The 72,089-nt window shown below is 45.2% G+C and overlaps 3 protein-coding genes across 3 annotated transcripts; all 3 read right to left on the reverse strand.

Annotated features, from left to right (window-relative positions):
* Positions 1–26,694: 26,694 nt before the first annotated feature.
* Positions 26,695–45,856, reverse strand: LOC125543895 (CRS2-associated factor 2, chloroplastic). Its single transcript, XM_048707392.2, has 6 exons — positions 45,005–45,856; positions 42,595–42,722; positions 40,593–40,818; positions 29,567–29,694; positions 29,299–29,452; positions 26,695–27,460 (listed from the first exon to the last, which is right to left on the reverse strand). Exons 1-6 carry the CDS (start codon positions 45,765–45,767, stop codon positions 27,045–27,047), a joined length of 1,815 nt encoding a protein of 604 aa, XP_048563349.2. The 5' UTR covers positions 45,768–45,856; the 3' UTR covers positions 26,695–27,044.
* LOC147979415 (uncharacterized) lies at positions 29,701–40,516 on the reverse strand. The gene has a single exon (XM_087546885.1). The coding sequence runs from the start codon at positions 39,516–39,518 to the stop codon at positions 38,085–38,087; it is 1,434 nt and encodes a 477-aa protein (XP_087403011.1). The 5' UTR covers positions 39,519–40,516; the 3' UTR covers positions 29,701–38,084.
* LOC147979416 (uncharacterized) lies at positions 40,831–42,588 on the reverse strand. The gene has a single exon (XM_087546886.1). The coding sequence runs from the start codon at positions 42,206–42,208 to the stop codon at positions 41,600–41,602; it is 609 nt and encodes a 202-aa protein (XP_087403012.1). The 5' UTR covers positions 42,209–42,588; the 3' UTR covers positions 40,831–41,599.
* Positions 45,857–72,089: the final 26,233 nt, after the last annotated feature.

Consider the following 72,089-nt stretch of genomic DNA (forward strand, 5'->3'; position numbering starts at 1 on the left):
GGGACTTAGCTTAGGTGGTTGTCTTTTATTCGTTTGATTTCGTCCGTACTCGGACTTTGTGTTCTTCTTGAATGATTGTATTACTTGATGTTATTGTGTGACATTGTGGCGATTGTAAGCCAAAGCTCGTATTCTATCTATTCAGTACATGAGATTAGCAAAGATACAACCACTCTTGCGACCATACCAATATGCGCTTATGCCCCAAGTCGTGCCTCGACACGTATGGAGTATAGTCACATATTGGGCGTTACAATCATGTTGGGAATATGTTATGTGATAGCTATATTTTTGAATTTTATTATGAGCCTACATGTAATTTTTATGAGAGAGGGAAATATGGTTGTAGAAATTTTCATGTTATTAAATTACCTCTCGTTATGTTGAGATTGCTATTGTTTCTTTCTTCTTCCATGCATATGCTAGTTTTGGCTTGTCTTGATAATTTGTTTTCTTATAAAATGCATATGCATAGGAAGTATTATAGACTTAAAATTGTTTTTCACATGCTACATGATGCTCTCTTCGTGTTTCAATTGCTATCTTTCATGTGAGCATCAACAAAATCGCAATGCCTAGCTAAAAGGCTTCAAAGAAAAGCGCTTGTTGGGAGACAACCCAATAATCTTATTTTCTGTTTTTGTGAGAATACACAATATTAATTCTGTAATAGTTGTGTTTTTGGTGTTTTTGTTAGTGTTTGAGCCAAGTAAGACCTTTGGTTTACTTTGGCATATCGTTGATTTTGTTTTGCTGAAAAACAGAAACTTTTGCGTCCAGTAACAGAATTGTTTAAATTCACTGGAGCATGGAAAAATTCTGAATTTTTTACACAAGATTGATACATGAATTGCCTTTGTTTTCCTAATTTTCTTAATTGTTGGAGCTACAGAAGTATACGAAGTTTCCAGATTACTATAGACTGTTCTGTTTTTGACAGATTATGTTTCTATGTGCTGTTTCCTTATTTTGATGAATATATGGATAGTATCGGGTAGAGGGGGTATGAACCATGGAGAAGTTGGAATACAGTAGATATAACACCAATATAAATTTAGAATGAGTTCACAATAGTACCTAAAGTGGTGATTTATTTTATTATACTAACGGATCTCACGAGTTTTCTGTTGAGTTTTGTGTTGTGAAGTTTTCCAGTTTTGGGAAAAGATTTGATGGACTATGGAAGAAGGAGTGGCAAGAGCCTAAGTTTGGGGATGCCCAAGGCACCCCAAGGTAATATTCAAGGACAACCAAGCATCTAAGCACGGGGATGCCCCGGAAGGCATCCCCTCTTTCATCTTCAATTCATTGGTAAATTTACTTGAGGCTATATTTTTATTCACCACATGATATGTGTTTTGCTTGGAGCGTCTTGTATGATATGAGCATTTGCTTTTTAGTATGCCACAATCATACTTGATGTACACCCCTTTTGAGAGGGACACGCTTTAATCGTGAATTTATTAGAATACTCTACGTGCTTCACTTATATCTTTTGAGCTAGGCAGTTTGCTCTAGTACTTCACTTATATCTTTTTAGAGTACGGCGGTGGTTTTATTTTGTAGAAATTGTTGAACTCTCATGATTCACTTATATTATTTTGAGAGTCTTTAAACAGCATGGTAATTTTATTAGGTTATGAATTTAGTCCTAGTATGATGGGCATCTAAGAGGGATATAATAAAGGGATATAATAAAAACTTTCATATAAGAGCATTGAATAATATGAAGTTTGATTCCTTGCATATTGTTTTGAGATATAAATATGGTGATATTAGAGTCATGCTAGTGAGTAATTGTGGATTGGTAGAAATACTTGTGTTAAAGTTTGTGATTCCTGTAGCATGCACGTATGTTCAGCCATTATGTGATGAAGTCGGAGCATGCTTTATTCTTTGATAGTCTTCCTTATGAGTGGCGGTCAGGGACGAGCGATGGTCTTTTCCTACCAATCTATCCCCCTAGGAGCATGCGTGTAGTACTTTGTTTCAATGGCTAATAAACTTCTGCAATAAGTATGTGAGTTCTTTATGACAATGTTGAGTCCATGCATTATACGCACTCTTACCCTTCCACCATTGCTAGCCTCTCTAGTACCGCGCAACTTTCGCTGGTGCATTAAACCCATCATATACCTTCCTCAAAACAGCCACCATACCTATCTAATATGGCATTTCCATAGCCATTCTGAGATATATTGCCATGCCACTTCCACTATTCCATTTTATTATGACACATGCCATCATTGTCATATTGTTCTCATATGCATGAGGCATTCATATAGAGTCATATTTTGTTCTAGTATCGAGTTGTAATTTTTGAGTTGTAAGTAAATAGAAGTGTGATGATCATCATTATTAGATCATTGTCCCATGTAAGGAAAGGATGATGGAATCTATGATTTCCTCACAAGTTGGGATGAGTCTCCAAACTTTAATAAAAATAAAAGAGGCCAAAGAAGCCAAATAAAAAAGAGGCCAAAGAATCCCAAACAAAAAAAGAGAGAAAAAGAGAGAAGGGACAATGTTACTATCCTTTTTCCACACTTGTGCTTTGAAATAGCACCATGTTCCTCATGATAGAGAGTCACCTATTTTGTCACTTTCATATACTAGTGGGAATTTTTCATTATAGAACTTGGCTTGTATATTCCAATGATGGGCTTCCTCAAATTGCCCTAGGTATTCATGAGCAAGCAGGTTGGATGCACACCCATTTAGTTTCTTTTTGAGCTTTCATACACTTATAGCTCTAGTGCATCCGTTGCATGGCAATCCCTACTCACTTGCATCGATATAAATTGATGGGCATCTCCATAGCCCATTAATTTTCCTAGTTGATGTGAGACTTTCTCCTTCTTTTTGTCTTCTCCACAACTACCATATTCTATTCGACCTATAGTGTTATATCCATGGCTCACGCTCATGTATTGCGTGAAAGTTGAAAAAGTTTGAGAACATCAAAATTATGAAACAGTTGCTTGGCTTGTCATCTGGGTTGTGCATGATGAAATACTTTGTGTGATGAACATGGAGCATAGCCAGACTATATGATTTTGTAGGGATAACTTTCTTTGGCCATGTTATTTTGAGAAGACACGATTGCTTTATTAGTATGCTTGAAGTATTTGATGTCAATATTAAACTTTTCTTTTGAATCTCATGGATCAAAACATTCATGCCACAATAAAGAAGATTGCATTGATAAATATGTTAGGTAGCATTTCACATCAAAAATTATGTTATTATCATTTACCTACTCGAGGACGAGCAGGAATTAAGCTTGGCGATGCTTGATACGTCTCCAATGTATCTATTATTTTTTAATGTTTCATGCTATTATATTATCTGTTTTGGATGTTTTATATGCATTAATATGCTATTTTATATTATTTTTGGGACTAACCTATTAACCTAGAGCCTAGTGCCAGTTTCTGTTTTTACTTGTTTTCGACTTTTACAGAAAAGGAATATCAAACGGAGTCCAAACGGAATAAAACATTACGATGATTTTTCTTGGACCAAAAGACAGCTACGTGACTTGCAGAGAGGGTCGAAACAGTCCCAGGGAGGCCACAAGCCTCTAGGGTGCGCCTCAGGGGGGCGCGCCCTGAGGGCTTGTGGGCCCCTCGGGAGTCCTCCAACCCTAAAACCACTTCTATATATTCTCAAATATTCCCCAAACATCAGAAGCATCCACCAAAACACTTTTCCGCTGCTGCAAGCCTCTGTTCTCGTGAGATCCCATCTTGGGGCTTTTTCTGGCACTCTGCCGGAGGGGGAGTCGATCACGGAGGGCCTCTACATCAAGCTTGCTGCCCTTCCAATGAAGCGTGAGTAGTTTACCACAGGCCTACGGGTCCATAGCTAGTAGCTAGATGGCTTCTTCTCTCTCTTTGATCTTCAATACAATGTTCTCCTCGATATTCTTGCAGTTATATATGATGTAATATTCTTTTGCGGTGCGTTTGTTGATATCTGATGAATTGTGGATTTATGATCAAATTATCTATGAATATTATTTGAGTCTTCTTTGAACTCTTCTATGCATGATTAAGATATCTTTGTATTTCTCTTCGAACTATCGGTTTGGTTTGGCCAACTAGATTGGTTTTTCTTACAATGGGAAAGGTGCTTAGTTTTGGGTTTAATCTTGTGGTGTCCTCACCCAGTGACATAGTAGGGGTAGCGAGGCATGTATTGTATTGTTTCCATCAAGGACAAAAACATGGGGTTTACATTTGCTTGAGATTATCCCTCTACATCATGTCATCTTACTTAAGGCGTTACTCCGTTCTTATGAACTTAATACTCTAGATGCATGCTGGATAGAGGTCGATGTGTGGAGTAATAGTAATAGATGCAGGCAGGAGTCGGTCTACTTGTCATGGATGTGATGCCTATATTCATGATCATTGCCTTAGATATAGTCATAATTATGCGCTTTTCTATCAATTGCTTAACAGTAATTTGTTTACCCACTGTATGTTTTCTTTCAAGAGAGAAGCCTCTACTGGGCCCCGGGTCTATTTTCCATCATATATTTTCATATCTATAAACCAAAAAAACAAATACCTTGCTGAAATTTATTTATATTTACTTTAGTTTGCTCTTTTATTTATCTTTTATACCTATATCTATTAGATCTCACTCTTGTTCGTGACCGTGAAGGGATTGACAACCCCTTTTTCGCGTTGTGTGCAAGTGTTCGATAGTTTTTGCAGGTGCATAAATTGGAGACTTGTTTGTGCCTCCTACTGGATTGATACCTTGGTTCTTAACTAAGGGAATACTTATCTCTAGTTTGCTGCATCACCCTTTCCTCTTCAAGGGAAAAATCAACGCAAGCTCAAGAAGTAGCAGCGATAATGGCAGCGGAACACCGACAGGGCTTCACCAAGCATTGACGGATCGAGGTGGAGGCTTATCGGGAGGGAGAGAGGAGGCTTGGGTTATGTGTCACTAGCCCTTGCGCCCTCTCCCCACTGTATATAGGGGTGTGGCAGGGCTAGGGGCGCAGCCCTAGCCCCTCCTCCAAGGAGGGGAGGCATCCATGGGAGGAGGAGTACCCTCCAAGCCAAGTGGAGGGCCTCCACCTTAGGGTTTCCCTTCCCCTAGGCGCATGGGCCAAGTAGGGGATGGTGCGCCCGGAACAATAAGGCCAGGGCACCCCCCCCTACAGCCCATGCTACTATATGGGACATGGTGGAACCCTCCGACGACTTCTGGACCCCACCAGAACCTTTTGGAACCTTCTGGTGACTTCCTGGTACCATACCGAAAATATAGACTTTTTCCCGAAACCTTGACAACAAATTTCCATATATAAATCTTTACCTCCGAACCATTTCGGAGCTCCTCGTGATATCCCGGATCCCATCTGGGGCTCCTAACAACCTTTGGACTTCCCTCTATTCGATATCTCAATACTACCCTAGCACTACCGAACGTTAAGCGTGCGGCCCTACAGGTTCAAGAATAATGTAGACATAACCAAGACTCCTCTTCGGTCAATAACCAATAGCGGGACCTAGATGCCCATATTGATTCCCACATATTCAACGAAGATATTTATTGGTTGAACCACGATTTCAAGGATCCAGTCAACCCCGTATGCAATTCCCTTTGTCCGGCGATATGTTACTTGCCCGAGATTCGATCGTCGGAATCTCCATACCTAGTTCAATCTCGTTACTGGTAAATCTCTTTACTCATTCAGTAATACAAAATCCCATGACTAAACTCATTAGTCACATGAAGCTTCTTACGATGTTGTATTACCGAGAGGGCCCAGAGATATCTCTTCATCACACGAACCGACAAATCCCAGTCTCGATCCATGCAACCCAACAGACACCTTCGGAGATACCTATAGAGTACAAGGTTGTCAGAATCGCGATTTTGAATCGGATCGGAACTCTGATGGTAGGATTGGAAATCGTAGAATCTTCACTATCAAGATCATAGAAACTTAGATTCCATGAACTAAAATCATTGAATCGGCGAGGTTAGTTTGGATCATAAAGTCGTAGAATCATATAGCAGAATCGCGATTCTGACAACCTTTGTAGAGTATCTTTATGATCACCCAGTTACAAAGTGACATTTTATAACACACAAAGTATTCCTCCGGTATCCGAGAGTGGCATGATCTCATGGTCTAAGGAACTGATACTTGACATGAAGAAAGCTAACGATCTGATGCTATGCTTATGGTTGGGTCTATCCATCACATCATTCTCCTAATGATGTGATCATGTTATCAAATAGCAACTCGTGTCTATGGTTAGGAAACCTTAACCATATTTGACCAACGAGCTATTCTAGTAGAGGCTTACTAGGGACACGATGTACTTTATGTATTTAAGTTTTCGGTCAATACAATTCTAGCATGAATAATAAACATTTATCATGAATGGGAAAATAATAATAACTAATTTATTATTGACTCTAGGTCATATTTCCAACAATTGGAGAAATCCGAGTGTTACTTCTATGGTAGAGCTGAGGAGGATGGAGCGCACCTATTTATAAAATGTAAGCATGTTAAACAAGACTGGAGAGAGCTTGGCCTAGAAACGGAAAGCAGCAAGCTGGAGGATTTCACAAATGTCCATGCAATGTTGGATTCCTTATGTGGATGTACTGAGAAGAAGCGGGGTGTTGATCGTTACGTTGTGGTGGCAATGGTGGAACAGTAGAAATAAGGTACGGGAGGGAGAGCTGGCACCTGGTATTTCTGAAGTTGTTCATAGAGTGAGATGTAGTGCCTTGGAATATGAGTAGACCTTTGCGCCCAAGCAGGATGTTGTGAAGGCTGGGAAGTGGCATCCGCCCTATGGGAATGAACTCAAGGTAAACTTGGACGGGGTGTTTATACCAGGCAGCAATTTATGTGGCTGGGGTGTTGTGATCCGGGACTCATCGGGACAGATCATCGCCGCCCGAGCAGGCCATCAGGAGCAAGTCCAGGTTGCCTTGGGAGCATAAATACATGCAATGGCAGGGGTTGTAGCTCTCCCAACTGATCTTGGAGCCATCAGGGTGGTTTTCAAAATAGTTTCTCAATTGCTGGCGGAGGCAATGGACATACGTAAGGTTGACTCATTGTCGTATGTGGTCGTCATTGAAGATATCAAGCTCCGGTTGAAGCACTAGTTTGCAAGACAAAAGGTGTGTGCGTGTAGACGTAGTGAGAACTCTATAGCGCATGAATTAGGCCAGATTGGTCGTATGTGTTTGCTACTTGTATGGAGTGGAAAACCAATGTACCGCTCACAGTGGTTGATTGTGCTATGGGTGATATGCCCAAGCACAATTAATTTATAAAGCTTTGCTTTGCCTTAAAAAAAATTATCATCTCACCTCTGATGGAGCCCCTTTTTGAAGGAAGTATGCCCTAGAGGCAATAATAAAGTTGTTATTTTATATTTCCTTATTCATGATAAAGGTTTATTATTCATCCTAGAATTGTATTGATCGGAAACCTAAATACATGTGTGAATACATAAACAAATACTATGTCCCTAGTGAGCCTCTACTAGACTAGCTCGTTGATCAAAGATGGTTAAGGTTTCCTAACCATGGACATGTGTTTTCATTTGATAATGGGATCACCTCATCAGGAGAATAATGCGATGGACAAGACCCATCCGTTAGCTTAGCATAATGATCATTCAATTTTATTGCTATTGCTTTCTTCATGTCAAATACATATTCCTTCGACTGTGAGATTATGCAACTCCTGGATACCGGAGGAATGCCGTGTGTGCTATCAAACATCACAACGTAACTGGGTGATTATAAAGATGCTCTACAGGTATCTCCGAAGATGTTTGTTGAGTTGGCATATATCGAGATTAGGATTTGTCACTCCGAGTATCGGAGAGGTATCTCTGGGCCCTCTCGGTAATACACAGCATAAGCTAGCAAGTAATCGACTAAGGAGTTAGTCACGAGGTGATGTATTATGGAACGAGTAAAGAGACTTGCCGGTAACGAGATTGAACTAGGTATGTAGATACCGACAATCGAATCTCAGGCACGTAACATACCGATGGACAAAGCGAATTACGTATGTTGCCATAACGGTTCGACCGATAAACATCTTCGTAGAATATGTAGGAGCCAAAGCATCCAGGTTCAGCTATTGGTTATTGACCTGAGAGGTGTCTCGGTCATGTCTACATAGTTCTCGAACCAGTAGGGTCCGCACTCTTAACGTTCGTTGACGATACTATATTATATGAGCTATGTGATTTGGTGACCGAATGTTGTTTGGAGTCCCGAATGAGATCACAGACATAACCACGAGTCTCGAAATGGTCGAGAGGTAAAGATTGATATATAGGACGATGGTATTCGGACAATGGAAGCGTTCCGGAAGGTATCGGGTATTTATCAGAGTACCGGAGGGGTTACCGGACACCCCCGGGGAATATATGGGCCATGAGTGGGGAGCACACCAGCCCACGAGGGGTGGCGCACCCCCCCTATGGCAGGAGGCTGATTGGGAGAAGGAAAAGAGCGGGTTTCCCCCCCCCCTTCCTTCTCTCTTCCCCCTTCCCTTTTCTCTCCGGTGTTTTATGGAAGGGGGGCGCCACTTGGGGTGCACCCTGACTGCCTCACCTCTCCCTCCCACATATATATATATATGGGGGCGCCCCTAGCACACCTCGACAATTGCCTAGCCGTGTGCGGCGCCTCCCTCCACCGTTTACACCCTCGGTCATATTTTCGTAGTGCTTAGGCGAAGCCCTGCGAGGATCACTTCACCATCACCGTCACCACGCCTTCGTGCTAACGGAACTCATCCACTAGCTCGACGTCTTGCTGGATCAAGAAGGCGAGGGACGTCATCGAGCTGAACGTGTGCAGAACTCGGAGGTGCAGTACGTTTGGTACTCAATCGGTGGATCGCTAAGAAAGTTCGACTACATCAACCGCGTTGTGAAACGCTTCCGCTTACGGTCTACGAGGGTACGTAGAAACACTCTCCCTCTCGTTGCTATGCATCTCCATGGATAGATCATTGCGTGTGCGTAGAATTTTTTTTTCCATGGAACGTTTCCCAACAGTGGCATCATGAGCCAGGTCTATGCGTAGATGATATGCACAAGTAGAACACAAACAGTTGTGGGCGGTGATAGTCATACTGCTTACCACCAACGTCTTATTTTGATTCAGCGGTATTGTGGGACGAAGTGGCCCGGACCAACCTTACATGTCCACACACATGAGACCGGTTCCACCGACTGACATGCAACTAGTTTTGCATAAAGGTGGCTTGTGGGTGCCTGTTTCTCCTACTTTAGTTGAATCAAATTAGACTGTGGCCGGTCCTTGAAGAAGATTAAAACAGCAAACTTGACAAAACACCATTGTGGTTTTATGCGTAGGTAAGAATGGTTCTTGCTAGAAACCCGTAGCAGCCACGTAAAACTTGCAACAACAAAGTAGAGGATGTCTAACTTGTTTTTGCAGGGTATGTTGTGATGTGATATGATCAAGACATGATGTGATACACGCTATTGTATGAGATGATCATGTTTTGTAAGATATCAGGCAACCGGCAGGAGCCTTATGGTTTTCTCTTTATTGTATGAAATGCAAACGCCATGTAATTGCTTTACTTTATCACTATGCATCAGCGATAGTTGTAGAAGCAATGGTTGGCGAGACGACCACGACGCTACGATGGAGATCAAGGTGTCGAGCCGGTGACGATGGAGATCATGACGATGCTTTGGAGATGGAGATCAAAAGCATAAGATGATGATGGCCATATCATGTCACATATTTTGATTGCATGTGATGTTTATCTTATTTTACATAGAACGACGGTAGCATTATAAGATGATCCCTTCACTAAAATTCAAGGTAAAAGTGCTCTCCTTGAGTATGCACAGTTGCTACAGTTCGTCGTTTCGAGACACCACGTGATGATCGAGTGTGATAGACTCTACGTTCACATACAATGGATGCAAGACAGTTTTGCACATGCGGAATACTTGGGTTAAACTTAACGAGCCTAGCATGTACAAACATGGCCTCGGAACACTAGAGACCGAAAGGTCGAACGTGAATCATATAGTAGATATGATCAACATAGAGATGTTCACCATTGATGACTACCCCATCTCACGTGATGATAGGAAATGGGTTAGTTGACTTGGATCACGTATCACTTAGATGCCTTCAGCGATGTCTATTTAAGTGGGAGTTCTTAAGTAATTTGATTAATTGAACTTAATTTATCATGAACTTAGTCTTAATAGTTTTGCATATCTATGTTGTAGATTAATAGCTCATGACTTAGCTCCCTTATTTTTGATATGCTCCTAGAGAAAACTAAAGTTGAAAGATGATAGTAGCAATGATGTGGACTGGGTCCGTGATCTTAGGATTATCTTCATTGTTGCACAGAAGAATGATGTCCTTAATGCACTGCTAGGTGAAAGACCTATTGCAGGAGCAGATGCAGACATTATGAACGTTTGGGAATCTCGATATGATGACTACTTAATAGTTTAGTGCGCCATGCTTTACAGCTTAGAACCGGGACTTCAAAAACGTTTTGAACTCCACGGAGCATATGAGATGTTCCAAGAGCTGAAATTGGTATTTCAGACTCATGCCCGTGTCGAGAGGTATGAGACCTTTGACAAGTACTTTGCCTACAAGATGGAGGAGAATAGCTCAACCAGTGAGCATGTGCTCAGAATGTCTGGGTACTACAATCACTTGAATCAAGTGGGAGTTAATCTTCCAGATACGAAAGCGATTGACAGAGTTCTCTAGACACTGTCACCAAACTACTGGAACTTCGTGATGAACAATAATATGCAAGGGATGACGAAAATGATTCCTGAGCTCTTCGCGATGCTGAAATCAGCGAAGGTAGAAATCAAGAAAGAGCATCAAGTGTTGATGGTTAAACAAGACCACTAGTTTCAAGAAAAAGGGCAAGGGAAAGAAAGGGAACTTCAAGAAGGATGGCAAGCAAGTTGCCACTCCCAGGAAGAAGCCCAAAGCTGGACCCAAGCCTGAAACTAAGTTGATGAGGACATTAATATCATTGTTACACCCACAGCCCCTGCTGTTATACATACTGGACCAATTACTAGAGCTCGCGCACGCTAATTGAATTACCAGGTACTTTTGTTTCTTGGTAACGATTCTAATGTTCATGAGAATATGATGCTTCCTAAATTGGATGCATTTGTTTTGCTTACAAATGAAGGGCCTAGCTTGGACAAGAAAGATGAACCTTGGAGCAAGTTCAAGCATGGAGATGATGGCATGCGCAAGGGGAATAAGAATGGAGTTACATGTGATGATTCCAGGACTTTGAAGCCAACATAATGAGTGCATGAAGCCTTGGACGAAATATACAAGATGCCAATTCATCAATTTTGTCGAGAGGCTATTCTAGGTGTTGCGTCACCTTATTTTTGGGCCAGGCCCATGTAATTTCGAAATACTTGATTATAGGCTGTTTTTAGAGTCCGTATGTGTGGGGAGAGAAGAGTTAGGGTTGGTTTCGGACCCCTCCTCCAAGGGCCATGAAATTCCCCCTCTCCTCAATATATACAGCCCTTAGGGCATCGTTTAGACTTTGGGGGTTTTGTTTAGATTATAAGTTCGCCATAGCTGCAACTTTGCGTACTCCGTTTGTGTTCAACGACCAGACAAGGCGTCACAGAACCCCACCTTCATTAGTAAAGCTTTCCTCTTATATTCGCAATATCCAGATTGCAATCTCAGTTTCTTGCTTGTTCTTTGTTTGCTCATAGGAAACAGACCCTCGTGGTCAGGTTGATCATGCTCCGGCATGGTCAATAACCCCTCGGAAGTTGGTTTAGCGATTGCTAAGGCGCGACGTCTCGCATGTTCGTAGTCGGATCGTCAAGGTCGACTCCCACAAAAAACGATAGCCACCATCTCATCGAAACATAGGGACACCTTCGCCTCTATCAAGTGGTATCAGATTTCCAGGTTGCTCGATGAGATTTTACAGTTTTTTGTAGTTTAGATCGAGTCTGTTCTTCATACCTATAGTCCACGAAAAAGCCAAAAACAATTAGGGTTAGTTCATCCTATCTGAACCTCTGAGCCTTTGCATAGTCTTTTCACTATATTGCTTTGTCGAATTTGCGGTTGCATCGTCGTGTCAAGGTGCTGGTCTTAGCGTCTAGTCTTTTAGAGTTTAGTTTCTGGTCATAAGTTGTCACGCCGCCACCGCACCATCATCATTGCCCTTTCCATCTACCACCACCGCTTATCCGCCACAGCTCTGAATCCGTATCCATATACCACCACCAATTCGTATCCATATACCACCACCGATCTGTATCCATATACCGCCACCACTACCACCACCGATGCCATATACCACCACCGCTGCCATATCCTACCACCATATATCCACCACCAATCCGAGTTCCTTTCATATTAGGTTTATTTTTGAGATCCATCTAATTTCCGATTCGTGTTTCCTTGCCTGAGTAGGTTTCAAAAAAAAAGTCTTGAGACCCCCGAGCAGTTTTTAGGCCAAAATTTCGGTGACCGAAAATATTTTTTCCCTATCCTATTTTTAGGCTTTTCTGAGTCTTTTGAGACACTCGCCATCATAGTGATTTTTTGTCGCACTTTTTCGTCATCGCTGCCCTGATTTCCGAAAAAAATTGTCAAAAAAAAATTATGTGCCCATCCTGTCATTTTGACCTGGGAAGAGTTTTGAGACACTTGCCATTAAATCTTTCGCAAAAAAAAAAGAGGAGCGCCAAAAAAATAGAGCGAAAAACCCTTGGTAGGCGATACTCTCAGAAGAACCTCATCACCTACTTGAAATACCACTAGCCGTCTTTTGATGGTACGTCGCGTATGTGTGTTCATTGTAGAGGCATTAATAATATTACTATTCGTTATCTTCATCCTATTCCTAGGCTAGATGGTATGCTTGATGAATTGAGTGGCTCTATAATATTCTCCAAAGTTGATTTGCGTAGTGGATACCATCAAATTCATATGAAATTGGGAGATGAATGGAAAACAACATTTAAAACTAAGTTTGGTTTATATGAGTGGTTAGTCATGCCTTTTGGGTTAACTAATGCACCTAGTACTTTCATGAGACTAATGAACGAAGTTTAACGTGCTTTCATTGGACGATTTGTGGTAGTCTATTTTGATGATATATTGATTTATAGCAAATCTTCGGAAGAACATTTGGAACATTTATGTGTTGTTTTTATTGCTCTACGTGATGCACGTTTGTTTGGTAACCTTGGGAAGTGCACCTTTTACACCGACCGAGTATCTTTTCTTGGCTATGTTGTTATTCCACAGGGAATTGAAGTTGATAAAGCCAAGATTGAAGCTATTGAGAGTTGGCCGCAACCCAAAACGGTCACACAACTGAGGAGTTTTCTTGGACTCGCTGGTTTCTATAGGCGTTTTGTGAGAGATTTTAGCACCATTGTTGCACCTCTCAATGAGCTTACAAAGAAGGATGTGCCTTTTGTTTGGGGTACCGCACAGGAAGAAGCCTTCACGGTATTTAAAGATAAGTTGACACATGCTCCTTTACTCCAACTTCCTGGTTTTAATAAGACTTTTGAGCTTGAATGTGATGCTAGTGGAATTGGATTAGGAGGTGTGTTATTACAAGATGACAAACCTGTTGCATACTTTTCTGAAAAATTGAGTGGGCATAGTCTAATTATTCTACTTATGATAAAGAATTATATGCTCTTGTTCGGACTTTAGGAACATGGCAACATTATTTATGGCCCAAATAATTTGTTATACATTCTGATCATGAATGTTTGAAACATATTAAAAGTCAAGAAAAATTGAACCATAGACATGCTAAATGGGTTGAATTCATTGATACTTCCCCTTATGTCATTAAACACAAGAAGGGTAAAGAAAATGTTATTGTTGATGCATTGTCTCGTCGTTATACTATGCTTTCACAACTTGACTTTAAAATATTTGGTTTGGAGACCATCAAAGATCAATATGTGCATGATGCTGAATTTAAAGATGTATTGCAGAATTGTAAAGAAGGTAGAACATGGAACAAGTTCGTCGTTAACGATGGATTTCTGTTTTGTGCTAACAAGCTATGCATTCCGGCTAGCTCTGTTCGTCTTTTGTTGTTCCAGGAGGCGCATGGAGGGGGATTGATGGGGCACTTTGGCCTGAATAAGACGGAGGATATACTTGCTACACATTTCTTTTGGCCAAAGATGAGACGGGATGTTGAGCGTTTTGTTGCTCGCTGCACTACATGTCAAAAAACTAAGTCACGACTCAATCCTCATGGTTTATATATGCCTTTGCATGTACCTAGCGTTCCTTGGGAGGATATATCTATGGACTTTGTTTTAGGTTTACCTCGAACAAAGAAGGGGAGGGATAGCATATTTGTTGTCGTGGATAGGTTCTCGAAAATGGCACACTTTATACCATGTCATAAAAGTGATGATGCTGTTAATGTTGTTGATTTGTTGTTTCGTGAAATTATTCGCTTGCATGGTGTGCCAAATACTATTGTTTCAGATCGTGATACTAAATTTCTTAGCCACTTTTGGAGATGTTTATGGGCTAAGTTGGGGACTAAACTGCTTTTTAGTACTACTTGTCACCCCCAAACTGATGGACAAACTGAAGTAGTCAATAGAACATTGTCTACTATGCTTAGGGATGTTTTGAAGAATAATAAGAAAATGTGGGAAGAATGCTTGCCTCATATTGAATTTTCTTATAATCGTTCGTTGCATTCTACTACTAAGATGTGCCCTTTTGAAATTGTGTATCGTTTCCTACCTCGTGCACCTATTGATTTGTTGCCTCTTCCATCTTCAGAGAAGGTTAATTTTGATGCTAAAGAACGTGTTGAATTGATTTTTAAAATGCATGAGTTAACTAAGGAAAACATTGAGCATATGAATGCTAAATATAAACTTGCTAGAGATAAGGGTAGAAAACATGTTGTGTTTGCACCTAGAGATCTTGTTTGGTTACATTTGTGTAAGGATAGATTTCCTAATTTGTGCAAATCAAAGCTAATGCCACGTGTTGATGGTCCTTTTAAGGTGTTAGAGAAAATAAATGATAATGCATATAAACTTGAGCTGCCTGCAGATTTTGGGGTTAGTCCCACTTTTAACATTGCAGATTTGAAGCCTTATTTGGGTGAGGAAGATGAGCTTCCGTCGAGGACGACTTCATTTCAAGAAGGGGAGGATGATGAGGACATCAATACCATTGTTACACCCACAGCCCCTGCTGCTATACATACTGGACCAATTACTAGAGCTCGCGCACGCCAATTGAATTACCAGGTACTTTTGTTTCTTGGTAACGATTCTAATGTTCATGAGAATATGATGCTTCCTAAATTGCATACATTTGTTTTGCTTACAAATGAAGGGCCTAGCTTGGACAAGAAAGATGAACCTTGGAGCAAGTTCAAGCATGGAGACGATGGCATGTGCAAGGGGAATAAGAACGGAGTTACAAGTGATGATTCCAGGACTTTGAAGCCAACATAGTGAGTGCATGAAGCCTTGGACGAAATATACAAGATGACACTTCATAAATTTCGTCCAGAGGCTATTCTAGGTGTTGCGTCACCTTATTTTTGGGCCAGGCCCATGTAATTTCGAAATACTTGATTATAGGCTGTTTTTAGAGTCCGTATGTGTGGGAAAACAAGAGTTAGGGTTGGTTTCGGACCCCTCCTCCAAGGGCCACGAAATTCCCCCTCTCTCCTCCATATATACAGCCCTTAGGGCATCGTTTAGACTTTGGGGGTTTTGTTTAGATTAAAAGTTCGCCATAGCTGCAACTTCGCGTACTTCGTTTGTGTTCAACGACCAGACAAAGGCGTCACAGAACCCCACCCTCATTAATAAGGCTTTCCTCTTATATTCGCAATATCCAGATTGCAATCTCAGTTTCTTGCTTGTTCTTCATTTGCTCGCAGGAAACAGACCCTCGTGGTCAGGTTGATCGTGCTCCGACGTGGTCAATAACCCCTCGGAAGTTGGTTTAGCGATTGCTAAGGCACGATGTCTCGCACGTTCATAGTCGGATCATCAAGGTTGACTCCCACAGAAAACGATAGCCACCATCTCATCGAAACATCGAGACACCTTCGCCTCTATCATAAGTGCTTCTACTACAAAGGAAATGGTCACTGGAAGCGGAACTACCCCAAATACTTGGCGGATAAGAAGAATGGCAAAGTGAACAAAAGTATATTTGATATAAATGTTATTGATTTGCATTTTACTAGTGTTCGAAGTAACCCCTGGGTATTTGATACCGGTTTAGTTGCTAAGATTAGTAACTCGAAACAGCAGTTGTAGAGACTAGTTAAAAGCGAGGTGACGATGTGTGTTGGAAATCATTCCAAGGTTGATAGGATCACGATCACGCACTCCCTCTACTTTCGGGATTAGTGTTGAACCTAAATAAATGTTATTTGGTGTTTGCGTTGAGCATGAATATGATTAGATCATGTTTATTGCAATACATTTATTCATTTAAGTTAGAGAATATTGTTGTTCTGTTTACATGAATAAAACCTTCTATGGTCATACACCCAATGTGAATGGTTTATTGAATCTTGATCGTAATGATACACATATTCATAATATTGATGTCAAAAGATACAAAGTTGATAATGATAATGCAACATATTTGTGGCACTGCCGTTTAGGTCATATTGGTGTAAAGCGCATGAAGAAACTCCATGCAGATGGACTTTTTGAATCACTTGATTATGAATCATTTGATACTTGTGAACCATGCCTCATGGGAAAAGTGACTAAAACTCCTTTCTCCGGAACAATGGAGCGAGCTAATGACTTATTGGAAATAATACATACCGATGTATGCGGTCCAATGAGTATTGAAGCACGCGGAGGGTACAGTTATTTGCTGACCTTCACAGATGATTTGAGTAGATATGGGTATGTCTACTTGATGAAACACAATTCTGAAACATTTGAAAAGTTCAAAGAATTTTAGAGTGAAGTGGAGAATCATCGTAACAAGAAAATAAAGTTTCTACGATTTGATCACGGAGGCAAATATTTGAGTTGCGAGTTTGGCCTTCATTTAAAACAATGTGGAATTGTTTCACAACTCACACCACCTGGAACACCACAGCGTAATGGTGTGTCCGAACGTCGTAACCGTACTTTATTGGATATAGTGTGATATATGATGTCTCTTACCGATTTACCACTATCGTTTTGGGGTTATGCATTAGAGACAACCGCATTCACGATTAATAGGGCACCGTCTAAATCCATTGAGACGACACCATATGAATTGTGGTTTAGCAAGAAACCTAAGCTGTCGTTTCTTAAAGTTTGGGATTACGACACTTATGTCAAAAGGCTTCAGCCTGATAAGCTCGAACCCAAATCGGAGAAGTGCGTCTTCATAGGATACCCTAAGGAAACAATTTGGTACACCTTCTACCACAAACCCGAAGGCAAGATCTTTGTTGCCAATAATGGAACATTTCTAGAGAAGGAGTTTCTCTCAAAAGAAGTGAGTGGGGGGAAAGTACAACTTGGTGAGGTAATTGTACCTTCTCTCAATTTGGAAAGTAGCACATCAGAGAAATCTGTTCCTGTGATGCCTACACCAACTAGAGAGGAAGCTAATGATGATGAAACTTCAGATCAAGTTACTACTGTATCTCGTAGGTCAAACTGAGCGCGTTCCTCACCAGAGTGGTACGGTAATCCTGTTCTGGAAGTCATGTTACTAGACCATGGCGAACCTATGAACTATGAAGAAGCTATGATGAGCCCAGATTCCGATAAATGGCTTGAGGCCATGAAATTTGAGATAGGATCCATGTATGAGAACAAAGTATGGACTTTGGTGGACTTGCCCAATGATCGGCAAGCCATTGTGAATAAATGGATCTTCAAGAAGAAGACTGGCGTTGATGGTAATGTCACCGTCTACAAAGCTCGACTTGTGGCGAAAGGTTTTCAACAAGTTTAAGGGGTTGACTATGATGAGACCTCTTCACCCGTAGCGATGCTTAAGTCAGTCTGAATCATGTTAGCAATTGCCGCATTTTATGATTATGAAATTTGGCAAATGGACGTCAAAACTGCATTCCTTAGGCCTTGTTTGGTTCAGCTTTTATCGACAGATTCTGCTGCCGCGCAGCAGAATCTGAACCAAAGGGCGAACCCAACAGAATCCGATTCCAGAAATCCGCTGTCAAAATCTGAACCAAAAGCGGAAGCAGCCCACGACGTGCTTTTCAAAATCTGATTCCGCTGTGGGCCAAAATCTGAAAAGGCTGTATCAGCTGGTTTGCCAAATGACCTACATCTTTTTCACATCAGATTTTTCACAGCTGTTTTTCCACAGCAAATTTTTCACAACTGCTTCTAGAAATCCACAGCTGAACCAAACACAACCTTAATGGATTTATTAAAGAAGAGTTGTATATGATGCAACCAGAAGGTTTTCTCGATCCTAAAGGTGCTAACAAAGTGTGCAAGCTCCAGCCATCCATCTATGGACTGGTGCAAGCATCTCGGAGTTGGAATATACGCTTTGATGAGGTGATCAAAGCATATGGTTTTATACAGACTTTCGGTGAAGCCTGTATTTACAAGAATGTGAGTGGGAGCTCTGTAGAATTTCTGATATTATATGTAGATGACATCTTATTGATTGGAAATGATATAGAATTTCTGGATAGCATAAAAGGATACTTGAATAAGAGTTTTTCAATGAAATACCTCGGTGAAGCTGCTTATATATTGGGCATCAAGATCTATAGAGATAGATCAAGACGCTTGATAAGATTTTTAATGAGTGCATACCTTGACAGATTTTTAAGGAGTTCAAAATGGGTCAGTCAAAGAAAGGGTTCTTGCCTGTGTAACAAGGTGTGAAGTTGAGTAAGACTCAAAGCCCGACCACGGCAGAAGATAGAGAGAGAATGAAAGTCATTCCCTGTGCCTCAGCCATAGGTTCTATAAAGTATGCCATGCTGTGTACCAGACCTACTGTGTGCCTTGCCATGAGTTTGGCAAGGGGGTACAATGGTGATCCAGGAGTAGATCACTGGGCAGCGGTCAAAATTATCCTTGGGTACCTTAAAAAGGACTAAGGAAATGTTTCTCGATTATGGAGGTAACAAAGAGTGGGTTACGTCGATGCAAGCTTTTACACCGATCCAGATGACTCTAAGTCTCGATCTGGATACATATCGAAAGTGGGAGCAATTAGCTAGAGTAGCTCCATGCAAAGCATTATAGAGATAGAAATTTGCAAAATACATATGGATCTGAATGTGACAGGCCCGATGACGAAACTTCTCTCACAAGAAAAATATGACCACACCTTAGTACTCTTTGGGTGTTAATCACATGGCAATGTGAACTAGATTATTTACTCTAGTAAACTCTTTGGGTATTGGTCACATAGTGATGTGAACTATGGGTGTTAAATCACATGGTGATGCGATCTAGATTATTGACTCTAGTGCAAGTGGGAGACTGGAGGAAATATGCCCTAGAGGCAATAATAAAGTTGTTATTTTATATTTCCTTATTCATTATAAAGGTTTATTATTCATGCTAGAATTGTATTGATCGGAAACCTAAATACATGTGTAAATACATAAACAAATACTATGTCCCTAGTGAGCCTCTACTAGACTAGCTTGTTGATCAAAGATGGCTAAGGTTTCCTAACCATGGACATGTGTTGACATTAGATAATGGGATCACATCATCAGGAGAATAATGCCATGGACAAGACCCATCTGTTAGCTTAGCATAATGATCGTTCAGTTTTATTGATATTGCTTTCTTCATGTCAAATACATATTGCTTTGACTATGAGATTGTGCAACTCCCGGATACCGGAGGAATGCCTTGTGTACTATCAAACGTCACAACGTAACTGAGTGATTATAAAGATGCTCTACAGGTATCTCTAAAGGTGTCACTCTGAGTATCGAAGAGGTATCTCTGGGCCCTCTCGGTAATACATAGCATAAGCTTGCAAGCAAACGACTAAGGAGTTAGTCATGAGGTCATGTATTATGGAATGAGTAAAGATACTTGCTAGTAGCGAGATTGAACTAGGTATGTAGATACCAACGATCGAATCTCGGGCAAGTAACATATCGATGGACAAAGAGAATTACGTATGTTGTCATAACGGTTCGACCGATAAACATCTTCGTAGAATATGTAGGAGCCAATATGGGCATCCAGGTTTCGCTATTGGTTATTGACCTAAGAGGTGTCTCGGTCATGTCTACATAGTTCTAGAACCCGTAGGGTCCGCACGCTTAACGTTCGTTGACGATATAGTATTATATGAGTTATGTGATTTGGTGACCAAATGTTGTTCGAAGTCCCGGATGAGATCACGGACATGGCGATGAGTCTCTAAATGGTCGAGAGGTAAAGATTGATATATAGGACGATGGTATTCGGACACCGTAAGCGCTCCGGAAGGTATCAGGTATTTCTCGGAGTACCGGAGGGGTTACCGGACACACCAGGGGAATATATGGGCCATATGGGCCATGAGTGGGGAGCACACCAGTCCACAAGGGGTGGCGCGCCCCCCTATGGCAGGAGGCCGATTGGGAGAAGGAAAAGAGGGGTCCCCCCCTTCCTTCTCTCTTCCCCCTTCCCTTTTCTCTCTGGTGTTTTATGGAAGGGGGCGTGTAACGCCCCGGATGTAACTTTCCATATTTGTAACTCCGACTCTTTCCTTTTCTGGAGATGCGATATGATATTCCCTTCGTGGTTGGGTTTTTGTCTTTCGTTTTGCGTTTTTTTCATGTCATGCATTTTATCATGTCATCATGTGCATCTCATTTGCATTCGTGTTCGTCTCATGCATCCGGTCATTTTCCCCGTTGTTTGTTTCGCAATCCGACACTCCCACATGCACCCGGCACACCCCTCTTATCTCTTTTCGTGAGCGGGAGTTAAACGTTCTCGAAATGGACCGATATTGGTCAAGGGGCCTTGGTACATCACCGGTAGACCGCCTGTCAAATTTCGTTCCATTTGGAGGCCGTTTGATGCCCGAACGGTTAACCGGGTAACCGCAAAACCTCTTTTGTGTTGCAACCCAACACCCCTCCAAAACAGCCCAATAACCCATCTAAACCATCTCCATGTTCTCCGCCGTCGGATCACGATCGTGTGGGCGAAAACCGCACCTCATCTGGACACTCCTACCTCCATCTACCTATAAATATGTGATCCCCTCCGAATTTCGCGGTCTAACCCTAGTCTTCTTCCTCCTCGCACCGCCGCACACGTCCACCCACACGCCCGGACATGTCCGCCACGGCCCCACGCCCAATCCGCAGCCGACACCTGTCCCCGCGCCGCTTCCCACCGCCGCGGCCCGGCCGGCCCGCAGCCGGCCCGTCCTGGGCCGCGACCGGGCCCGCGTGCCGCCCTAGCGTCGCTCGCCGTCCGACCCTTGCCGCCCGGCTCCCTGCCGCTCCCCGCCGCCGATCCTCGCCGCCGGCCGTCGCCGCTGCCTATGCGCCGCCGCCGCCGCGCGCCTTGCCCCGCCGCCTGCGCGCTTGCCGCCCAGCGCCGGCCACCGCGCGCCGCCCCGCCGCCGCTTTGCTCCGCCACTGCGCACTGGCCACCGTGCCCCGCCGCGCCACCACAGCTCGCCACCGCCCGCGCCCTTCGCCAGAGATCTGCGCCGCCGCCTCGGCTCCTGTGCTCCTCCGCTGGAGCCGCGCCTCGTGCCGCCCCTCGTCGCCCGCGCGTCGCTGCCCTCCTCCGCCGGTCACCGCCGCGTTGCGCCGCGCCGCCCGCTCGCTGGAGTTCCGTCGCCGGAGCCAGATCCAGACCGGGTGAATGAGATCCACCAGGACGCGATCCAAACAGGCGCCCGCGTTCCGTATCCGCCCGTCCCGCTTCCCTCCATCCCGTTTTCGACGAGGGTAGATTCCACTAAGTCCTCAGATCCTCATATTTTGATACCCTCTTTGACATGTCACATCTCCATGACCGTGGCTCCAAATCATGCATATGACATATCGAAATGTTGGTCTCGTTGAGCTCTTCATCTTAGTAGCACTTGCATGCATGTTACTGTCCATTATGATGCCTTTTTCATTGTTGCAAGAGTGCTATAAAATGTTGACTGCTGGTTCTTATCAGATCATGGTGATTTGTCATTTTTGTTGCATTTGATGTTTGCATTCTATGAGCATGAGGTCTACATATGTTTTGAACTACATCATGCCATCTTTACAGGGGTGCAAGTCTTGTATTTTTGTGATCTATGTGGTGACTAGCACAAGCATGCAAACTAGGCTCCGTGATGTTGCTGTTTTCAGGGACTTAGGATCTTGCTAAGTCCTTTTCCTGCTGTTATTTTGATGCCATGTAAACTTGATGCTACCATGAGATCCATGCTTATTTTGAGATACTTCAGTAAGGATGTTTTCAACATGTGGTTACGGTCTATCCATTCATGCTTTTGGTTGCAATTATGGAGTGCCCTAGCATGTCATTTTATTGCTCTACTTATGCTATAAATTATTCCTGACAGATTGTTAACATGTTAATCAATATTGCCATGGTTGTTGCTAGTGATCCATGCATCCTATTAACTTTCTCTTGCCATGGTTAGCTTCATGAACATGTCATCTTGCTATTGGTATGCTTATGTTGTCATTTAATGCTTTGTTGTGAGTGGCATGAGCTCATAAAGTTGCTATCGTGAATCTGTTCCTGCCATGTCCTGATTTTCACCAAGTCTGAATCTGTTAATAAAACTTGCTATGTTTACATGGGTGCCATCATATCTTCTGTGCCTTTTTGGCTCATATTCAGTAAGGGACTTTTGTTCTATGCATTTAGTAGAATCATGTCATGCCTTTGTTTGCTATGATATATTCATGTAGCATGTTGTCGGCTTGCTCTAAACAGTGCTTCCTGATGTTGTTTTTGACATGTTAGTATTTTCACTGTCTGTGAAGCTGATATCTTTTGCACTTTTGTCATGCTTGTTTGAACCTATTCTAATGTGATTTAGACGTAGCTCAGTGTTCATGTTTTGTCAAGCATCTCTTATACATCACTGCCATATGCCTTGTTGATATGTTGGAGTGCAATAGCTTAGTTTATTGTTGCATTCTAAGTGCCATCGTGCTGTTAATCACAGTTTTGCACCATTCTTGTTTTGCTTGCCATTTGCAAACCGTGCATCCGTTTTCGGTGATCCTTATATCGATTTCGACCGAAATCACCTCATCTTTCCAGCGGCATACTTGGTTTGCCAAGTTGATGCCTTGATCATTATTTTTCTTCCGGAGCACGCATATGCGTTGCATATCATATCTTGCATATCATGACATGTATTGCATGATGTTGCTTGTGCATTGCATCATGATTGATTGTTGTTCCATTGCTTGTGTTCTTGCTTTGGGTAGAGCCGGGAGATGAGTACGTGACCGAGGAACCTGTTGAGTACGCTAACGAGGATCAAGCTTTCGACAACTCTGAGTACATTGCAGGCAAGATGACCATACCCTCGAAATCACTTCTATCTTTGCTTGCTAGTTGTTCGCATTATCACTATGCCGCGCTACCTCCCACTTGTTATATCATGCCTCCCATTTTGACATGTCAAGCCTCTAACCCACCTTCCTAGCAAACCGTTGTTTGGCTATATTACCGCTTTTGCTCAGCCCCTCTTATAGCATTGCTAGTTGCAGGTGAAGTTAAAGTTTGTTCCATCTTGGAACATGGATATGTTGGGATATCACAATATCTCTTATTTAATTAATGCATCTATATACTTGGTAAAGGGTGGAAGGCCTTATGCCTGGTGTTTTGTTCCACTCTTGCCGCCATAGTTTCCGTCGTACCGGTGTTATGTTCCTTGATTTTGCGTTCCTTACGCGGTTGGGTGTTATGGGAACTCCTTGACATTTCGCTTTGAATAAAACTCCTCCAGCAAGGCCCAAACTTGGTTTTAACATTTGCCACCACCACCTATTACTTTTTCCTGGGGAGTCGCACTCCCGAGGGTCATCTTTATTTTAACCCCTCCCCCCCCCCCCGGGGGGGGGGGGGCAGTGCTTCTCTAAGTGTTGGTCCAAACCGAGTAGACTGCGGGGCCACCTCAGGGAAACTTGAGGGCTGGTTTTACTCGTAGGATGTCTCATCCGGTGTGCCCTGAGAACAAGATATGTGCAGTTCCTATCGGGATTTGTCGGCACATTCGGTCGGCTTTGCTGATCTTGTTTTACCATTGTCGAAATGTCTTGTAACCGGGATTCCGAGACTGGTCGGGTCTTTTCGGGAGAAGGAATATCCTTCATTGACCGTGAGAGCTTGTGATGGGCTAAGTTGGGACACCCCTGCAGGGTATAAACTTTCGAGAGCCGTGCCCGCGGTTATGTGGCAGATGGGAATTTGTTAATATCCGGTTGTAGAGAACTTGACACTTAACTTAATTAAAATGCATCAACCACGTGTGTAGCCGTGATGGTCTCTTTTCGGCGGAGTCCGGAAAGAGAACACAGTCTTGTGTTATGCTTGTACGTAAGTAGTTTCGGGATCACTTCTTAATCACTTCTAGCTTCACGACCGTTGCGCTGCTTCTCTTCTCGCTCTTATTTGCGTATGTTAGCCACCATATATGCTTAGTGCTTGTTGCAGCTCCACCTCACTACCTTATCCTACCCATAAGCTTAAATAGTCTTGATCTCGCGGGTGTGAGATTGCTGAGTCCTCGTGACTCACAGATACTTCCAAATAGTTGCAGGTGCCGATGATACCAGTGCAGATGACGCAACTGAGCTCAAGTGGGAGCTCGATGAAGATCTTGATCGTTGTTTTGTGTCTTATCCGGTTGATCAGTAGTGGAGCCCAGTTGGGACGATCGGGGATCTAGCATTTGGGGTTGTTTTTTTTTATCTTGGTTCCATAGTCAGACCTTGATTGTACTCTGAATGATGTATGTTTAACTTGTTATTTGTGTGAAGTGGCGATTGTAAGCCAACTCTTTATCCCTTTCTTATTCAGTACATGGGATTATGTGAAGATTACCCCATTTGCGACTAAACCACCATGCGATTATGCCTCTAAGTCGTGCCTCGACACGTGGGAGATATAGCCGCATCGTGGGTGTTACAGGGCGCCACTTGGGGAAACCCCAAGTAGGATTTCGATCCTACTTGGGGCGCACCCTGACTGCCTCACCTCTCCCACCCACCTACATATATGTGGGGGCACCCCTAGCACACCTTAGACAATTGCCTAGTCGTGTGTGGCGCCCCCCCCCCCCCCACCACCACCACCACCGTTTGCACTCTCGGTTATATTTTCGTAGTGCTTAGACGAAGCCCTACGAGGATCACTTCACCATCACCGTCACCATGCCGTCGTGCTGATGGAACTCATCTACTACCTCGACGTCTTGCTGGATCCAGAAGACTAGGGACGTCACCGAGCTGAACGTGTTCAGAACTGGGAGATGTCGTATGTCCGGTACTCGATCGATGGATCGAAAGAAGTTCGATTACATCGACCGCGTTATGAAATGTTTTCGCTTACGGTCACGAGAGTACGTAGACACACTCTCCCTCTCGTTGATATGCATCTCCATGGATAGATCATTGCATGTGCGTAGAAAATTTTTTATTTTCCATGCAACGTTTCCCAACACTTTCCACCACCACCCGCAATTGGAAAACCCATCGTCCCCTGCTATTCTTGCCATCATCCATGTGCATGGTTATTTACATACCACACATATGTTTTCCTTTTCTTCCATAGACATAACAAATTTCCCACATAAATTTCAACAGTGTCACGTGGGGTTGGGTCAAAGGTAGTCTCGTGTTTTTATTATTTATGCCATTTGTTGTGTCCCACTACTCAAAAGTTATCATTGAAATATATTGTCCATCTCCCTTCATCAGTTCGAACTTTTGGACGAGTTGGCTGAAGCATGAATTCAATATAGTATGCGAGCCAAAAGGTTTTTTAAGTTCAAGACCAACTTTTGAATGAGTTGGCTGGTGCATGAATTCAATAGTTACAACTGCCGAAAAACATCATCCTTCCGTGAAATGCTCAAAAAAAATGACATTAGATACCTAAAAAATACCATCGTTCCACTAAATGGTTGCTCAAAAATGCTATCAGGTCAAACCCATTGTCCATGTTATATGACCAAAATACCACTAGACTCACATGTCAACTCTCTTTAACTCACAATGACAAGTGTGGGTCCCACTTGTTAGGAGTAGCAATCAAATATTTTTAGATGAAAATAAGAACGTTGTTGGGGATCGAGTGAGACCCACACTATCGTACCAAGATAGAGGGAGAGTTACATGTTGTTCCAAGGGTATTTTTTGGTTATTATAACATGGTAAACGGGTATTGAGCTGGCAATAATGGTGTCTAGTGACATTTTTTAGCATGCACCTAACATAGCATGGCATTTTTGAGCAGTTCAAATTATTAGTGGCAAAGCTGAGTAGTGGGACACAACTAGTGATAAAAATCTTTTTTTTAAGCGTCGATGTTGAAAGCCTAGAAAACTATAAACACCCAGTCAACCACAAATGTGGTAAATGTGGAATAAGTACAAATTTCTGAATGAGGAAAATTTGGATGTCTCTGAAACCGGACTAACTTTTCATGGCAAATCCAGAATTATAGGAAATTTTCAGAAAAAGCAGCACCAAACTACTTTGGTGACCTAAAACGTCTTGCATTTGTTCACAGGGTATATTGATCATGGATATGGTTTCGCTCTCCTAGTCTCCTTTACATAAAAAGGGTGTCTTTGCTGACTACAATCATCACATTTGCAATCATCCAGCCTAGAGTTTGGAAGAACGGGGAAAATGGATATACAATGCGAGCATGCCGGTCCAGGTGTGTTTTGATCATTACCCAATGCTTCAACAGCTTCATTAGCCATTTAGCCTGAACTCCCAGTAATGACGGCATCTATCGCTGTTACTCGCTGTTCAACTGCTCTATGACGGAGTCGATCAGTAATGACCCCAGTGGCGCTGATGACTCCAGACGCTCGAGCATGTCGTATTCAAAGTGATCATCATTGCCGGCATAAAGTGATTTCTCAAACTGATTTTCTTGGGGTCTAATGATTCCATCACCAGGCTCATTTAGAGCTTCAGGGCCCTCCTTACCATTGCCCACGAGCAAAGCTGGGAATGAATGCTCCACAGCCTGCGATGTGATACTGAACTCCTCAACCCTCATAAGAAGCGTGTCAGGTGCAAGTGCATTGGCTTCATCGTCATCTAGCAACAATGCTATGGATGACTCTATTGCACGCTTCCACAGTTTAAACATTCTGGGTCTCAATACTTCTCTTATTGTCACATTGTTGCTGGCACCAGCGGATTCACCTGCATAAAAATGTAAGTTTTCATGTTATGTCCAGACAGAGAGTGCAAAGGTCTTTGAAAAAAAAAAGGCTTGAGAAACCCGTCTTATTCAAGTGCCATTAGACATGATTTTATTTATACAGCACATCGATACCTGCTACAGGATGTCAGCCCACGACCCACGACCCTCTCGTGTCGCCCCCTACGCGGGCGACACGAGAGGCGACTGCCCAGCCGCCAGCGACCTCCTCGACCTCCCTCCTCCCCCTCTGTCGCCGCCGGGGGTTGGCGCCGGGCTAAGCCCGTGCGTTGGCCGGCGGTGGCGGAGGGTTGTTCCTCCTTCTCCCGGATCTGTGGCGAGGGGGCTAGATCCGTGGGGGGCGGCCTCTCCCTCGATCCCCGGCGGCGCAGCGGCGGTGGTGCTTGGCGGCACGAGTGGAGTTCAGATGCGCGTGGCATGGAGATCGGTTGGGCGTGGCTGGTGGCGGTGGCGGCGTCCAGCCCGGATCCGGTCTTGGCGATGGCGACGGCCGGCCCGGATCCGGCCACGGTGGTGGCGGCGTCCCTTCCGCCGGGGAAGGCGGGCCAGGAGGTGGGTCCTTGTGGCGGCACCGGTGGCGGCGAATCTTGGAATCACGTGTCCGGGCTCGTCGCAGGATGCGCGTGGCGGCCGGAGCTTCCTCCGGCGTCGACGGCGCTTGATGCGGGATCGTGGCGGCGGTTGCCGTTGTATAGGCGACGACAGCGGCTGGCGCGGCGATGGGTGCTCCCTATAGCGCCCGCAATCGGGGCGGCGGCCCCTCTTCATCAACGGCGGCGGCCCCTCTTCATCAACGGCGGCGGACTCTGGGGTCGTGTGGGCAACTCGGAGTCCGGATCTCGAGATGGTGACGTCCTTCTGAGGCTGGTGGCTGTATGGGACGTCCCTTCCATCAACAAACCGGGTTCGATGCGGCTCGACAGGTGACACATGAGCCTCCCTCGGAGTTGTCGGGCGGTGCCTGTCGTCGGCAGGTGAAGCCACCGGTGGATGTGCTACCGGCGGATGCTACGCACGACGTCTTATACGGAGACGTCAAGTCATGCTTGCTATCGGAAGGTGATGCACGGTGGCTCTGGCGGAGTTGTCAAGTTTAGTCTGTTGTTGTTGGATCGAAGGTGGTGCGACAGTAGCGGGAGGCAAGCGGTATGGGAGCTTATGCACTCTGGTGGAAACACAAGATCTCTAATCAGGCTATGTCGTCGCGCGCCTGCGTCGTGTCCTTGCTGAAGGTGGTGGATTGAAGCTTTCCTTTGGGGATGAGAATCCGAAGTTCAACCTTGTGGTGAACTCACCATCATCGGCCCACGTGCGGCGATTCCTTCTTGAAGGCGTAGCCTAGGAGTTGTGTATTCTTCGTGTATGTTGTGTCTTGTATCATAGGGTTAGTGGTTATCTGGGGGAGTTACTGTCGCGAGGTATATGGCCTCAGAGTTTATTTTTCGCTTTTTTCCCGGGTCGATGGTGTTCGGCTGCTGGATTTTGCTCTATTAATAATATATGGCTGCATGCATCATCCTGATGCAAAGGCCGGGAGTTATCCTCCTTTTCAAAAAAAAAGCACATGGATACCTGAGAGTGAACAAACAAAATGTACGAAACATAGGCATCCAATGGATCACTTGCAATGGGGCGCAAAATGAAAATAGTAAATAAAAATAGGCTACAACATTCTATAAGAAATGAGCATGTCAAAGCAACAAGACCGTGATTGCACTGTTTCCAAATGGCCTTGTATTGATGTAAGCATAGCTGTTCAAAAATTTATTGCTCCCTTCTGTATGATAAATAATTGTGAGTGCGAATTACAGGTACACACCTGAGCTATCCACAACAGATGACACTGCCAGATTATTCTTTTCAACTTTTGGAACGGGGGTGAGAGGCTTCAAATATCTGGATTTCCATCCTTTGCCTCTGTAGATTAATATCTGCTCCTTGTCAAATGACAAAAGGACGCAAGGAACAAGATCCTGCATACATAGAAACACAGAATTTTCGGTCGAGAGTACAATAAACTATAAAGTTAATATACTTCCATCAGCGGTGATGACATGGAAACATAACAGTTGTGTGGGAATGAATACCCTCAGTTTTGCCCCAATCTTTTTGTAGTCGCTTGGTTCCAAACCTTTGCAGTCAATCTTCACCAGATCATTTCCCTCAAAAGCATCTTGAACATCCTTTACAAGATTGATATATATTCCATTTTTTGCTGCAAAATTAAGAAATGAATATGCATTTTTTTTTATATCTACATGCCCCGATCAATATGGAATAGAGATGAATATATTTTTTGTCCCTCAACTCTACCCATAGTTTAGAAATGGTCCTTCAACTCGAAAACGAGGAAACTACCCAAAGTAACCCTAGGGACGAAAAATATCTGGTTTCAATAATTGATGGAATATGTTTTTCTGGTTTTCGAGGTTTTTTTTCTTTCAAAAAGGAGGTTAAAAACCCCGGCGTCTACATCATCGGGATGCACACAGCCATGACCGAACCATTACAAGGTGTGAAATTAACACCTACGACTAAGTCAGACTTCTTCTGCAACAATGCCTTCAAGAAGGGATACACGTCATCGCTGTCACGTCTGACTGGAATGATTTTCACCATAATTGCTGAGATGAGCCAATGAAGACCAGCACAACAGCAGTGGACAACAATTTTCAACAAGGTAACAACGCAAATTGGTCGTTGCTCAACCCGTCCAATAAAGGCCAGGACAAGAGTTTTCACCCCGGATATGAAGCGGTGTTCCAATTAGCATTTGGTTTTGGAGTTGAGGGACCATTTCTACTATCGGTAAAGTTGAGGGACGGAAAATATACTTTTCTGCATGCAATAAGAAACGCATAACACATACAGTGTAGGGGCAAATTTGACCAAGTTAGGTGGGTGTTTGGTTCTAGCCACGGCTTTGAAAACGTTCTTTTTGTGAAAAATAAGACCCATATGTCAGACACACAAAAAGTATGGCAAGATTTTCTTAGGCAAGCTAAAGTGTGGCCAAGAATTTTTGCACCTAAGGTTAGGCAAATTTGGCAGAAAAATGTGGAGCGTGGCTAGAAACCGAACAGCGCCTTAGCTGCGAACCAACAGGCCATAATTTACAGCTAGTAACTTCTGTAGATATAGACCAAATTCCCATCAACATGCAGTACAGAGGTGTCATGGGAACAGCGACATGTCTATAGTCTGATACTTTAGCATAAAACCTCGCAAACAAATGCAAAGTTTTGTACCCAAAGGCTAAGAATTATAGGCTCACGGCAACTCATGAGGAGAGCTACTCGCCCCAAGACAGGCTGCCCTATCTATCAGATATTTAATCTGAATAGTCCCGAGATCAAAATCATTACAAATGCTCCTAACGGTTACAAAGGCAGTGTGTTTTCATTCCTGAATATGGCGGCATTCCTTGAGTAGTCCCAGATTTCCAAAGAATGGAGAGTGCCCAAATGCAGCTACCCAGGTGATCGGGAATGACGGCAGCCACACAAGTGTTGGAACCGAGCAGGAGGAGTCAGACCCGGTTAACTTTTGGGCAGCAGAGGAAAAGGTGATCCATGTCCTCCGATGAGTGAGCATATAGGGCAGCCAGCGTTGGAGGAGATATACTTGCGGAAGAGATTAGCACGCGTGTTCAAGCACCCTCTGAAGAGTAGCCAACTGAAGATTTTGAGCTTATTCGGGCTCCTGCTGCGCCAAATTAAATTGGCGTGGTCACACTCTTGATCTTCCCTTCAATAGGGCGTAGGCAGCCTTGGAGGAGAACCCTAAAGCATGCACGAGCAATCACTGAGGCAAATCAAGAAACTCTGCCGTGGCAGCGTTGGTCAGCCGGTTCAGGAGGTTCGATAGTAATTCTTCATGCATGATTTGGATACAAGTATATGGGCATTGGTGGAGTGGGAATAGAGGCTTGGGAAGGTTGAAGCTAGAGGTTGCTGGGTGAGCCAACGGTCTTGCCAGAAGAAGGTTGACATGCAATTATTTGTTAGGACAAGGAAATCTGAAGTAGTGTATTTAGATGGATCTTGATAATGCTTGAGAGGAAGGAAGGTTGGTTGTAGTGGGTGAGTCTGTTGTTGTGGTTTCATAGGTACCAAGTAATTCAAGGTAAAGGGGAGGTGGAGGTGAGGCATTTGTAGGCAAATTTGAAGAGCAAGAAATTATTTTGGATATGCAAATCTTTGATGCCTAGACCACCGAACTTTTTTGGTTTACAAACATTTTTCCAAAAATTTAAGACACTTCGCACCAGTACACATTTCTTCAGCAGTACAGAAAAAGGCTCGACGGATTGCATCGGTAGCTTCGATAACTTTTTTGGGAAGCTGGAAGACTGATATGAAATAAGTTGGTAGGGAGTCAAGAACATAGCAGATTAGAATGAGTCGTCCTCCTCTTGAGAGGAGTTTAGCACGCTGGACGGTGAGGTATCTGAAACAATTGGTGATGATAGGCTGGAAGGCAGAGGGCGGGAGTTTGTGGGTGGGAAGGGGCAAGCCTAGGCACGACATTGACTGCTCCCGGTCATATGGACGTGGAGGAGGTGCACGATAAACCAAAACGATCCTGGAAGAGGAAGGTTTATCCTGTATCGGCAGTTCGTAGAAGTGCGAGAATCAAATTCAACAAAAAATTCCATGATGACAAATGAAAGGACTCTTTTGGAATAGCAGAGGTCTAGCAGACTTGGCTGAAAAAAAGGTTCCTTGCGGAAGCATCACTAGAGCACAAACTAGACTTTATTGCCCTACTAGAAACAGGTAGAGACAACTTCGCTTCACAATTCCTTGGTACCTTATCTGGTGGTATAGATTTTGACTGGCACTGTCTCCCTCCAAGGGGATGATCCGGAGGGATTTTACTTGGGGTCAAGTGTGAAACGTTAGAGGTGATGAACGTCGTCCATGGAGATTATGCCGTTAAGTTTCGTGTTAGGTCAAAACTCGATGGGTTTAGCTGGGCTTTGGTGGCTGTTTATGGAGCAGCTCGACCTGAGTTCAAATCAGATTTCCCCGCTGATCTTGTGAGAAGCTGTAGGGACGAAAGGTTACCAATCCTAGTGGGAGGAGATTTTAATATTATAAGGAGAAGAGAAGAAAAGAATAATGACAACTTCGATGGAAGATGGTCATTTATGTTTAATACGATCATTGAGAGCCTCAATCCAAGGGAGATCGACCTCTCCGGTAGACAGTTCACTTGGGCGAACTCGTTGCTGAATCCCACATATGAAAAGTTGGACAGGGTTCTCACTAGTGTTGATTGGGAACAAAAGTTTCCTCTTGTAACGGTGCAGGTGTTACAAAGGGCTATCTCTGATCATACCCCTTTGCTGGTCGATTCAGGAGAAGCGGCCCATATGGGCAACAAGAACACCTTCTCTTTTGAACTAAGTTGGTTTGAGAAAGGGATTCTTCAATATGGTTGCAAGGGAATGGGCTAAGGACTTTGGTGGGCGTTCGAGTGTCAAAAGGTGGCAAAATAAAATTTAGGCACTTGCGACAATTTTTGAGGGGTTGGGCCAGAAATGAAAGCGGGATTTATAAACAAGAAAAAGATAGACTTATCCGTATGATGGAAACTTTAGATTTGAAAGCGGAATCTAACATGCTACACGCGACTGAACAGGCCGCTAAAACTAAGGCTGAGCAGAACTTCGTGTTCTTCTTAGAGAAGAAGAAATGAAATGGGCGCTGAGGGCTAAGGTTCTGAAAGTTGTCCAAGGGGATGACAATACTCAGTTCTTCCATGTGATTGCGAATGGCAAACATAGAAAAAAGAAAATCATACAGATCGAACAGGATGAAGGTACGGTGGTGGGGCATGAGAACCTCAAGCTGTATATTTCAAATTATTATAAACAACTTTTCGGGCCACCTGAGGACAGTTTTGTGTCCCTCGACGAGCTCGCAGTTGGGGATATTCCTCAGCTAAGGAGAGATGAAAATGAGATTTTGTCTGCGCCGTTTACAGAAAAAGAGGTGTTCGAGGCAGTAACACGGATGAAGCAGAATAAGGCACCTGGACCGGATGGATTCCCAGCAGAATTCTACAAGAAATGCTGGCATATCATAAAGGGTGACCTCATGCTGATGTTCCATGAATTCTTCAATGGCCACCTGCAGCTTTTCCACCTTAACTTTGGAACAATAACACTGTTACCAAAGAAGGAAGAGGCAGTATGTATTGAGCAGTTCAGGCACAATTTTCACGAAAGTCGGCACGAATAGATTGACACTGATTGCCCATTCCGTGGTACAACCGAGTTAGACGGCTTTCATACCATGGAGACATATCCCCTATTTTGCTCAACATAGTGGCAGATATGTTGCCGACTCTTATCGGTAGGGCCAAGTAGGAGGACTAGTCCCTCATCTTGTTGATGGAGAGGGGGGGGGGGGTGTTCCATACTACAATACACTAATATTCATGGAACATGATCTCGCAAAGGCTAGAAATATGAATTTAGTACTTTGCGTTTTCGAACAATTGTCGGGGTTAAGGATTAATTTTAACAAGAGCGAATTGTTTTGCTTTGGAAGAGCCAAAGAGGAACAAGATGCGTATAGACAATTGTTCGGTTGTGAAACGGGATCCTTGCCTTTCAGTTACCTTGGAATCCCAATTCATTAGCGCAAACTATCAAATAAAGAATGGAAATGTATTGAGGATCGGTTTGAAAAAAAAAAAGCTAAGCTGCTTGAAGGGCAAGCTTATGTCTTATGGAGGTCGGCTTGTGTTAATAGATGCAGTACTACCTAGTATGCCGATGTTCCTATTATCTTTCTTTGAAGTACCTATAGGGGTGCAGAAAAGGTTAGATTTCTATCGATCTCCTTTTTTCTGTCAATGTGATGAAGTAAAGACGAAATACAGATTGACCAGGTGGGATATTATTTGCAGACCCAAAGACCAAGGGGGGCTTGGGATTGAGAACCTGGAGATCAAAAACAAATGCTTGTTAAGCAAATGGCTTTTTAGGTTATCGGTTGAGACTGACAATATGTGGGCACAGATCCTACGTAACAAATACCTGCAATCAAAGTCTTTGTCCCAGGTTACCGTAAGACCTAATGACTCGGCGTTTTGGAAGGGGCTAATGTGGACCAAGGATACTTTTTTCGCAGAGCGAAATTTGTTCTTGGAAATGGTACAACAACCAGATTTTAGGAAGATACATGGTTAGGGGAGTGGCCTTGCAATATCCCACTCTGTATAATATTGTACAGCGTAAGGAGGTTTACATTGCTACAGTATTACAATCGTCCCCCTTGAACATCCAGTTCAGGAGGTCTCTAGTGGGGGAGTGGGGGAGCTCATGGTTGCATCTTGTGCGAAGGTTGATGGATGTTCAACTTTCTGATCAGCCTGACTCGTTCCATTGGAAGTTAACTAGGAACGGTGTTTTCACGGTAAAATCTATGTACTTGGATCTAATTGATTCTGGCCCAATCTCAAGATCAACTCATATTTGGAAAATTAAAGTTCCGTTGAGAATCAAGATCTTCATGTGGTTCGTTCACAAGCGAATGATACTCACCAAAGATAATCTGCTTAAGCGTAGTTGGGTAGGCAGTTCACGTTGTTGTTTTTGTGATAATGATGAAACAATACAAAACTTCTTCATCGATTGCCCTCTCGATAAGCTTCTTTGGCGTACGATTCATATAGCCTTTAACATCAGCCCTCCAGTTAGCATCAACATGTTATTTGGCACGTGGCTTACTGGAATGGAACCAATTATTGCGGGACGTATTCGGATAGGAATATGCGCACTATACTGCGGGACATATTCGGATAGGAATTGCACGAATGATATGATCTTTAACAGACAGAATCTTATGAATTTCTTGCAGGTTATCTACAGAGCTTCCGCTTGGATCAGTATGTGGTCGTTCCTCACTCATACGGACTGCATGGAGCTTTTGGCTACTGGGTGCAACCGATGGGAGACGGTAGCATGGGCTATCTACAACCGGTTTGGATGGCGGTCCAATAATAGGATAGATGTTTAATCGCTTGCCCTGTTCATAGCCGGTTTGGCTTTGTTTATTTTCTTTGCTTTTTGTGCTCCTTTTGTGAGTTGTACTATACTGTGGACCTTGGTTTGTTTGGCTTTTAATAAAGTGGCCGCATGCATCATTCTGATGTAGAGGCCGGGGGTCTTCCTCCTTTTCAGGAAAAAAAGCCCTAGGTAGGTTTGGGAAAGGATGAGGTGGTACATCCGACGATCACAGCGGTAGAGGCGGCAGTGGCATCATTTACATGGATGAGGATGGATGTTGTTTTGGTGACATTGATAGTGAGGCCAGTAGCGAGAGAGAAGTCGTCTAGGATTGACTTTAGGTGAGAGGCAGCCTCAGTTGAGGCCCTGGCTATAACATGTGTGTTGTCTGCGTATCAAAAGAATGGTAGGAGGAAGATCTGGGTAGATCGGGTGTTGCAGGTGACCAAGGTTGCTAGCGTGGGCTTTGAGAATGAGCTGCTGGAGAATGTCAGCCACGATGATGAATAGGTAGGGCGGGGGAAGGGTCCCATTGGCGGAGACCATTCTTGCAGTTGATGCAGTCCTCTGGTACGCCGTTTAGGAGGATGCCAGTTTTCCCGATGGTAAGCAGATTTTCAATCCAGGAGCAGAAGCTAGTAGGATAACCCCGATGGTTTAGAAGGAGCAAGGAAGACCAGGAAATGGAATCAAAGGCTTTCCTGAAATCGAGCTTCATGGCCATAGTTTCAGCCTTACGCCGATGACACCAGCTAACGGTGTCTGCTGCATAGATGAAGTTTTCGGCGATGGACCTGCCCGAAATGAAGCCTGTTTGGTCTGCATGGATGAGTAAGGCGATGAATGCTTTCACCCAGTTCGTGAGAACTCTGGTGACCACTTTAATGTGGCAGTTTTGAAGCCAGATTAGCCTGAACGCATCAGCAGAACAGCGGGCTTCAGAGATTGAAGAAGAACGACCAGAGAGCGGTTAAAACGTTCCGTGTCAGCATAGCCATTAGCAAACTCGTGGAAGAAGGGGGTGATGATATGTTTGATTTGGCTCCAACATTTGCGATAGAAAGCCAATATTTGTTAGGTCTATAACATGGGCTATGCAATAGAGAAGTTGCATCTATAACATGGTATCAGAGCCTAGGTTTAGGTTTGCTTCGGACACCACAACTCGTCCTCCTCTCCGATCGATTTTTTGTTCAGTCTCCCGGTCAGATTCCGTCGATCTGCTCCTCTCAGGTAGATTCCCCCTTTTGTTGATGGTCCGCCGTTGCTTCGTATGTTCTCGACCAGACTGGCCTCCAAGCTCTGCTCCACGTACAGGCCCGCCCGTGCAGCTCTAGCAGTGTGCGTGTTGCTCCCCCTGCAGCCCTCATGGCCCCGCTGCAGCCTCCTGCCAGCCTTCTCCAGTCGCCCGTTGCTGGCTTCCCATGGCCTGCTGCTATATGGCTGCTCTTTTTAGCTGTGTTCATGGTTGCTGCTTGCTACATGCTGCTGTGCCTTCTCTACTTGTTGCTGCTTCTACAGGATTTCCGTGGCATCTTTTTGCATTGTCGATCTACACCCATTCTCTTGCCGCCGGTTTTCTTGGGCTATGATTTTGTGCGCAATGCTTCATTCTCTTGATGTGATATCCTCTTATGACAACCCATCTTCTCTTGATACTTATATTGTATCTTCTTCTGATGTGGTGTCTTTTTGTTATCTCCCGTGGCTTGGCTTGACAAGTTTTGAAGACCCTTCATGCTTCATGCTACGACGACACTCTCAAGACTATGTTTCCTTCCTTGTGCCCCAAGTCATGTCTAATATATATGTGCCATTTGGGCTATGCAATAGACAATTTGCATCTATAACAAGGTGGAAATACTTTATATTCTCTTCGCCGAGAAGAGCAGCTTTAACATTCCCAGAAGTCGATTTTTCAAAAATGGCATGTTGCAATGCTTTTATCGCCACTTTCCTAAGGGACTCGGCCGGGGAGGGAGGGTGGTTTTCTTCTTTTAAATCTAGAAGGCCAATAATAACACTTTGTTGACTCGGGAGAGAGAGTACCTTCAGACAGCTCGAGCTCCCTCTTCTTGTTCTCTGCGTGAGTCTCTGGTGTGTGTGTGTGTGGCAGCTTGCACAGGACAGAGGAGGAGGGGCACCTCTTCTAGGTCAGATCCACTCATGGGCTTAGGCCCAAAAGACATATCAAGATGGGCTAGGGCCCATACTGGTTCAACACTCCCCCTCAAGATGGGTGGTAGATATCTATCATCCCCATCTTGTCACACGCCAAGTTACAGTCCTTTGTTCCCAGTCCCTTTGTCAAGCAGTCTGCAAATTGCTTCCCAGAGCTGACATGTGTAAGGCTGATGATCCCAGCATCAAATTTCTCTTTAATGAAGAAGCGGTCAATTTCCACATGCTTCGTCCTATCATGTTGAACTGGGTTATTAGCAATGGCTATAGCTGACTGATTGTCACACCACACCCTCAAGGGGCCCTTCCTCAGAAGTTTCAACTCGCACAGTAGGTGCTTCACCCAGAGCATATCACACAACCCTTGAGATAATGCTCTATACTCAGCTTCTGTTGTTGATCTAGACACAACAGTATGTTTCTTGCTTCTCCATGACACCAAATTTGTCAAGGATCACACGACAGTCTATTTCATCAATGAGTGCACTGAAAGAGACCAAATTGACAGGGATGGCTGGCACATGTAAAACTGACGATAGGGAAATGGTCAGGGTACACTTACCAACCCCTATGACTGGCTGTTTTGTGCCATCGGCCGTTTGTATAGTGCCCGTGTGAGAGGGGGGATGCTTATTGTAAGACTTGAACACGCAGGAGTTACTAGCAACATGCCTAGATGCTCCAGAGTCAAGAACCCACTCTGGAGCACTCTCATTAGTAGCAAGAGAAGCTCTTTCCGAATTACCTTCATCAGTGGAGGCCCAGTGAGCAAAGTCTCCATAGACAACATCATCTACATCTTTGCCTTTGGACATTCCAGTGTCTCCTGCAACGGCCATGTGAGCCCTCTGACCCCCTGAGTGTCCTGAGTAGCCGCCTCTGCCCCTAGAAGCCTGACCCCATGAGGTCTCTGAGTATCCACCTCTGCCTCTAGCACTTCTGCCTCTGCCTGTTCCCCCTCTGTTATATCCCCTGCCTCTGCCACGAGTTGGACATTCTCTCTTCCAGTGACCTACCTCCCCACAAACATGACATTTGGTGGGATCTCCCCTCTCCATGCGCTCAGTGACTGCAAATGTCGAAGTCGGCACAACCTTCACGTCTGCATGCTCAAGAGATAGGCGCACCTCCTCTTGAGTCATTGCTGCAATAGCCTCAGCAATGGTAGGTAGACTAGGTTGGTGCAGCAGGGAAGCCTTCCTACCATCAAAGCAACCTTTGAGGCCAGCCAAAAGTTTCAGCACACGCCTGCATGCCATCCACTTGTGCCCTGACTCGATTGAAGCTGCATCATAGAGTTCCAGAGGATCACAGTTATCCTGGTCTGCCCACAGAGCCTGCAGTTGTGCCACGTATGCCATCACTGACATGACATCCTCTTGGCGCAACAACCTAATTTTGTCCTCAATTTGAGCAATGAGCATGACATTGCCCTTGCCAGAGTACTGGATGGATAGAATCTTCCATATCTCAGTAGGTGTGGATAGCCCCTCCACAGAGCGTCCAATGGAGTGCACGACAGAGTTCAACAACCACACCATGAGTACAGAGTTTATAACCTTCCACCTTTTTCCCTCTGCACTACTCTTGTCTCCTGGTTCTGCAATGGTGCCCAACAAATATCCATCAAGCTCCTTCTGCTCAACAGCCCACAAAGCCCTCCTGGACCAGCTCAAATAATTTGTGGCCCCCTCTAGCTTCATGTCCAGAGGAGACATTTCCAGCTTCTGAGCCACTTCCTGTCGAGGAACGATGACCCCAGAGTTGGAGTTGGACTCTGCGAGGATCTTAGCGAGCTTCTCAAAAGCATCAGCAAGAGCATTTGGTTCAGCCATCTTTGGTGGGGAGTAGCAGCAGCAGCAGAGACTCCCCAAACAGCAGTCACAAGCAAGCACCAGAGCAAACGCAACAGAACAACACCACAGCTCGTATCTCCCCTGACAAGCAGCTGCACGACACCAACAGTTCCTACTTTCTCCCCCTCAGCTCACAGACCAACAAGCACTAGCAGCAGCAGCAGCCGTTCAGCCTAGACCAACAGCAAACAGCAGCTGCAGCAGGAAACCCCAGCAAATTTAACAGCAGCAGCACGCCCAGCAGCCGGCCCTCCTCCGTCAGCAGCAGCCCTGCTGTGCCTTGCACGCGCGCGCCTGCAGCAGCCGCCGGCAGCAGCCCACGCACTCCTCACAGGCAGCCTCCGCCTGCAGCCCCGCCGGTCCTCTCCAGCACGCCGGACGTCGCCCAGATCCGCCGCCACCTCGCCGGACGTCGCCACCATCTCCTCAGGCCCCGCCGTCGCTGGCCTCTGATACCATGTTGACTCGGGAGAGAGAGTACCTCCAGACAGCGTGAGTCTCTGGTGTGTGTGTGTGTGGCGGCTTGCACAGAACAGAGGAGGGGCACCTCTTCTAGGTCAGATCCACTCATGGGCTTGGGCCCAAAAGACATATCAAGATGGGCTAGGGCCCATACTGGTTCAACACATTTTTGCAAGAGGCCTCTCTAAAGTGGGCTGGCAGAATCATGGACTAACAGAACTCCCTTAACAATTAGCCCTGGTCAACGGGATTTAACTTAAAAGGTAATGTATTAAATGGTTGGTAAGGTTCCAGCAGTAAACTGACACTTACCCAGAACCAGTCATGTACCCCTTTCTGTGTATGACCGGACTGATCCATATTTTGTACTATTTGAAGAGAAATATGTGGACTAATGTTTATTTAATATGCTGGAAACATGTAAAGTTGAAAACACAGAAGAAGAAAGAAGAGCAAACTAAAGAAGAGCTGGCCAGTTTTGGTTGGTTTCACAACCAGGCAGGTTCCAGGATTGACCTCAGTTCAACTGTCGAAGAAACCCTGAACGATGGTGTAAAATTCGAATCTTCAACCCAACACAACAAATCATACCTAACTTTAAAATTGGCAGTAGAATCTGTCCTCTCCTTCTCATTTCAGCTGCTTCTTCCACTGTAAGTCCTTCAGGAGCTTGCTGGATGAGTTTTGGATAAACAGGAGTGGCTGGCTTCCAAAGCATTAATGGATAACGAGGACGGGTGTGTGGGTTGTAATTTCGTCCACGGTACAAGAAAACAACTCCACCTACTCGTTTAATGACCTTTCCACCTGATTTCTCCTGGAAATACAGATATTATATAGTTAACCTATCTGAGCGAGCAGCATAATAAGTTAGAATGCATATATGACAATTGAGCTCTTATTACACTGCTACTAGCTGCTAAGAAACACGAATGTCTAAAACCAAACAAGTAAACAAGTTTCCCTGGACCTTGGAGCGCGAACACGTAACTTAAAGGGCGTACCCAGTGCTGAAAGCTCCCACACAAGGTGGGGTCTAGGGAAGAGAATTTCTAGACAGCCTTACCCTTGAATAATAATTCTGCAAAGAGGCTGGTTCAAACACAGGACCTCCAGGCCACAAGTGGAGGGACTCTACCACTGCGCCAGCCCTACCCTTGTAACCTGTGTGCAGAATAAATTTGTTGCGGCCGACGTTGGCTACGGAAGTTACTTGGTGGGATACTAGCTGTGCACGAGGGTCATTGCTGTATAGGGGTCGTGGTACAGGAGAAGGGTAATGAGGAAAGATTGGAGAATTGCAGGGGTAGAACAGAAGCATAGGTAGGAACTGCATATTTCATTGCATGCCTTGCTTACAAGGGGGGTACGTCCTTATATAGACTTTTTAGGTTGGTTACTGTTCACTGAACAGTACAGCTGGGACTATTACAAAACTGCTCCTTTATAGAGCTATCCCAACCTGACTTGAACACAACCAACTTTAGACTCAAACTTCTACTAGGACTCCTACTCACTCTGGATACTCCTGGACTGAACTAACTTTTTTTTTTTGAACTAGAGAGGGGTCCAGAAGGACCCCAAAACTGCATTTGATATTAAAACAGTGGTACACAGCAGAATGCAAAAGGACCCAGAACTAATCCTAAATAGCAAACTGGTCCCTGCATTTTAAAAAGAGGACCCCAACAACCAGATGAGCAACGCAATTGGGTCCCTGACATCTTCACGGGTGCAGCCACGTCGTCGCCGGGGACAATACCACTTGGGACGGCGGAGCTTCCATGGCACCACGACATAGACTCCTTGGAGAAGATGAGCTGCCTCCCTATAGGCTCCTTGGCAGGGAGGAAGAAACAAGAGGGCCGCCCTTCGGCCACCACGTGCGGCGGCGAGATGGGGCCAGCCGGCAGCCGAGCACCTTGGCTGGCGCCGTAGCCAGTCCCAATCAGCCACCAGAGATAAGCACAAACCCGATTAGGATCACCATCTCCTCTCTGCTTCGATTCCACCACCAAGATGACCTTGGAAACTGGAGACAGAGCAGAGTACCTCCATAGCATGGAACCAGTAGAGCTTATTGGTGCAGAGGCCAGCGTCGCGTTCCATAGCAGCAGTTGATCTCTAGCCAGCACCGCCAGGATCACCACCACCGATAGCCACCAGCCGCTGCTCGCCCGCAGCGGCGGCATCCTCCACATCGGCATAACGCCAGACACCACATGGGCACAACACAACCTAAAACTAGATACTTTATTCACATAACTACACCGAGCACCTCTCCCTTATCTGCTCCGGCCGCCGTAGCCGTCGGAGAAGATAGGGGATCGGGCCGGAAGCTGCGGCTCTCTCTCGACTCTCAACGGCCTATCTCGAAGCGCCCGTTTGGATATCCCGGACTGAACTAACTCTGGATACTCCTGGACTGAACTAACTCTGGATACTCCTGGACTGAACTAGGTTCATCTAATGGCAGCTGGATTCTCTTAGATGTCGCAACAAATTATAGTTCAATTTATATAGATCCTTAGAGAATGACATCAACACAAGCACATAATCACAACTGAATGGGAAAGTTGTACAAAAAGTATACCTCAAGGTGATAACAAAGGTTGTCCATATCAACAGTCGGTACTCCTCGACATCTCACTTTGCAGACCTCCTGGCGCCTCCAATGGCAATGTATCATCTCCAACATGTTGTGGGTCAACCCATCCCTTCCTACAGCCAATTAATCAGAAAATGCATTATTAGCTCCAGACTCCAATAAGAAAGCTTAATTCTGCACAAGCTTATCAAGGAAAATTTCAAGTTGAGTTATGATCCAAATGTCCTAATGTTGCCCCTACCTTAATTCAAACGGAACTTATCAAATACTTTAGAAAGCAAATTTTGACTATGTAGCTCCATCTCAAGGTTTGCCTTCCATGTGGAGTATTCTTAGGCATCTTATCCAATTTGTTGCCAAAATTCTAATCTGAGTAACATCGTGATTCTTCCGATCAGCTGCCTCTTGATCCTAGCCCTTAGGGGTGTGGCATTGTATTCTCCGGTGTTGCCCTTCTTGGGCTTGTACTAACCTTCTTTTCTACCAATGCATCAGGACGCAAACTTTAGCTCAAAAAAGTGCAAGCAACAATAACAAGAAAAACATTAAGGATTCTTATATATATATATATATATATATATATATATATATATATATATATATACCACTGTAAAGAGTGGCATATTAGAAAATGTTATTTCACGTGCGTCCAAGGATCCAAATGTCAGTGAAATGAGAGGCAATTCCTTAATTGCCAATTTTCAGAGTTTTGAGAGCAAACAGTAGGCCTTCCTACTGTGTACATTTATAATGTTCTGTTCTAATGCTGTACAAAAGGGATAAAAAAGAAGGAAAAGCAAGAAAATAGCTAAAAAAAGGCCCCCTGCTGGCTAATAAAAGGAATCCCCCTAAAAGGGCAGCCCCAGTGCATGTAGCTCCCGCTTGCGCAGGGTCTGGGGAAGGGTCCGACCACTTTGGGTCTATTGTACGCAGCCTTTCCCTACATTTCTGTAAGAGGCTGTTTCCAGGACTTGAACCCGTGACCTCATGGTCACAAGGCAGCAGCTTTACCACTGCGCCAAGGCTCCCAATAAAAGGAAGGAATCCCCCTAATTGTACAAAAAAGAGATTTAAAAAAGAGATGTTAAATGAATGCATCCACCCATGCCTGTAGGTCTGAGTAAGTATTTCGCTTTGCTCTGTGAATGGCGAAGTGAATGTCCTTTTTAAGTCTGCTCCTGCATCTGTACAGGCTTGGGAGGATTCCTTTCAAGATTATATCATCCCTTGTAGTCCAGATTGCCCAGGAGGCTAAAATGATGATATCCATGGAGAAAGGCAAATGGAGGTCGTGTCTCAGAGCTGCATTGCTGGATAGGCATCTGCTGGATTGTCCAAGAGGGGCAGAGGTAAGTCCAGCAGGCTGTAGCAAATGGACATTGCAAAAACAGGTGGTCTCAAGATTCAATTCTGTGAGCACCACACATGCCACAGGAGTAGTCAGGGAACTGTCAGCGTCCCAGGAGGGTCCCCTGGACCCGTTAAAATGGGCCGACCCGACGTCATGCCAGCCCAAAAAGTGTTGGCCACTTGGCGTGCTGGAGCCAGGGGGCAGGGGCAATTTCATGCCTCCCAAGTGCACTCCCCGGGCACCACCCGTCCCGAGCACCAAGGTCAACCAGTCGGCCCCTCCGTCCCTGGGGTGGGATGGCCAGCCAATCTTCGAGCGCTGGGGCGCCCTGGTAGCATCTCGCCGGGTCGACATTCGAGTTTCTTTTGAATGTGGCCATTGATAGAAATGCAAAGGTGCCTTTTTTTTGCAGTATTTGGGGCCATTGTATCAGATCCTTCTAATTTCATAAAATTAAAACCAACAAGGAGTATTGCTATATCTATATCAGTTCACAAGTGAGTTAGGGTTCGACACAAATAATTTGGGGTATCCAATCTAATCTAACGACTCAACCAGTTATGTTGCATATATGAAAATTATGCCTTCATTGCACATTTAATCCCTTAACTACACGATAGTAGATTTACAACCCCTGCTTTCAAATTGTAAGAAATTGCACAAACCTATTTCTTGTTGTTTAGTCCTGACGCTATGATTGCTGATCCTACCACTCAATACGATGTAGTGTTATTTTCTTCAATCCAATGATGTATAGTTGTGGGAAAAAAACTACTGTATTATTGTTTTTAATGTTATTAAAATTGAGCTAAGTTCACCAATTTAATACCTGGTAGCAATATCATACTTCTTGGATTCATGGTTATACATCGGACAAAACATGCATTTGCAAGTATAGATGCATGAGATGAGAACCTATCATGCACATATATTTCTCCTTTCGACACCACATATCTCACTTCAATCTGAAGTCAGAACAAATGGCAACGGCAAATATCTTCTTGTCTTGTTGTTCTTGAGAACTATAATAGTTACTGTGCTTACCAATGTTGAGTTGCCGGTTATGCGACATATGAGGCTTGACGAGCTCACGCACCTCGGCTGAGGTGAGTGGCTCCCCTAGAACCTCCTCCCGGCTCCTTCCGTCGCCGGGGCTCACCCTGGCGAAGTCCAGCTGCCTCCTCCCCCTCACCTCCATCATGATCCCGTGCGGACTCACCGTTCGTGGCGGCTCCTGGCCAAGCGGCGTGTGCAGCCGCACGCCTCTTCGCCGGGCCTTCTCTTCCTTGGTCAGCAGAGGTGCCTTTCCGGTCCACGGCCGCGGCATGGTCGGCGGGGCGAAAGGCAGGAATGGGGGTTCCCGGATGGCCAGCGGCGCGGCGCGGGGCGCCTCGGAGTAGCTGAACTGGAAGTCGAACGGAGCACCGGGGAGACGGAATGTGACACCGGAAGGGCCTACGACGACAGAGCGCCCGGCGGCGGCGTCAGTGGGGTCGGTTGTGAGGAGGGTCTCGCCGTTGCCTGTGGCTGCGACTGGGGGCACGGGTTTTCGGTAGGAGGTACGCAGGTGGGGTGCGCGGAAGGCGGGGTTGGTGTGGGTGGTTCTTGGAGCCGGCGTTGCCGCTTGTTCTTGGAAAGATTGCTCGTGATGGTTCTCGGGGTGGCGGCGGCGAGGTGGGAGGGGAAGTAGAGGGACGGCGCGGTTCTTGGGATTGTGGCGGTTAGGAGGGGGAGGGGGAGGACAGGAAAATAGGTTAGCCCGCCCAGCGGGGGAGGGGACTGGACGCTGCGGCGGCGGCGGCGGCATGGCGGGAAGTGGTTTCGGTAGGAGGGACAACAGAGGCGAGAAGAGAAAGAGATAACGAGATCCAGCCGAACTGAGAGGAGGATGGGTTGCTCCCGCGACCCAGATGGCGACGCGCCGCCCGCGGCCATGGCCCTCATACCTGGCCAAACGGGCCGGCCCGGCCCATCGTAATCGTGCCTGGCCCGGCACGGCCCGCTAGAGCACGATTACTATACGGGCCGGGCCGGGCCGGCCCACGTGCTGCGCCCCAGACCCAGGCACGACCCAGTTAGTAAACCGGCTGGCACGTTGGCTTGTTTAGCACGTTGGGTCGCATATTTTCAACCTGTTATTTGACGCACACAGCGTTTTTTAGCCTATTTTTACATGTTGGGCCATATATAGATGTATAAAAAAATTAAAAAACGTAATTGGGCCGTGTCATGCCGGCCCGCATGCCCAGCCTTCAGGCCTAGGCACGGCGCAGGGCATGCCGTGTGCCGGGTCCAGCCCGTTTAGCCCGTGTCGTGCCTGGCCCAAGGCGGGCTATGCCGGCGTGCTCACGAGGCGGTCCAAAAAAAGGCCCATTTGGCCAGCTATAATGGTCCTGCCGCTTGCGCCTCTGGCCGGCTCCGCCCCGGCCGCCGGCGTTGCGGCGATGTCCCCCGCCACCCCAGAGTTGTTGGCCGGGGTCTCGCTCCCCCTGCTTGTCGCCGCCCTTGACGGTGTCGCCGCTGTGCTGGGCCGATATTGCGGAGGATGGCGATGCCGTCGCTGGTCACCCCATGGTCCGGCGAGAGCCGCCGGCTCGTAGAGCGGCGCCTCGTTCGAGGATGGTGGCCTCGCCTCGGCGCGTCTATCCGTCCTTCCCACCGGCTCACCGGCTCCCCCCACTCCCTCTTCTGCTGACGCCGCACAAAAGGGACGCCCTTGGGTCCAGGACCGCTCGCTGCCGCCGCGCTCCGGCGTGGGGCGTCGTGGGGCGGTCCGACCTGGGCCAAGCCCGACGCTCCTGGCGCCCCGCCGCGTCCGCAGTCCTGCTCGTCGTTCCCTCGTCGTCGGCTGCCTCTTCGATGATTTTCCGCAAATCCCCATTTCGCCCCTTCATCGCTGCGTTCGGTGCCTCCTCGCTCCGGTTCTCCCCCAGCCGTCCCCTGTGCCGCCCATGGCTCGCCGTTGCTCATACGCCGGCGCCGGCCGTGGCGATGGCCGCAGCATCCGAAGAAACTCTAGGTGTTGCCGCTCCGCATCGCGGGCTGCGCCGCGTGGCTGCAGGCTTTGGGGTGGCTTTGGGCCGTATACTGGGGTGGTGCTGCATACGGGCCGGCCCACTTTGGCTCGGTCCTTGGACGGGTCGGCCTGCCCGACCGTCCGGCCTATTTGGCCACCTGTCGGTTTTCCTCGGCCTCCCAGCCCGATCCCTCCCGTCCCAACCCTAACCCTCGCCCGAGTCCTCCCTGCCGCCAGCGTCGCTCGCCACCTTCCCCCGACGCCGCCCCCTGCCGGCATGCCCAGGGACTGGAATGACGCGGGGCCCCGCCCCAAGCGACGCGTTGACGAGCGCCGGCCCGACGACTCCCGCGCGGATAATCGACGTGACTCCTCCTGCCCCTCCCCCGACGCGCTCTGGCACGAGGCTGACCTTCGCCGGCATCTCTCCGGCCGCGGAGATCGTCGGTCTCCTTCCCGCAATGGTCACCGGTCCCCCTCTCGTCGCTCTCCCGTCCGATCTAACCACCGTGGCCAGTCCCGCTCCCGCTCGCCGCCTCCGCCCGCTGACTGGCGCGGTCAGCGCCGCCGGTCTCCTTCTCCAATGTGCAGGCGGGACGCCAGCCGCTCCCCGGCTCGTAGTGGCCGCCCCCGTTCTCCCGACCGCCTCCCGCCCTCTGCCCCGCAAGCCCTCCTCCCCCGCCCTCCTCTGGCCAGGGGCGCCCATAGAACCGAGCTTCCTCCCACTGGCAATGGTGTTGGCCGGGGCCGGCCGGGCGGCAAGCGCAAGAAGAAGCGCGGCTTGGGGCGTGCCAATGGCGCGCCCCCGGCCATTGGCTCCTCTCGTGACTCGGTGGCATCTACCACGACCGCGCTACTCCCCGATGACCGCATCTCCGACCTCGTCAAGTGCTTCAACTACGGCCTCTCCGGTCACTCCCAGGTGGCATGTACGCGCCCCCAGTGCTGCTACCTCTGCTCGAATCCTGATCACCCGGCGTTCCTTTGCCCCGACCGTCCGATGGTGGGGGAGTTGATGATGTATGGGCATGGGATTGAGGGCCTTGGCTTCTTCCACATCGAGGTGCCTGACATCCCCTCCCCCTCACCATCGCTCCTGGCGATTGTCACCGTGAAGGATGGGGTCGCCTCGCCGGAGATGATAGAGGTCGAGCTCAACCACCTCTACCACTGCTCCTGGGATTGGCAGGTCACCATGCTGCCTGGAGGCTAGTTCTCGGTCGTGTTCCCCGATGTTGTCAGCCACGGCTACGGCACCCGCAGCGGCGACATCACCCTAGCCCTCTACAAGCTAGTGGTGGACATCTTCGTGCCGGTGCGGGACCCCCTGGCAGTGGTTGTCTTGGAAACGGCCTGGATCCTCATCGGTGGCCTCCCCGACATCGCCCGCTCGGAGCGGGTCATTAGGAACATGTCCCGCATCCTCGGCAAGGTGGTGGTGGTGGACGAGTTGTCTCTCCGCGAGGAGGAGGAGGTACGGGTCAAGGTCAAATCCCTTGACTCATCCAAGGTCCGCGCCATGATCCGTGTGTTCTTCAACGACCAGGGTTTTGACCTCCGCATCTCCCCCGAGCCTCCCAACCACATTGGACGCCCCCGCATCACCGACGACAGCTTCTTGGGGGGGCGGCCCGGATGGGGATGGAGCGGGGGATCGCCGCAGTGACCGGGACCCCCGCCACGACCGCCGCTCCGGATGGGGATGGCGCGAGGCAGGTCGGCGTCGACTTCCTCACGCCGTAGTGCTCGGATCGAGGCGGCCAGACCAGTGGGTAGCCCTGCTCTGCCTATCCCCGCACAGGTAGAGCTCCGGGCCGCTGCCCGGAACCTCGAGCCATGTACCTCGCATGTCCCTGCCTCTTCCGCTACATGCTCTTTTTCTGCCTCCCCCGCTAGTTCAGATCAAGGCTATCCATACACAGGAAATCCTAGATGGATGCCTTGTCGAGGCCCGTGCACGCTTGCCTCCCTCATGGGGCACTCCTTCTGGGACTGCCCTAAGCGCTCCGCCTCGCACGGCGGTCGATCCGGTTGAGATCCGAGGTCGCACCCACTCTCGCACAACTTCCCTCCACGCCCGGAGCGCCTCACGTGTCTTGGGGTCAAGCAGCCCCCCGATGGATGCGTGATGCGGATCCTCTTCTGGAACATCTGCGGTTTCGGCCAAGATGGCCGACGCCGCCAACTAATAGAGTACATGCGAACTGAACGAATCGACATTGTGGCCATTCAAGAAACAATGCGCATGGAATTTTCCCTAACGGAGCTCGAGCATTTGAACTCCGACCTATTTGCTTGGCACTGTCTCCCTTCTAGTGGGAGTACGGGCCACTCGGGTGGCATCCTCCTAGGGGTGAAGGATGCCACCTTTGAGGTGGGTAGCATGGATCGGGCGAGTTCTTCGCGAGCATGGAGATTTTCGAGCGGGCCCTAAACTTCAAATGGGAAATCATTGCGGTTTATGGCCCGGCCGACCACCACCGCTCGGAGGCCTTCCTCGGTGAGCTCCGCAGGAAGGTGGCGGTCGCCCAACTCCTGGTTGTGGTAGGAGGTGATTTCAACCTCATCCGGTCGGAAGAAGACAAGAGCAATATTTTGGTGAACTTCCCTCGGATGCAGATGTTCAATGACTGTATTGCTGACATGGGGCTTCACGAGCTCGATCGAGTCGGGGCCAGGTTCACTTGGACAAACCGACAAGTGGAGCCGACTCGCTCCATTCTTGATAGGGTCTTCGCCTCCCCTGAGTGGGACATTCGTTGCCTCCTAGCTTCGCTCCGGGCGATTACGCGGATCGGCTCAGATCACGTCCCCCTACTACTCTCTTCGGAGGACGAGCGTCCTCCCCTACCGCCCCGATTCCGCTTCGAAACCTTTTAGTTGCGCCAGCCTGGGTTTTCTGCTGCGGTGGGCGCACGGTGGCGTGAGGCTTGTGAGGCCCCCCATCGATCCCTCTTGGCCGTTGACAACTGGCACTTTTGCGCCAAGCGGTCAAGGCAATTCATGAAGGGTTGGGGTGCAAATGTTGGCCGTGACATCCGGTAGCGGAAAAATGTCCTCCTTGAAGACATCCAGGCCCTCGACCTGCGGGCTGACGCCACTGGCCTCTCTGCCGACGAATGGATGCTTAGATATGACTTGGAAGACTAGATCACAGTCATCTACACCGACGAGAAGGCATACTGGCGTTTGCGGGATACTTAGAATTGCGTCCTCAAAGGGGATGCCAATACCGCCTACTTTCAGGCCATAGCTAACGGCCGCAGACGCCGAAACTCCATCCCTCTCCTTTGGGACGGAGCGTCCCTCCTGCAACGGCCCGAGGACATCCGGGCTCATGTCGACGGCTTCTACAGAGACCTATTATCTGCCTCCCTTCAAGGAGGTCTTGCCCTTGTGCAAGACATTTGGCCTACCCACGGTTGCGTATTGCCAGCGAACAACTTGGCCCTCACGGCCCCGTTCTCTGAGGCTGAAGTTTGGGTGGCAATTAAGGGCATGAACCCATCCTCGGCTCCCGGCCTAGATGGGCTCCCAGCGAAGTTCTTCTAGACTTTCCAGGAGGTGATCAAACCAGAGGTGGTGGCCCTATTTGACGAGTTCTTGGTCGGGTCCATCGACCTCGCCCGGCTCAACTTTGGCGTAATCACCCTCATCCCCAAAGTAGAGTGGGGCCTCGGATATCCGCCAATTCCGACTGATTACGGTGATTAACATCCTCCTCCACATCCTCACGAAGGGGTACGCCATTAGGGTGGCCCCTATTGCAGACCGGACTCACTCTGATCAGTCGGCCTTTATCCAGGGCCGTTATATCCTTGACGGAGTCCTGGTGTTCCACGAAGCACTCCATGAGGTTCACACCAAACACCTCAAGGCAGTCTTCCTGAAACTGTACTTCCACAAGGCTTATGACACGGTTAGCTGGTCTTTCCTTCGGGAATGTCTTCTCCGTAAGGGCTTCGAGATCGTTGGGGGACTAGGGTGCTGCAGATGGTATCCTCGGGTCGAACTGCGATGAACATTAATGGGGAGATCGGCCCATTCTTCCCCACTTTTTGTGGGATACGCCAGGGCGACCCCTTCTCCCCGTTCCTATTTAACATGGTGGTCGATGCTCTGGCTGCCATCCTTGATAAGGCCAAGGCTGCGGGCCACATTAAGGGTGTAGTCCCGCATCTTGTTGGGGGAACGGGATCTCCCTTCTCCAATATGCGTATGACACCATTATCATGGTGGAAGGCTCGGCGAGCGATATTTCGAACCTCAAGTTCCTTCTGCTGTGCTTCCAACAGATGTTGGCCTCAAGGTCAACTTCGACAAGAGTGAGGTGATGATCTTGGGCTACTCCCAAGACGAGCACTAGAGCATTGCGGATCGGCTTAACTGCTGGCTTGGGAGCTTCCCCAAGACATGTCTGGGGATACCCATTAGTGACTTTAAGTTCACGGTGGCCGACCTGCGCCCCACGGTGGGGAAGCTTCAGCACCGTATCGGGCCCTGGCAGGGTCGGTGGCTCTCGAAAGCGTCCCGTACGGTGCTTATTAACTCATCCCTCTCCAGCCTGCTCTTGTTCATCATGAGCTTCTAAAGCCTTCCGGAGACTCTTCATCACGAGATCGCCACTGTTCAGGGGCGTTTCTTCTGGGCCGGTGAGGGCGATAAGCAGAAGTACCACATGGTTAGGTGGTCAAAGATCTGCAAGCCTCGCGACCAGGGCGGACTCGGGATCATGTCATCCAAACGCATGAACATTGCCCTCCTGACTCGGTGGCTTTGGCAGATTGCCAACGGAGATGGTGGCTTGTGGCTTCACATCATTCAGCAGAAATACCTCCACAGCCAGCCTCTTGCTTTCTGCTAGCGGTCTGGGGGCTCCCGATTCTGGCAATCCGTCATCGAGCTCCTTCCAGTCCTCCGGATCAGGACATCAATCGAGGTTGGATCCGACACTGCCACACTATTCTGGTTCGATGGATGGACTGGCGACTTGCCCCTCGCGGCCCGCTTTCCCGACCTATTCTCCATAGCGGTTGCCCCACAAAACTTTGTCGCGGCAGCCCTTATTGACTTGGGGCAACTTGCGTTCCGGAGACCTTTTGGCCCAGCCGAGACCACAGACTGGCGGGAGCTGCTTGACTGCATTGCCTTGCACGAGCCAGATCTTACGACCGAAGATGACCGATCTAGTTGGTGACTAGAGCCTTCTGGACAATTCTCCACCAACTCTCTCTACTAGGCCATCGCCCCCTCGCCTGGACATGAGGCGCTCACCTCCATCTGGGAGATTCGCCTTCCTCTGAAAATTAGGATCTTCTTGTGGCAATGGATTCGCAGTCGCCTCCCGTCCGGCGTGGAGGTCCTGAAGCGCAATGGCCCTGGTGATGGGCGATGCCCGCTCTGCGGGCCGGAAGAGGATTTGAACGATATCTTCTTCAGCTAAGTGTCCGTGCAGTTCCTATGGAGTTGTTTCCACGAGATGGTGGGTGGAAGCTAGGACCACAACAACTTCCTCGCTCTCTTCGCCGAACTCCAGGCGACCCCATCCGTTGTGCGCCACATTAGGTGGCTGGCCATTGGGGTGCTTGCCTGGACGCTGTGGACTGTTAGGAATAAACTTGTGATTCAGCGCATTCCTCTTTGTCGTGCTACTAACGCTTTGTTCAAATGGTCTGGTTACTTGCAGCTTTGGCGGCCGCTTAGCCGCCCCAGGGAGAGAGACGCCATCACCTCCATCATCACCCAGTTTCGCGCAATGGCTCTCCGGATGGCTCCACCGCTTCCCCTGCCACCACCGGAACCAGATTAGATTGTCATCTTCTCGCCATCGCCATCGCCCTGCCGTTTATGTGTTATTTCGTCGTGTGCGTGTGTTGGGCTTGTTGTGATGTGCCCGCAGCTGAACTTGGGTCTGTTTGTCTAGGTGTGTGGTGGACCGGGCCTACGGTGTCTTTGTGTGTGTGTGTGTGTGTGTGCGTTGTGTTTTGTTGTAACCTTGATACTTTGTGCTTGGTGGTTGCTTTATTTATAAAGCGGGGCGAAAGCCTTTTTCGGCAAAGAGATAACAAGTATTTGGCTCGCTGACGGGTAGGAGCGAAGGCAGGGAAAACCATATCTCTCAGCCGTCGGATCTAAAACTAATGGTTCTGATCTAGTGCTACAAAATGTAAGAACAGTATCAATACTATGTACCATTATACTGACATTGAAATATATTGCTCACCTCCAGAAGCGATCCATGCTGAAGCGCTGGCTCGAATGAAAGCTATACACATAGCGGAGAGTTTTGGTATGGGGCGTGTGATTTTCAACACGGATTATTTGCCCCTATCCCAAACAGTGTGCTCCACAAATTTTGACCGTGCAAAGCTGGATACTCTCTTTAGGGAGATGAAGTTTCTTTTTCAAATGGATTTCATCGACTAAAAAGTTATTTTTAATTTTTGTGGTAATATGCATGCACACTTGCTTGCTAGTCATGGTGGTAGATTAGTCACGGAAAAGACAGCGTGTTTGGCTAATCGGGTTACCTACTAATGTAATGGGTGTTGTGGCCGACGATTTAGTCACGCCCACTACTTAATGGAACGCACGATGTTGCATGTCAAAAAGAAAGAAAAATATTGCCCACCTCCCTTTATCGGCTCGGACTGATTAGTGAACTGGTTAGGTGCATAAACTTGCAACTAAGAGGTTCAAGGTAATTGCGGCATGCCCCCGCTTCCGCTGCCCACGTTATAAAACTCCAAAGGAGCATAGACGTGAGGGGGGTGCTGGAGTATAATGTCTGACCCGAGGGGGAGTGTTAGAGTATAATGTTCGGCCCTCTCCCATTGTTTGAACTTTTGGATGAGTTGGCTGAAGCATGAATTCAATATGGTATCCGAGCCAAGAGGCCAACCCACTTTCGGTCCATGTTTAGGCCTAAGGGAGACACACGTGAGGGGGAGTGTTGACGTATAAATGCATAGCCCACCTTTCCCCCATCAGCTTGAGCTTTTGCATGAACTGATTGATGTGTGCAATTATATAACTAGCAAAAGAGCTCGTACATTGCAACGGGAGATAAAAAATACCACACGTCCTTAATCCAATAAACATGACTCAAGGCCCCGCTAGGTCAATATGCTTTATTCCAATATGGCATCCCATATATGATGTGATAGAGGCGAAGGTGTCTCGTGTTTCGATGAGAAGGTGATTATCATTTTGGAGTAGACTTTGACGATCCCACTACGAACGTGCAAGGACGTCACACCTTAGAAACGCCAAACCAACTCCGAGAGGTTATTGATCACGCCGGAGCACGATCAACCTAACCATGAAGGTCTATTTCCTGCAAGCAAATGAAGAACAAGCAAAAAACTAAGATTGCAATCGGGATATTGTAAATATAAGATGAAAACTTTATTGATCAAGGTGGGGTTCTGTGACGTCTTGGTCTGGTCGTTGAACACAAACGAAGTACACGAAGTTGCAGCTATGGCAAACTTTAATCTAAACAAAACCCAAGCAAAAATATACTAGATGGATCTACTTATATAGGAGCAAGGGGTGGAGGCCAAGGAGGTGGGAGGGCGTCCCAAGGCAGCCTAAAACTAACCCTAGGTCGTACAAGGCTCATGGGCCCAAGTGGAGGTGATGTAACACCTTTGGACTTGTAGTTTGACTCGGATTCTACTGCAGCGTCAGATTGTTTCATCAATATCCCAAGGCTCCGGATGAATTTGAAGGTGAATCCAATTGGCTTGGAAAGAGCACGGAATCTACTTTCCAACAAAAAAAGAATCATCCAATTCGGAGTCCGGATGAAAGAGTTCTTGGCATTTTGAGTCGGGTATGTTTGTACAGTCCGAATCTAAGTCCAGAACATGTGGGACTTGGACTCTATTTTTTCTCTTGGCCTAAAAGTGATGTGAGAGGACTTTTTGAACAACACTTAAACTTCTATTTTCCCCTTATCTTCACTAGTAATAATGCACGTGCAATGCACGTTTATATCAGGTAGTAGAATATTAGTTGCACGTTATATTAGGTAAGATATATCTGTTGCATGTTGGTATTTGGTAAGATATCAATTACTTTTTTCACGGGAATGGTAGGATATTAATTACATGGCAGATTTCATGGGATAGCGTTGAGTCAAAACGTGTTTATAACCAATGGCAGTGGTGGGTAATTGCTACGTCTTGAGCTTGCATTGGTTTTCCCCGAAGAGGAAGGGATGATGCAGCAGAGTAGCGTATGTATTTCCCTCAGTTTTTGAGAACCAAGGTATCAATCCAGTAGGAGGCCACGCTCAAGTCCCTCGTACCTACACAAAACGATAGCTACTCGCAACCAACGCGATTAGGGGTTGTCAATCCCTTCACAGTCACTTACGAGAGTGAGATTTGATAGATATAATATTTTTGGTATTCTTGATATAAAGATGCAAAGTAAAAAGTAAAGGCAAAGTAAAAAAGCAAAACAAGATTAAAGTGATGGAGATTGATATGATGAGAATAGACCCGGGGCCATAGGTTTCACTAGTGGCTTCTCTCAAGAGCATAAGTATTCTACGGTGGGTGAACAAATTACTGTTGAGCAATTGACAGAATTGAGCATAGTTATGAGAATATCTAGGCATGATCATGTATATAGGCATCACGTCCATGACAAGTAGACTGAAACGATTCTGCATCTACTACTATTACTCCACTCATCGACCGCTATCCAGCATGCATCTAGAGTATTAAGTTAAAAACAGAGTAACGCCTTAAGCAAGATGACATGATGTAGAGAGATAAATTCATGCAATATGAAATAAACCCCATCTTGTTATCCTCGATGGCAACGATGCAATACGTGCCTTGCTGCCCCTTCTATCACTGGGAAAGGACACCACAAGATCAAACCCAAAGCTAAGCACTTCTCCCATGGCAAGAACTACCAATCTAGTTGGCCAAACCAAACGGATAATTCGAAGAGACTTGCAAAGATAACCAATTATACATAAAAGAATTCAGAGAAGATTCAAATATTATTCATAGATAGACTTGATCATAAACCCACAATTCATTGGTCTCAACAAACACACCACAAAAAGAAGATTACATCGAATAGATCTCCACAAGAGAGGGGGAGAACTTTGTATTGAGATTCAAAGATAGAGAAGAAGCCATCTAGCTACTAACTATGGACCCGAAGGTCTGAGGTAAACTACTCACACTTCATCGGAGGGGCTAGGATGATGTAGAAGCCCTCTGTGATGACGGCCCTCTTCCGGCGGAGCTCCGGAACAGGCCCCAAGATGGGATCTCATGGATACAGAAAGTTGCGGCGGTGGAATTAGGTTTTTGGCTCCTATTCTGATCGTTTGGGGGTACGTAGGTATATATAGGAGGAAGGAGTACGTCGGTGGAGCACCGAGGGGCCCACGAGGTAGGGGGCGCGCCCTAGGGGGCGCCCCCCACCCTCGTGACCTCCTCTTTGACTCCCTGGAGTAGGGTCCAAGTCTCCTGGATCACGTTCGGTGATAAAATCACGTTCCCAAAGATTTTATTCCGTTTGGACTCCGTTTGATATTCTGTTTCTCTGAAACACTGAAATAGGCAAAAAAAACAGCAATTCTGGGCTGGGCCTCCGGTAATAGGTTAGTCCCAAAAATAATATAGAAGTGGAAAATAAAGCCCAATATAGTCCAAAACAGTAGATAATATAGCATGGAACAATCAAAAATTATAGATACGTTGGAGACGTATTAGGCATCCCCAAGCTTAATTCCTGCTCGTCCTCGAGTAGGTAAATGATAAAAAGAGAATTTTTGATGCGGAGTGCTACTTGGCATAATTTCAATGCAAATCTTCTTAATTGTGGTATGAATATTCAGATTAGAAAGATTCAAGACAAAAGTTTATATTGACATAAAAATAATAATACTTCAAGCATACTAACAAAGCAATTATGTTTTCTCAAAATAACATGGCCAAAGAAAGTTATCCCTACAAAATCATATAGTCTGGCTATGCTCCATCTTCACCACACAAAGTATTTAAATAATGCACAACCCCGATGACAAGCCAAGCAATTGTTTCATACAAACTTTTTCAAAACTTTTTCAATTTTCACGCAATACATGAGCGTGAGCCATGGATATAGCACTATAGGTGGAATAGAATGGTGGTTGTGGAGAAGACAAAAAAGAGAAGATAGTCTCACATCAACTAGGCGTATCAACGGGCTATGGAGATGCCCATCAATAGATATCAATGTGAGTGAGTAGGGATTGCCATGCAACGGATGCACTAGAGCTATAAATGTATGAAAGCTCAACAAAAGAAACTAGTGGGTGTGCATCCAACTTGCTTGCTCACGAAGACCTAGGGAAATTTGAGGAAGCCCATCATTGGAATATACACGCCAAGTTCTATAATGTAAAATTCCCACTAGTATATGAAAGTGACAACATATGAGACTCTCTATATGAAGAACATGGTGCTACTTTGAAGCACAATATATGAGACTCGCTATATCATGGTGCTACTTTGAAGCACAAGTATGGAAAAAAGATAGTAGCATTGCCCCTTTTTATTTATTTTCTTTTTTGGGCCTTACTTTTTTTCTTTGGCCTTTCTTTTTTGGGGACAATGCTCTATTGAATGATGATCATCACACTTCTATTTATTTACAACTCAATGATTACAACTCGATACTAAAACAAAGTATGACTCTATATGGATGCCTCCGGCGATGTACCGGGATATGCAATGAATCAAGAGTGACAAGTATGAAAAAAATCATGAACGGTGGCTTTGCCACAAATACTATGTCAACTACATGATCATGCTAAGCAATGTGACAATGATGAATGTGTCATGATGAACTAGATGGTGGAAAGTTGCATGGCAATATATCTCAGAATGGCTATGGAAATGCCATAATAGGTAGGTATGGTGGCTGTTTTGAGCAAGGTATATGGTAGGTGTATGATACCGGCAAAAGGTGCGCGGTATTAGAGAGGCTAGCAAAGTGGAAGGGTGAGAGTGCGTATGATCCATGGACTCAACATTAGTCATAAAGAACTCATATACTTATTGCAAAAATCTAGAAGTTATCAAAGCAAAGTACTACGCACATGCTCCTAGTGGGATAGATTGGTAGGAAAAGACCATCGCTCGTCCCCGACCGCCACTCATAAGGAAGACAATCAATAAATAAATCATGCTCTGACTTCATCACATAACGGTTCACCATACGTGCATGCTACGAGAATCACAAGCTTCAACACAAGTATTCTTTAAATTCACAACTACTCAACTAGCATGACTTTAATATTATCACCTCCATATCTCAAAACAATTATCATGCTTCAATCTTTTCTTAGTATTCAACACACTCAAAAGAAAGTTTCACAAATCTTGAATACCAAGCATATTATTATTAAGCACATTACCATGCTATTAAGACTCTCAAAATAATTTAAGTGAAGCATGAGAGATCAATAGTTTATTTAAAACAAATCCACCACCGTGCTCTAAAAGATCTAAGTGAAGCACATAGAGCAAAATTATAACGCTCAAAAAATATAAGTGAAGCACATAGAGCAAAACTACTTAGCTCAAAAGATATAAGTGAAGCACATAGAGTATTCTATCAAATTTTAATTCATGTATGGCTCTCTCAAAAGGCGTGTACATAAAGTATGATTGTGGCATACTAACAAACAAAGACACAAAAAATACAAGACGCTCCAAGCAAAACACATATCATGTTGGTGAATAAAAATATAGCTCCAAGTAAATTACCGATGGAAGTGGACGAAAGAGGGGATGCCTTCCGGGGCATCCCCAAGCTTTGACTTTTTGGTGTCCTTGGATTATCTTGGGGGTGCCATGGGCATCCCCAATATTAGGCTCTTGCCACTCCTTGTTCTATAATCCATCACAAGAATTCACCCAAAACTTGAAAACTTCACAACACAAAACTTAAAGAAGAAAACTCGTGAGCTCCGTTAGCGAAAGAAAACAAAAGACCACTTCAAGGTACTGTAATGAACTCATTATTTATTTATATTGGTGTTAAACCTACTGTATTCCAACTTCTCTATGGATTATAAACTATTTTACTAGCCATAGATTCATCAAAATAAGCAAACAACACACGAAAAACAGAATCTGTCAAAAACAGAACAGTCTGTAGTAATTTGTAGCTAGCGCAAGATATGGAACCCCAAAAATTCTAAAATAAATTTCTGGACGTGAGGAATTTATCTATTAATCATCTTCAAAAAGAATTAACTAAATATCACTCTTCAAATAAAAATGACATCAGTTCTCGTGAGCGCTAAAGTTTCTGTTTCTTACAGCAAGTTCAACAAGACTTTCCCCAAGTCTTCCCAACGGTTCTACTTGGCACAAACACTAATTAAACACAAAAAACACAACCAAAACAGAGGCTAGATAATTTATTTATTACTAAACAGGAGCAAAAAGCAAGGAATAAAAATAAAATTGGGTTGCCTCCCAACAAGCGCTATCGTTTAACGCCCCTAGCTAGGCATAACAAGCAAGGATAGATCTAGGTATTGCCATCTTTGGTAGGCAATTCTTCAATTAGGCATCTACCATCTTTAGGAATTTCTTTATTTTTATTAATTATCAAACTTTTAGGCACAAGATCGAAAAATTCATTTGTAATAAATGGTTCCTTAATGATAGCAAAAAGATTGGGATGAATACTTATAGATTTAAGATCCGCAGTTTCCTTACTAGATGATTCACCCTTATTTTTAGGAACATACATAAGCTTGGCAATTTTAGTAGGAGGACTTGGAGTATTCTTTACGGAAGAAAAAGCGGTTCCAAAGTTTGTAATGATACCCTCAAGTTTATCAATTCTAGTAGAATCTAGGTTTATCTTCTCATTAACTACGGGTTCCTTTTCCTTAATATTTTTCAAAGTCATTCCTACCTTAGATCCATATTGAGTAATTTGATTGTGGATCTTTTTATCTAGATTTTCAATTGATTCAATAGTAGCAACTTTATTTTCAATAATTTCAAGTCTTTGCATATTAACCAAAAGAGGTGGCGAGCCAAATAAATCTAACATAGCATTATAAGAATCAAAAGTATGGCTACCCAAGAAGTTCCCTCCGGTAATGGTATCGAGGATATATCTATTCCAAGGATTAATACCTACATAAAAATTGCGGAGAAGAACTAAGGTAGATTGCTTCCTGGTAGATCTATTTTGAGCATTGCAAATCCTATACCAAGCATCTTTTAGATTTTCTCCCTCCCTTTGTTTAAAATTTAGAACTTCACTCTCAGGAGACAATGGAGAAGATATGAGACTAGTCATGAAAACAAGCAAACAAACTTACACACAAGAAACAAAGAGGCAAATAGAGAGGGAGGATAGAGAGAGATGGCGAATAAAACGGCAAGGGTGAAGTGGGGGAGAGGAAAACGAGAGGCAAATGGAAAATAATGTAATGCGAGAGATAGGGATTGTGATGGGTACTTGGTATGTTGACTTTTTACGCAGACTCCCCAGCAACGGCGCCAGAAATCCTTCTTGCCACGTCTTGAGCTTGCGTTGGTTTTCCCCGAAGAGGAAGGGATGATGCAGCAGAGTAGCGTTAGTATTTCCCTCAGTTTTTGAGAACCAAGGTATCAATCCAGTAGGAGGCCACGCTCAAGTCCCTCGTACCTGCACAAAACGACAGCTACTCGCAACCAACGCGATTAGGGGTTGTCAATCCCTTCACGGTCACTTACGAGAGTGAGATCTGATAAATATAATATTTTTGGTATTCTTGATATAAAGATGCAAAGTAAAGAGTAAAGGCAAAGTAAAAAGCAAAACAAGATTAAAGTGATGGAGATTGATATGATGAGAATAGACCCGGGGCCATAGGTTTCACTAGTGGCTTCTCTCAAGAGCATAAGTATTCTACGGTGGGTGAACAAATTACTATTGAGCAATTGACAGAATTGAGCATAGTTATGAGAATATCTAGGCATGATCATGTATATAGGCATCACGTCCGTGACAAGTAGACCGAAACGATTCTGCATCTACTACTATTACTCCACTCATCGACCGCTATCCAGCATGCATCTAGAGTATTAAGTTAAAAACAGAGTAACGCCTTAAGCAAGATGACATGATGTAGAGAGATAAATTCATGCAATATGAAATAAACCCCATCTTGTTATCCTCGATGGCCGCGATGCAATACGTGCCTTGCTGCCCCTTCTGTCACTGGGAAAGGACACCGCAAGATCGAACCCAAAGCTAAGCACTTCTCCCATGGCAAGAACTACCAATCTAGTTGGCCAAACCAAACGGATAATTCGAAGAGACTTGCAAAGATAACCAATCATACATAAAAGAATTCAGAGAAGATTCAAATATTATTCATAGATAGACTTGATCATAAACCCACAATTCATCGGTCTCAACAAACACACCGCAAAAAGAAGATTACATCGAATAGATCTCCACAAGAGAGGGGGAGAACTTTGTATTGAGATTCAAAGAGAGAGAAGAAGCCATCTAGCTACTAACTATGGACCCGAAGGTCTGAGGTAAACTACGCACTTCATCGGAGGGGCTAGGATGATGTAGAAGCCCTCCGTGATGACGGCCCTCTTCCGGCGGAGCTCGAGAACAGGCCCCAAGATGGGATCTCGTGGATATAGAAAGTTGCGGCGGTGGAATTAGGTTTTTGGCTCCTGTTCTGATCGTTTGGGGGTACGTAGGTATATATAGGAGGAAGGAGTACGTCGGTGGAGCACCGAGGGGCCCACGAGGCAGGGGCGCGCCCTAGGGGGGTGCCCCCCACCCTCGTGACCTCCTCTTTGACTCCCTGGAGTAGGGTCCAAGTCTCCTGGATCACGTTCGGTGAGAAAATCACGTTCCCGGAGATTTTATTCCGTTTGGACTCCGTTTGATATTCTGTTTCTCCGAAACACTGAAATAGGCAAAAAAACAACAATTCTGGGCTGGGCCTCCGGTTAATAGGTTAGTCCCAAAAATAATATAAAAGTGGAAAATAAATCCCAATGTAGTCGAAAACAGTAGATAATATAGCATGGAGCAATCAAAAATTATAGATACGTTGGAGACATATCAGTAATTAGAGCGTTAAACGTGTTTGGTGCTTAACATTGGAGCGATTTGAACCACTAGATAACATGATTTGACAGTCGAGATGGTTTGGATCTGCCCCTTTGGGTCTTTTTATATTGGTATAGACATGTGGATTGTACAAATGTCCCATGCACCTTCAATTAGACATGGCACAAAAGTCTGCGAAGTATTTTTGTCTTGGATAACATAAATAAATTATTGCATAATTTGCATTAGAAATCACCTCACAAATATGCATGTATGCAATATTTTTTGTCGTATCCAAGGTAGTCATGTTATCATCATCCTCCCCTTCTTGAAAACAAAGCCGTCCTCGACATTTCTTAATCTGAAATGTGGATAACAAAAGAGACAAGGTGTACATGTTGTGTATGTATATGTCATCCGTTTGTACTTCCCTTGGTTTTTGCACGTATGACACATGTATACATGAGTAGCATTCATAGTTCATAAAATATAAAGCCAAAATATTATCACAAGAAGTAGAAGGCATGAAAATATTGCAACTCAATTTGCACATATAAGTGAAGCTCTTATTCATATCAAAGGATTGACAATTTTCATCATTAAACCATCCCAACATTGATGAATAAACCTTACTTGCATCAAATTTACATGCTACAACATGCTTAAATAAGCAAACATGCAATAAGTCATTTGACACGGAATCATCACCAAGATTAGAGGTCATATCAAAATGATTAAACATTGGTTCTTTTGCATCAATAGTTAATTCAATGGGTGCACTCAAAAAAATGCCTCCTTATGCTAAGTATATGAAATAAATCGTTACTAATAAAAGAAAGATTCCAGAAGCCAAGATCTAGGAGTACCGACTATACCATGCTCCATTAATAGAAACTATGTTGAAACTACTTTATGTGATATTGGAGACGGTGTTACTGTTATGCCTTTCTCTTTGTACCGTAGACTTTATTTGAATAAGCCGACACCTACTAAAATTTCTTTGCAAATGGCTGATAAATCAACTGCTATACCCATCGGTATTTTTGAGGCATGGGCCCCCTATACCTCCACCGACCTCAACTCGAACTCCATATATTCACTTTCGGGGAGAAAAAAATTAGAGAAAAGGATTCATCGTGTTTTACAATACGGAGCCACCGCCAAGCCCTGTTCTTCCATGGGAGGACAGATCTGGAGTCCGTTCGGGGCTCCGGAGAGGGAAATCCGTCGCCATCATCATCATCAACCATCCTCCATCGCCAATTTCATGATGCTCACCACTGTTCGTGAGTAATTCCATCGTAGGCTTGCTGTACCGTGATGGGTTGGATGAGATTTACCATGTAATCGAGTTAGTTTTCTTAGGGTTTGATCCCTAGTATCCACTGTGTTCTATGATTGATGTTGATATGACTTTGTTATGCTTAATGCTTGTCACTAGAGCCCGAGTGCCATGATTTCAAATCTGAACCTATTATGTTTTCATTAATATATTTGTGTTCTTGATCCGATATTGCAAGTTATAGTCACCTACTACGTGTTATGATCCGGCAACCCCGGAATGACAATAGTTGGGACCACTCCCGGTGATGACCGTAGTTTGAGGAGCTCATGTATTCACTAAGTGCTAATGCTTTGGTCCGGTACTCTATTAAAAGGAGGCCTTAATATCCCTTAGTTTACAATAGGACCCTGCTGCCACGGGAGGGTAGGACAAAACATGTCATGCAAGTTCTTTTCCATAATCACGTATGACTATATTCGGAATACATGCCTACATTATATTGATGAAATGGAGCTAGTTTTGTGTCACCCTATGTTATAGCCATTGCAAGATGAATGCCATCTGACATAATTATCCATCATGGATCCCTTGCCTACAAACTTTTCACATATTGATCTTTGCTTCGTTACTTCTCCATTGCCACTGTTACGATTGTTACAAAACTGCTACTATTACTTTTACCACCGTCATCATTACTTCCATACTACTTTGCTACTAAATACTTTGCTGCAGATATTATGGTTGATTCACAACTCAGCTGCTAATACTCGAAGAATATTCTTTGTCTCCCCTTGTGTCGAATCAATAAATTTGGGTTGAATACTCTACCCTCGAAAACTGTTGCAATCCCCTATACTTGTGGGTTATCACTCCCCCGCCGGTTCCAGCAAACCTCATGGCCGGATGTAGCATCTGCAGGTCCCGGTCCCAGCATTTGGACTGGTAGCTCCCGATTCTGCGCCATAACCTCGGGCATTGACCCTTCTACCTATTGGGAAACGTAGCATCTAATTTCAAAAAAATTCCTACGCTCACGCAAGATCTATCTAGGAGATGCATAGCAACGAGAGGGGGAGAGTGTGTCTACGTACCCTCGTAGACCAAAAGCGGAAGCGTTTGACAACGCGGTTGATGTAGTCGAACTTCTTCTCGTTCCGACCGATCAAGCACTGAACGTACGACACCTCCGAGTTCTGAACACGTTCAGCTCGATGACGTCCCTCAAACTCTTGACCCAACAAAGTGTCGAGGAAGTAGATGAGTTCCCTCAACACGACGGCATGGTGATGGGATGGTGATGTGATCCGCGCAGGGCTTCGCCTAAGCACTATGAGAATATGACCAGAGGCGTAAACTTTGGAGGGGGGCGCCGCACACGGCTAACAATTGTTGGTGTGTGTTCTAGCGCCCCCCCCCCCCACATATATATAGGTTGGAGGTGATGAGAGGAAGCCAAGGGGGCGCCCCAAGTAGGAGGAATTCTACTTGGGGTCCTCCCCAACTCGGCCTCCCTCCTTTCCTTTTTACTGGAGGGGGAAAAGGGAAGGGAGAAGAGAGAAGAGAGAAAGGAAGGGGGGATCGAACCCCCCTTTTCCTTTTCCAATTCAGATAGCTTCCATAGGGGGGGGCGCCACCCCTTGTGGGCTGGTGTGCTCTCCTCTCATGGCCCATACGGCTCATATCTTTCCCTCGAGGGTTCCGGTAACCCCCCCGGTACTCCGGTATATACCCGATACTACCCAGAACACTTCCAGTGTCCGAATATAATCATATATATATATAGGACAACACTATTCTAATCCCAGAATTAGAATAGTTATTTGGATCACAGCAGCCCAGGCCCGACGGGGATGTTCCCGAACTCCCGAACCGGGCAGTGACAGCAAAAAAGAAAGAAAACACAACCATCCATCCCTGCCTCCTGCACCTCTGACTCTCCCCTGATCCCCCATCTAGGCTACTGCCGCCGCCACCTACCCCTGTGCGGCCGCGTCCACCTGCACCAGGGCACCGCCACCTGCCCCGTGCGACCGCCTCCACCTGCCCCAGGGCGCCGCCGCAGCTGCCACCTGCCTCGCTCGGCCGTTGCCTCCTTCCTGCTCCTCTTCGGCTAGAAGCGCTGGTCGATCGCACCTCCCAAGAGCGCCTTCCACCGACGGCCCCACCCCCAATGCTCCTCCCGCCGCCGCCGGGGATCCTCGAACACCATCAACCTTGCGCGTAGTCCTTGGCCGCCTGTCCATGCAGTCCCCTGCTTGCTGCCGACGCGGATCCAGTCAACTCCTTCTTTTCCTCTAGCGATCCCTTCCCTTTGTTGCCATCATTTTGCTTGCATGCTGGATTCGATTCGTTCCATACTGACCGTAGTAGTGGTACATGCGTGCATGAGTGCGCACACTCAATGTTTGGCTCCTCGCCAAAGCAGAGCCGCTGGTACGCATACTCGTCACGCCGTCGTGGAGCTGCACTTCGACGACGAATATCCCGTGCATCCCTGATGTAAGCTCTCTGGCCATAATTGATCGTGACGCCATGAAATCACTCTCGTGTTAACATCTGATTTTGTCCTTATTTGTTTTGATCTGTTATTTGAACAACAGGGGATGAGGACGAGAAGCCATCAACCTCCACGAGCTCACCCTCAGCGCCATCCTCCGACTTCCACGACCCCACCTCGCCGTGCTTCACCTACAACGTCCACGATGGCAAGGCTCTTACAATGGACATGATGGAGGAAGAGGACGAAGAGACGGCCGACAAGTTCATCTTGGAGCAGATCTCATCATGGGAGAGGATCGTAGGGGACATCTACAAGATCCCCGGGATGGTGTAGTTGGACATGTCAGAATCCGGGCAACAATGGAGGGGGCTCAAGCCTGAGGTCAGGGAGATCGGCGCCAGCATTGAGACCCTCATCTGCAATGGGAGAAGTGCTTAGCTTTGGGTTCAATCTTGCGGTGTCCTTTCCCAGTGACAGCAGGGGCAGCAAGGCACGTATTGTATTGTTGCCATCAAGGATAAGAAGATGGGGTTTATATCATATTGCTCGAGTGTATCCCTCTACATCATGTCATCTTGCCTAATGCGTTACTCTGTTCTTATGAACTTAATACTCTAGATGCATGCTGGATAGCGGTTGATGTGTGGAGTAATAGTAGTAGATGCAGAATCGTTTCGGTCTACTTGTCGCGGACGTGATGCCTATATACATGATCATGCCTAGATATTCTCATAATTATGCACTTTTCTATCAATTGCTCGATAGTAATTTGTTTACCCACCGTAATACTTATGCTATCTTGAGAGAAGCCACTAGTGAAACCTATGGCTCCCGGGTCTATTTTCCATCATATAAGTTTCCAATCTATTTTAGTTTGTAATCTTTACTTTCAATCTATATCATAAAAATACCAAAAATATTTATCTTATTATCTATATCAGATCTCACTGTTGCAAGTGGTCGTGAAGGGATTGACAACCCCTTTATCGCGTTGGTTGCAAGGTTCTTATTTGTTTTTTTGACAGGGAAGACAATAGGGGGAAAACTCCTACTGTAATATCATATATCTATATAAATGGGGGGTTTACATAGACATATCAGATTACAACACATCACCTTATGGAAGCAACCAAACCTAATGTGTGGCTACTCAACCAGTTTCAAAAAAGAAAAGTATGCTATACAATAGAAGTGCACAAGGTGACTAGAGCAGCTCGATGTGCTGCTTTAACTCTATGTTGCAGAAGAGACTAGTCTTCTTTGAACCGTGTGAGCCAAGTTCCAATACCGAGGGCCAGGCCTCTGAAGTGTTGGTTGTTTCCCTACTTCCAAATACTTCACGCTGTGGTTAGGAATGTTCCATAGAAGAATGGGTTCGGCCAGCTTTCCTTGGTGTGTTGTAGAAGATCGAGGCGCAGGAGAAAGTTGGCCAAGTTATGTTGAGTCTCGCCCAGCAGCTTTGGCTAAAAGGGCATGAGAAGATCATGTGATCCACTATCTCCTCGACATGGTGGTTGCAGAGGCCGCAGTTAAAATTGTTGCCAATATTGTAATGCCTCCTCTTCAACATGTTGCGTGTGTTGAGTCTATCATGGAACATGAGACAACCAAAAACTTTGATTTTCATAGTGCATCTAGACTTTTGAGGAGATCAGGAGGGAGACCGTCTGCGACATGCTCACCTCACACTGTACATTTTCACCAACATCTTGTTGACCAGACAGAGAAACAGAGTCTTGATGTGAGCTTGTGGGGGTGGTTAAAAATTTACTAGTGCTAGTAACCGATTTTGTTCCCCGGCTCCAAAGTCTTGGTCTGCTCTGTGCTTGGGGACTTGCTGGGTTCCATGTTGTTCATTCCACAAAAAGAAAAGGTAATCCTAGTAGTGCAATGGTTTTTGTAGGCGGGGACAAAAGATTTGTCTCATCAATTAATCAAGCAGAAGACCACGTCCAATGGTTGCCAACGTGTTGGGCTGCTGGAGATCGTCTGACATATACTTGTGTTTGCCAACGTGCTGTCCAACAGTCCACTAGTGCGCCATCAGCTGGTCGCCCAACGCCGCTCCTCACGCCCAAGCGTCGCCGTGGTTGACCGAGCGGTGCTGCCAGGGGTTCCAGCGACCTCCTAAAGCAGCGTCACACGCCCCTGGGCCTCCCATGACCTTCCTCCTCCTACTGCTTCCTCTTGCCTTGGATGATTGAAGTATGTGAGTCCAAATTTTACAGTGGCGGATCACACAACATGTTTTGATGGATACTGAAGTTCGGAGTGAATGGGCATTAAAGTTCAGAGATGTATTTTTCATTACCTTCAGAGATGGTTTTTCCCTGTTTTTTCATTTCTTAGCTCCTTGATTTCTTAGATAAAATTCTAAGATCAGCATTTCGTTAACTGAAGCCTCTGGTCTCATGTGTGTACTAAAAAACATTTGGCTCAGTATACTCTGCATCCTTGAAATACTTGAACCTGATATATACTGCTAAGTGATTGATCATGTGTGTACTAAAAAACATTTGGCTCATATATATTACTAAGTGATTGATCATGTAGATTGACAAAAGAACAGAGAAGAGAAGCAAGTTCTAAAGTTGTTTCAAAAAATATGTGTGTTCAAAAAAGATGTTGATACACACAAAAAAATTGTGGATGAGAAGTTCAATTTTTGTAAGGTTCAATGTGTGAACAAGCTACGGGATTTGCTATTGTGCATATGAACTTTCTGGCAACCATGCTTGTCGGCGTCACTGGCACTTGCTTGTACTAATGCGTGACATATTTGGCTTAAAAATTTGTTTTTGCAAAGGTCAAGATGTTGTGTTGCAGAAGGTCAAGTGTGTATTGTATATGTGTGTGTGCGTGCGTTTTTTTAAATGCATACCTTCATTGCAAAATAGTATGTTCATTCTTTGATGTGAGGATGGTTCCCTGTGCAAAAGGATTGCTAAAGAAATTTCTATTCCTTTATAGTGTTGTGTTTTTCTTAGAAGAAAATAAAAAGAGAATTTCGGTTTCTAATGATGACTTGGTTCAAAGTGCAAACCAATTGAAAAACTCTACAAGTTCGGCTACCAAAAATGACCAACATTTCTTATGTAAAAAAATTCACTCTATTTTTTGAGCTCTGCATGAGAACTTTATGCTCTTTCAGATGTGTGCATTCGTATTTGTGTAAATACATGTAGCACACGAAGTGTGTGTGTGTGTGTGTGTTGTGTGTAATTTTCTTGAATTTCAATAGAATGCGAAGTTCATGTTTCAGAAATTCTTAAATTCACATGTACCACATACTGAAGAAATTCATCAATGAAAAAAAGGACCACCTAGGCCGTTTCACCAATAGCAAAAAATGCCTCAAAATGTCATGACAAATAGAAACTTCATAAGATATGGCATAATATTTTCGTAGAAAGTGGAAAACCCCATACTTTTGTTTTGTATGTTTAATTTTAAAAAGTGGAGCAGTTTGATATTTATTTGAAAACTCGGTTTTTTCAATTACCAAAGAATAAAACGAATAAGTTCAATTCTAAATAATGAAGAAGTTTGATGTTTCTAACAAAACACCAATTTTCACATTTCTAAAAAACACACCAAGAATTTCAAATAAAAAAGTTAGAGCGGTTCGATGTCTATAAAAAACTCAGATTTTTCTGTTACTAAAGCGAAACAGAGAGAAGTTCAAATTCATAGCTGCCAGAAGTTCATGTACTGCATGGTGTGCATTTCGTATGAGAAAAAAGAATAAAAAGGCAAAGTCTAAATATTTAGTTGCTCGAAGTTCAAGTGACCTGCCCGAAAAAGTTCAAAAAAGGATTTTCCCCATTACTAACAAATAAAACTAAGAAGTTCAAATTTAAAAAATGGTGAAGTTCGATGTCTATAAAAAATGCTGATTTTTCTCATAATTTTTCCCGTTATTAACGAAAAAAAACCAAGAAGTTCAGTTCGAAAATATCCAAGAAGTTGTACGATGTTTATTACAAAATTAGGATTTTTTCCGTTACAAATGAATAACACCAAGAAGTCCAGATTGAAAAACCCAAGAAGTTCAATTTTAAAAAATACAATAGTTCAATGTATATGAAAAACTCAGATTTTCCTTGATACTAAATAATAAACCAAGAAGTTCAATTTCAAAAAATGGAGCAGTTCAATATTTATCACAAAAACTTAAATTTTTCCTATTGCTAACGAATAAACCAATAAATTCAGTTCGAAATAACAAAGAAGTTGTATAATGTTTATTAAAAAACTAAGATTTTTTCCGTATAAAATTCAAATAAAATTCTTTACTCAAAATATAAAAAGGTGAAGTTCAAATTGAAATAACAGAGAAGTTTGGAGTTTATTAAAAGCTAGGATTTACTTGTTCAAAAAATAAAGACACAACGCCACTTTTTGCACTTTTAAAAACAACTCATAAATGAAAATGGTTGCTAGAAGTTCAAGTGCTTGGCGGGGAAAGGTTTAAAAAATTCTTGTGAGAGAGGTTCACTGTGTATTTAGATGTCCAAAATACATAAAAAATATGTTATTATTTCTGTTTTAAATTAATTCTCTCAAACCAGAGAGAAGTTCAAAGTGATAACAAGCGGAAGTTTGCATACTACGTGGTGTGTATTTCATATAAGAAAAATACAATAAAATGAAACAGAGTGAAGTTTAAACAGACTTGCCCCAGAAGTTCAACTACTTCATGCATTGTAAAAAACAACACGTCAAAAATAGAGTGAAGTTCAAACAGACATGCCCGAGAAGTTCAACTACTTCACGCAGTGCATTTCCATTCGCGATGAAGGCAGAAACCATGATATCATCATTTTCTAATTTATTTCAAAATGGCAGGAATATCATTCGTGTAAGTTTAAGTCCTCGGTCGGAGAAATTTTAAAAAAAATATTGCGAGAGAGGTTTGTACAAAACGAATATCATTTGCGTAACACTCATGAATGGATGAGAAATTACAAATGAAAATACGTCACATAAGTTCAATGTGAAAACAGCAGGAAGTTCACCAACTACACTGAATGAATTTCAGATGAAAAAGTTTTAAAATCGTCGCGAGTATGAAAAAATGATCAACACGGGAAAGTTGCGTGTTTACAGCAGCTTTCCACCGGTATATCAGTTGCTTAATTCCAGTGAGTGGATGGAGAGCTACGAGCAAAAAAATCACATGAAAAAACAAAGTGGAGTTCAAGTACACATGCCGAGAAGTTCAAGTTCTTCACGTGGTGCATTTTCGAAGAATCTGTTTCGTGATAAAGACAGAACAAATGATCTCATCATTTTCGAAATTACTTGAAAATGGCTAGGAATCAGAGAAGACCATCAACATGAAAAAGTTTCGCATTTTCCGTAGCTTTTCAGCGGTATACTATTTGCCCAATTCTGATAAAGTTTGTAGAAATTACGGCAAAAATAAGTTTTTAGCCATTGTCAAAATTGACTTAAGACCGTAAGGAATTTGGAGAAACAATATATATAAAAAGTTTCGCATTTCCTCCAGCTTTCCAACGCCATATCATTTGCTGCATTCGGACATACGGTTAAAAAATTAGCTTGAAAATACAAACTCAATGGTACTTGTATCATTTTCTAAATTAATTTTAAACTGTTCAAAAGTAGGAAAAACTTTTAGCATGAAAAAGTAGCGCATTTCATAATCTTTCCAACGCCATATCATTTGCCTCTACTGGATTAGCCGTTTAGAAATGGCATCGAAAATACAGACTCGGGTGTTCAGTTTGCGAAATTTTACGATTTTCCAAATTACTCTTTAACCATAGGGAATTAGAGAAACCTTTCAACATGTGGAAGGAGCGTTTTTGAAGCAGCTTTCCAATGCCATATTATTTGCCTCATTCTGATAAACGGTTTAGAAATGCGATCGAAAATACGATTCACGTTTTTTGTATGAAGAAAAAACGGTTTTCAAAGCTGCTCTTAAACCGCTTAAATTTTGCCCAAAATTTAACTTGGGTCGTGATACTGGTGTCCATAGATTTCCAACGGTATATCGCAAGCCCCATTTGGGCAATGTTGGCGGAAGTTCAACCTAGCACTGGAGAAGTTCAGGTCGAACAACTCAGGTAGTAAAATTGCAAAAAACGCAATTTCATCATGATCCGAGAACAAAATCGCCAACGAGCTAGATTCCTATTTAAAACTGGTATTTAGTTGCTAAAAACGTTACTAGATTACACTAACATCATAT

The sequence above is a fragment of the Triticum urartu genome, chromosome 3A (assembly GCF_056163025.1).
Source record: "Triticum urartu cultivar PI428250 chromosome 3A, HENAU_Tu73, whole genome shotgun sequence".
In the NCBI taxonomy this organism is placed as follows: domain Eukaryota; kingdom Viridiplantae; phylum Streptophyta; class Magnoliopsida; order Poales; family Poaceae; genus Triticum; species Triticum urartu.

Excerpts from the sequence above, each read along its gene's own strand:
- LOC147979415 (XM_087546885.1), bottom strand. The coding sequence starts at position 39,518 with ATGGCTGAACCAAATGCTCTTGCTGATGCTTTTGAGAAGCTCGCTAAG.
- LOC147979416 (XM_087546886.1), bottom strand. The coding sequence starts at position 42,208 with ATGCCGATGTGGAGGATGCCGCCGCTGCGGGCGAGCAGCGGCTGGTGG.
- LOC125543895 (XM_048707392.2), bottom strand. The coding sequence starts at position 45,767 with ATGCCGCCGCCGCCGCCGCAGCGTCCAGTCCCCTCCCCCGCTGGGCGG. Across the intron at positions 40,819-42,594 it reads ACCTTTGTTATCACCTTGAG|GAGAAATCAGGTGGAAAGGT; the intron begins GTATACTTTTTG and ends CTGTATTTCCAG. Across the intron at positions 27,461-29,298 it reads ATCTGTTGTGGATAGCTCAG|GTGAATCCGCTGGTGCCAGC; the intron begins GTGTGTACCTGT and ends ATTTTTATGCAG.